Source organism: Corvus moneduloides, chromosome 17 (genome assembly GCF_009650955.1).
Source record: "Corvus moneduloides isolate bCorMon1 chromosome 17, bCorMon1.pri, whole genome shotgun sequence".
In the NCBI taxonomy this organism is placed as follows: Eukaryota; Metazoa; Chordata; class Aves; order Passeriformes; family Corvidae; genus Corvus; species Corvus moneduloides.
Genome location: NC_045492.1, coordinates 63,196 through 131,234, shown reverse-complemented (window position 1 = coordinate 131,234; position 68,039 = coordinate 63,196). Strand labels below are relative to the sequence as shown.

The following is a 68,039-nucleotide window of genomic DNA, read 5'->3' as shown; positions in this document are numbered from 1 at the left end:
GTCCTCCTGTTCTGGAAGTGTGCCAGCCACCCTTGGAAGCAGGTCTAATAAAACTTTCTTTGGGAGTAGCAGCAATGAAAACGACTATCAGCCAGAGGCCTAAGGGACATTTGCAGGAACTCTTTTTGCAAAAGTCTGGGTTCGGGCAGCCACATGTAAGAGTCAGGGTGTTAGGGTGATAGGGAGTTTGCTGCTGTTTTCCCCGAAAGCGTGTCTGGCAAGAGACCACTTGGGTGCGGCAGTATAACCGCTAGCTCTCTTCTCCTTTCTTCCCCGTGCAGCTATTTGAGCGCTGATGACACACAGACACTCTCAAGCCAGACAGCTCAATATTAGATAAGAGATAAGGAGCCAAGGAGGGCCCTCCGCTTGGCACGGAGGAACCACGGTCGAGGTTCATTTCATCCTCTGCAGAGGAGGCCAGATGCGAAGAGGGAGCAGCATGCTCATGATCAGCCTTACATAGTGTTACAGAGCCAGTGATCTGAGGGCATGGGGGCGGAACAAAGGCAGGACCAGGGAAGGGAAGCAGTGCACAGAGGGAAGGAGTGGAGCGAGGACCACCTCAGGTGTGTGGCCGCACAGGCTGCAGGGAGAGGTAGTTTCCTTTAAACAGAGTCTGGGGCTAAGGGTACAATTTGCAAGAAATTGTGAGAGAGGCTTTTCCTTTCCTTTACAGAGGTAATAATGATATCTCAAATACCTGAGTTTTTCCACCAGCAGGCCTTTGCTATTTTGGGTCTCTCCAGCCCATGAGCTATCACAGCTGCTGGCTCAGTGATCCCAACATAGTGTCTTATAAGTGACAGTAACATTATTTTGAGCACACATATGGAATACAATAACACCCCAGGACAATCATACTACCAGATTCCCTGGATTTGCAATGCATGGTGTGAGTATAGTCCTCCTGGCCACAGGAATCTGTTTAATGTCTTGGATGGAAAACCTCAGTGTCAAACTGGACTGGACAAAAAGGTGCAGGCACTAAGAGTCGTGGGTGGCAACTCTTCCTTGGGGAGCAGAACATCTGGCAACACATCAAGTCAGGCTGGATATGGCTTTTTCCATCTTGGGCTGTCTACTGACTGTTCTCCAGAGGTGTTCCTCTGAGACTCATAAACAGCTCTGCTTCTACCTCTAAAGGAGTGATGCAGGGGTGCAGTGCTAGCAGTGTGATTGCTCTCTTTCTTTTCCACTGGCAGAGTTTGCACTACAGCACTAACTTTTCCTTGGAGTCATTAATAAAGAGGGACATGAAAGAGTTTTAAGGGGTAAGCAGGGGTTGAAAGGGCTGCACTTAGGTAGGGATGGTAAGGGAGTGGCTGGAGACAGAGCAGGTACCAACTGTGACAAGGTTGGGTACTGTATACATATCTGTAAGCTGCACATATGTGTGATGTCTGTTTTGGAGATTGCGTATTTGTGTGTGGCAAGCATGTACCTGTGAGGGGACCTGCAATGGTGAGTGCACTTGTCTGCTCTGCACTCAGGAGGGTTAAGGACTTTCTGTGGGAGGGATACTCCTGTGGATAGCCAATGTCCTGGGTCTGCAACTGTGACCCAGAGGGAAAACAGTATACCGAGGATGAGGAAGACTCTGCCCTGGTCACAGGTATTAAATACTGCCTTTGGCTCTCTCTAGATGTTCAAGAAGCCCTTTGAGATGGCCTGCAAAGGCTGCGAAAACTGTTTTGCTTCCAGGCTCCTTCATCCTGCAATTTGTGCTTTGAGGCTGGTTTTTGTCTGCCTTCATCAGCCTGCAGTCAGACGGAGCCTTTCATGCATCTCTCCTCTTCTCTTGAGCACCAAAATCCAGAAGAAGTGTGAGCTGGCAAAGCAGCACAGCATGGTGTAGAGCGAGGTGAGTGATGGGGAGATGTGTTAGGTTACAATGTAAGATGTAACCAAAAGTATTTTGCATGTATTCTGTCACAATCTGTTGAAACCAGGTGGGGCAGTGTTCTTCATCTCTTCCATGACACATCCCTGATAACTCCCTCCAGAGACAAATCTTCTGTTACTGGGCCATCCAGCCTCACCACATGACTCATAGAATTACATCATCCCAGTGTGAGATGCTCCGCCCAGCGAGAGGAACCAAGCATTCCTACATGGATATATCTGAGGTTTGGAACACCACAGCCAGCCCTCACCTACTGGATTCCCAGAGGATAAGAGCTACCAGTGGACCTTCAGGTGAAGACCAGACCCTTCTACAGGATCAGCGCTTCAACAGGACCACTTCATCTGGACTGCTACCACCACCCTGACTAACAGGGTGTCAGGTTGTATCCTGACTCTGTCAGTGTTCTTGTACTATTGCATTTATTTTAATTTTCCTATTAAATTATAATTCTGACTTGCGATCTCCTACTGGTTTGTTTTCAATCTAGTACATATTTTGGTGCCCAATGTGGGGCTCAACCTGAGAGAAAGTCAGAATTACAATTTTGTATTAACAGAAACCTATTCGCCATGGTGCTCAGCTTGTTTATATGGGTACAGTACCTTGCTCTCTGTATTTTTCCTCACACGGGGAACTATTGATCCTGTTGAGACCAGGGAATGGTATGAGAATCACTTTATTGGTTTATTATGTCTATTGCAGGATAACCTGCGAGGCAATGAATGCCATTTGGCATATATACTCAATTTTGTTTGGCTGTCCTAGTCTGGGCTGCTACATCTGGGATCTCCTCAACAGTCACACCCAGCCCCTGGGAGGAAGAGTGGAGAGTTGTTTCTTCCAGCCTTTCAGGCTAGGCACAGCAGTTTTTGAAAATACTGAGTTTCCTCTGGATGTTAAGCATGGCATAATCTTCTTGTCACGTCTCTTTTCTTTTTTTCTCTATGACCTGCACCATGTACACCATGCTTAGAATCAGAGCTATAGCACAGCATCCTCAGGATGAGAGGGAGAAAAGCAGCAAAACAACAGGCACCATCTCCACACAAAATGTCAAAAAAAGAAAAGGAACCAAAAGAGCAACGCTTCCACACAAACCGTCACTGAACCAGAACAGCCTAAGCTGGTAGCAGTTGCCCCTGCTCTGAAGAAGAAATCATAAAGCAAATCAGTCGGCATAGTGACTGACGAGGATGCAGCAGGACCTTCACACCCAGCAGAAGAGACAGAGGCGGAGATCATCACTCAGTCGTTATCCCTGGGTGAGCTGCGAGACCTGCGGAGGGAATTCACCTGCCAAACGAACGAGTCCATCCTGACCTGGCTGCTCTGCATCTGGGACGCTGCAGCCAATGACACCATTCTGGATGGAAGTGAGGCCAGGCAACTGGGATCTCTGTCCCGGGATGTGGTCATTGACCAGGGGATCGGGAGAACCCAAGAAACTCTCAGCCTCTGGTGGCGACTGCCGACAAATGTAAGGGACAGGTACCTTTGTAAAGAAGACCTCCAGGTGCACCAAGGAAAATGGAGCAGAATGGAACAAGGTATCCGATGCCTGAGGGAATTGGCTGTCCTGGAGATCATTTTCTCAGAAGACGAGAGATTTCCTAAGAGCCCAAATGGTGTCCAGTGCACGTCACAGATGTGGTTGAGGTTCACACGTCTTGGACCAGAGATGTACTCCCACTACCTGACAACGCTGCAATGGAGGGAAGGAGAGGATTAGCCTCCCAGTGCCTGGAGATCCGAAAGGAAGGATGCCTGTACAGACTATTGCAGCAGATGGTCTGTGGGTAGGCATGCGGGGCTTCCAGTGATGTCGAAGCACTTGCTGCTGCTCTGGCCCACTCCTGCAGAGTGTCAGTCACAGCCTCCCGGCCTTCTCCTCCAGCTGAGAAGTCCAGATCTCTGGGGCTTCAGAGACCTTGACCCGAGTGTGATGGGTCCACCTGTGTTCAGCTGTCTTGATGACTGTTTTTGTGGTCAGCGACACTTGGAATGGGCCACGCCATTTCACCGCCACTGACGCTTCTTCCTACTCCTTAACTAGGACTCAATCTCCTGGTTGGATGTTAGAAGCAGCAAAGTCCAACGGCAAGGTCTGTGCCAGCTGAGCTTCCTGTTGAAGGCGTGTCTTGGTTTGAAAGACAGGTGTCTGCCAAGGAAGGCAGGAGTCTCCCTTGAAATGGAAGGGGAAAAAAAATTTTGCAACCCCCTTCCCTCCGAATTATTATAATTTTGAAATTAAGGGGCTTTCAGGCAAAGATATGAGGAACAGGAATAACAGTTCTTTACTATTATATATCTATATGTGTATAACAAGGCAAACAAACAGCAATAACTATGGCAGTAACAGCAAAACAATCACAAACCCAGTCCCAGCCTTCTCGGCTGTCAGGCCCTTTCCCCTCGGGTGCAGTTCCGCTCGCAGCCGGCAGGGGCGCTGGCGGCTCCCGGTGAGCAGGGCAGGTGCGATGGTTCCCCCGCGGCTGCAGGGGGCGCTCCGGAGCGAGCTCGGGGAGCACGCGGCACTGGCGGCCTGGGATCCCGGGAAGGGATGGGACAAAGGCTTCACAAACCCCTGGGCAGCTGATCCCGGTGTCCGGCCGGAACCTCGGGAACAGCAGGCTGGAACAGCAGGGACGAGCACAAATCCCGGGTGGCAGACGAGATGTATCGAACTCCGGAGCTGCAGTGGGAACCCCCGGAGGTCTCGGCAGGCAGGGCATGTGGAGCTACAGAATAGCGAAGGCTCGAAGCAACAGCAGGGGCAGGGCAGCCGCAGCCCATCTCCCAGCGGCACAGGGGAAGGCGGGTTTGGGATTCTGGGGTTTCTCCGGTAGAAGGAAGGCAGCTAAAGAAGCAGCCTCTCTCTCTGTCCAAATTCCGGGAACTGGCTGCCCACAAAACCAGGTGAAAGAGAGTAGCCAGATGCACCCCTCCCTCTGTGGCCAGGTCTTTTGTTTTTCTTTAGAACCCAGTAATTTGTCCCCCTGGCAACATGTATGGGGAAAATTCCTTTAAGAGAAAAAACAGGAGGAGAACTAAAACCCCAACAAGGGGTTTCACAAGAGACAGTATCTTGGCCACATACTGTTTTAAATATATGTTACTTATCTCCATCCCCCTTTTGTTTCGGTGGAAGGCTTTGTAAATCTGGCTTCTGTGGACTGTGGTCTCCTCCACCCCAAACTCGGCCAGGGAAGAATCTCTGCTGCACTTGGCTCTCTTGTGGATACATTCCTCTCTTTCAGCCTTGTTTGTTTTTTTCCTAGGCCTGAGATGATTAAAGAATGGGTTTTCCCTTTATCTAATATTAGTGGTTTAACTTACAGTCCAAAGTCTATGTCAGGTATCTTCAGGGAGCCTTCTTTTGTTGTAGCTTCTTTTTACAGTTTTTATGATACAAAATTAACACACAAAACATTTTCATACAAAATGTTCTCATGCAAGCATATCCTTACATCAGGCCTATGCTCTGTTTTCCAGGAGACAGATTATAGCACTGTTGCAATTTAATATTGACACGAACCAGAAACTGGGGCTTTGTTATTGGTGGTATTAGAAATGAAATTAATTCCATTTCAAACTTTGTTTTATTATCCCAAGTAGCTTTTTCTTTTAAATTTTTGTGAATAAATTGCCGTCATCACATTCTGCACCCACAACTGAGAAACATATATTGCAGAATGTGCTATAGGCACTATACTGATTGGCATCAATAGGAAGAGTGAGGCAAAGTTAAAATACCCTCTTAAGACATATGGCATGAGATTCAACAGCACTTTAGTTTGAAAGGTGGTAAAAGGCTTTTCTGTATTTTATTCATGTCTTATTTGCAGTCCATGGTAATGCCTCCTGGTTTTCAATAATTTCTTATGTAGCATTTACTTGTGTTTTGTTAAGATTCTTTAATTCACTAATTAGTAAATCCAAAAAATTTAATCAAATTATAATAATTTTGAAGCCTTATGAGGCAGAACTGGGAAGGTTAGAACGTATTTGTATGATTTCAAATATGTATAAATTCTTACACCAACTCTCAGGATAAAATTGGTTGAGACAAATTATACATCCATATGACCTCAGCCACACCATTTTTCAGTAAAAAGACAAAACAAGTTAGATGTCATGGGTTAGCAAAGCATAGTCTTGGAAGTGATGTTCTTGCAAAGGGGTTCTTACAGCTCCTCTATGACCTGACAGAACCTATCAGCTGGCCAGTTTGAATATGGACAATTTTTTAAGCCACTTAAAATTGTGACTGCCTCTGTGATCCACACTTAAGAATAGACAAATCCCGGGCAGAGCTCTCTCTCGTTTCCGGTGCTGGGACAGGTGGCTGCGGGCCCTGTGCAGGGGCTGGCAAGCCTGGCCTAGGCCCTGCTTGGGCCAGGCTGGGCCACAGCCATCCTGGAGCCCATGGGCCCTGTTCCACCCACGGAACCCCCCCACAGCCCTGCTCTGTGCAGATGGAGCGGCCCGGCTCCCCCTCTCCTCTCCACTGTGGCCAAGATTCAGCTGAAGCTGCCCTGCTGTCCGGCAAAAGATCATGTGAGCAACAGCAATAAGCGAGATTCGAGCTGCAAGGCCTGGGTGAGATTAACCCTTTTAGTGCTGTGAAGAGCTGAAAACCTGAGGGAGAAGAAAGAGGAGATGCTTAAAGCTGAAATTCTGTTGTAAAGCTATGATATATCAGAGTACCTGTTGTAATTTCATGAAGGCATGGGGGGTGGAGCATTCAACTCGTGAGCAAAAGCACCTGCGCTGAGATAGGCAGATGCTGACACAGCTGTAATTTCATGAGAAGTTTGAACAGGGAGAGATGGACCAGATGAGGACTTTTGCTCCAAATGGGAAAGGAAAAAACCTCAGTTCTTAGAGATGCTCCCAGAGATAGTCCTAACGATGAAGATGAGGAAGACCCTTTGCTCCCAGGGAAGGAGGAGGGCCTCTGTTCTTAGACATGAAATGCTCCCAGAGATGGGTGAAGAGAACTTTTGTTTCTGAACGGTTCAACCTTAAAATTGTACCCCAAAAAACTTCAAGAGTGGACCCTTGAGAGCAGTTGCAGGAAAAGCTGCAAGTTGGGGGAACGGACTCACATGCGAGTAGAGAGACTCCTATTCCTAAATGGACTGAACAAGGTTATTATGGAAGTGATAAACAGACTGAACATCTTAAGGGTTGTCTTTTTACATTGTCAGTGGGAGAAGGGAGGAAGGTGGGGGGAGGAGAAGAGTTCTGAAGGTGTGGTATGATTTTTTTTTTGTTCTTTTAGGTCTGTTAATAAACTTCTTTATATTCTTTCAAGGTTGGTGCCTGCTTTGCGTTTCTCCTAATTCTTATCTCACAGAAGGTAAACAGTAATGAGTATTTTGGACCAAACCACTACAATCCTCTAGCCAGCAACTGCTTTTGCTGTTCTTAAACTCTCCTGGGGAAGAGTCCCAGATTACTTGGCCAGTCCTAGTGTGGAAGCTGTTCCTGACCAATGGATACTCGTGGCCAGTTCATACCATTTGGCATTTCCCAATCATTGAGATTTCTGCTCCTTTCCCCTGATTCTCACCATTAGGGAGCTGAGCCCAGTGCTGAACTGGGAGGGTAGCAGTGTCTGAAAGGCTAAGGATGGGTCAGGGCTGGGGAGGATGGGAAAGGAGAGGAGAGTGGAAAACATCACCAGGCCTGATAGACATCACTGAATACAAATTTCCACAGCACCCTGAGCATCTCCCACCCAGGCCTTCTTATCCTGGACCAGAGGTAATGGAGGGGGTTCTAGAAAGCAATGAGTGCCTGGGAGAGGCATCAGCCCTTTCTTGTCCCTGCCAGCACAAGACAGCAGGATGTTGGATGAAGGCAGTAGGATCCCTGCTGGGAAGAAAGACAGGGAGTTGGTTCTGGCTTCCCACAGTGCATGCAGGGGTCCTTGCCCTGGCTGTGGCACTTTAAATGCATGAAAGTCAAGGCCTTATTTAATTACATAGCTGCAGTAGAGGAAGCTTTGAGAAAACCATAGTGTTTTGTGAGAGTTGTTAGGAATGCTGAGAGAGGGGAAGTGTTAAACTGACTGTCAGGGCTGAGTGAGAGAGAATGAAGGTGGTTGAGGAAGACAGAGAAGGGAGGCGGGCCTGGCATGCTCACCTGGGTTGCTCTGTGGCCCCCAACTCATACTTGGCTGGTCTCTGTAAGGGCCTTTCAGAAAAATGTCATTTCCAAACGTTGAGAAAAAATATGCCAAGAGGAGCCATGCTGCTCAGCACTCTGTCCTCCCAGGAGCCATGAAGGACAAGGGCATGATGCCTAAAGATTTTTAGCTTTTTCTGTATATTTTTAGCTTTTTGAATTTTTAATATATAGATCTATAGTTTCTAGCACTTTCTTACACTTTAGAACAGCAGTTACCCTTTCTTACACATTATGCCACCTTCTTGAAATTCTGTTTAGTCTTATTTTCAAGAAAAGAACTTCTAACAAGGATATCTTGTTTTACACCAGCACCTGGGAGACATAAAATACAGGGCTAGGAACCCCTGGAGGGACTCCAGTGGGGCAGGTCCAAGGGTGAGTTACCAGGACAACTGGTCTTCTATTGGATGTACTTGCTAGATACACAAATTAGCTAAACTTATAAAAATTGTGAAAATCTGATGCCATGTGTGAGCACAGGTATATTTTGTGCACCTGAAAGCTTCATTAAAGAACTGCTCTTTATATTGCCACTGTTAATATTGTTTGGAAAGTTTTTCTTCTGATCTCAGGCAACAGACATATTTTTCTTTGCTTCAGGCATATGCAGAGATCGTGGATTTGAGCGAGCCTATGCTGGCACTTCTGCAGGTATGACTACCCATCCCACAGACCCTTATGGCAAACAGCTTTGTTCTCCAGCCTGTCCTTATGGGTTCCCATGCCTGGGAGGGAACAGTTTTCTGATGAAAGTGGTGCTTTCTATGAGCTGGGAGCAACAGGCAGACTTGAGCAGTGTGAGGAATGCCACAGCAGAGGGAGGTTTTCTGGCTGTGACCCCACGGCCCTCCTCATGCTGTGTGTGAAGGGGACAGAAATCAAAACCATGAGCCCAAGATTTCCAAGGCCAATTTGCAATTGAGGTTTACTTGCGAACTTCTGAGGGGATTTCCTTGGGACATCCCAAACTTACTGTAGGCTGAAAAATCGGGGCAGCATTTTTTTCCTGCAAAACCACAGCATGGGTCCTTGCTGTAAGTGGAAGAAGAGAGTGGAGTTAGTAACTTGAGGAAACTCTAGAGCTGCAGGCATGCTGCTGGTGTGTGTCCCTAAAGCAAAGAAGCAAAATGATACAGTGAGCAAGAAGCACTGAGATGTGTTGGAACAAATTGGTGAGCAAGAAGCAGCTCTGTGGGGAGCAGCTGTTGCACACCCCAGGGCTCTGCTGAGATCCTGGGCTTGGCAAAGTTCAGCTGCTGGCCTGGGGACAAAATTTACCTTTGGTTGCCTTGGTTTCTAAATGTGAAAAGGGGATGATCGATTCTTTTTCACAAAAGCCACCATGTTAACTAGATTCTCACCAGATTTGTTGGGCTCTGAAGAGACAGTAACATCTATTAATCTCTTGGAGATTTTAAAGGCGGCAGGACACCTTGAAAGGACAGCGCTTCTGTCTCTAGTGGCACCACAGGCAGACACAGTCTCATCTTTGCTGTGTTCTTGGTTACAGGAACCTGGGGAGATGATTTTCCACCTGACAGTGCTTTTATCTGATCTAACCCTTTTGCATATTTTTGATTTTCTTGTCCAGTTCATGACACCCAGCCAGCTTGTCATGATTAAGCTAGGCTAATGAGAGGTTCAAGGCTGATGATCTTCTCCAAAGTGCTCCCCAAAAAAGAGAAGAAACATCATGGAAAACCTGCTAGCAAACATGGCTCAGGCTGGGCTTGGGGTAACTACCCCTAGATCAGAGGGTTTCCCTTGTTCCCTCTGGGTTGAGGTGTCACAATGGTGAGTGACGTGGGAAGCAGGACAGGTGTGCTAGCACCAGGCAGTGTTTGCTGGGGCAGGAGCTGGTGGCTCTTCCTGGAGGTGCTGATATTGTCCCCGACCCCTCTGCTGCAGCAGAAGCCCAGCAAAGTGAACAGTGGAGGAGAACACACCACTATAGCACTGCTGCTCTCATAACAAACTGCTGCTGGTGGCCAAAGCAAACATCACCATCAGTGAATAGCCATGGGACTTTGCATCCTGTGCACACACAGAGTATCTGCTCAGCTCTTCTCTGGAAATACCTATTTGGTCTTGCTAAAGTGCTCAGAACATTTGGCTGTGGCTGGGGAGAGGCAGGTTGAAGATGGCATTGGTGAGGAACCCTGCCTGCAGGGTGACAGCCTCAGGTTCAGCCTCTTCTCATATCCAGCAAGGTGCCCTGCTCTGACACTGCTCTTGGCTGTCTCTCCAGGCTCAGCAGTGCTCAGAAGCCAGTTTGGGGTACATGTGACCCTCTGTGAGTGGAGTACCACATATCACAAGTTCCTGCTGTTGACAGCCTGGGACAGAAGTGGTAGCTTTGCTCTCTGGCTCAGAGCAGGAGATGCTCTTCTCCCCTCTTCTGGGAGTAACCACCTTGCTCTGCGGTACTCCTGACCCAGGAGCTCATGCCTCTGCCCACCTCACTGTCTCCCTCTCTGGTGGGCAGCCACAGGCCTGGTGGGACTGCAGCGTGGGTGGAGTCACCAAGCTGGCAGAGTCCAACAAGGTAAACACTGCCCTAGCTGCTCTGCCGCACAGAGCACAAGCACAGCAGAAGCCAAAACAGGCATTGAACTCATTTTCAAAGATAATGCTCCAATGCTGGAGTGCAGGTAGGAAGACTGCCAAAGCGCTGGTTCTGAGATGATGTGTGCTGGTGCTCTGGTGCCCATATCATAGGTCTAACAATTTATACTGCTCATGAATCTCCTCTTCACAACACAGAAGTGAGCTTTAAAACCAGGATTCTGGGTGAAATGGGAAGGGACAAGTATTTCCACCATCAGATTGTCACTGAAACTCAGGAAGAAGAAAAACCCTCCAGCACCATTTTTTTTAGCTTTAGAGAAGTAGGCATTACTTTATTCTGGCCAGGATGTGCAATGGAAAGCATTCTGTCCACACATGGTTCTTTACCAGACTTCTCACATATTTATACATAAAAAATCCAAAGAAATTCTCATTCATTGGTCTTAAATTACACAATTTTTAGTACTTGATCTTCTATTCATTATCGATCCCTTTACCTTCAATGCTAATTTGATCCTCATTCTTTGGTTCTCTTATCGATCTTTTCCCAGACCATGTGTCTCCAACCACATCAGGGGATGATTGTTCGTGTCCATTTATGCCCTCTGTATCTTCTGGCTACTCCCAATTTGTAGATGTTAAACTCCCAGAGTCTGGGAATCTTCTCTTTGTTCATTGAGGCTCATCAAGCCTCACCCAGCAAAACTCAAACCCTCGGTAAACAGTGTATTTTGAAGATAATCTTCAATTATCCCCACATCTTTGGCAGAGGTGAACAAACCTATGACTAAAGTTACTTAGAATTTTAAGGGTTATATAATTTCCAACGCGGTAAGTGTCTCTATCTTGCCTCTTCCTGTGATACTCCCCTTTCCATTCGAGGCAGCGCAGTGGCAGCCCCTTGGAGGATCGGGAGACTGCACTGGGGTGGCAGGAGCTGGGTGTGTGTCCCCCCATCACAGAGTGATTTGGCAGCCAAATTTCTCACTGCCTTGGCCACACTGGGCACAACTGTGCCTGACCTGCCTTTACTGACTACCTAGAATACCTCAAGAATACCTTAAGGTACTTCAAGGATCTTGAGTCCACAGTGAAGGCCCCACCACTGAGTGGTCTGGGGATACTCTGCAGTCCCTTCAGGTGCAGACCTCTTGCTGTTCCCTTCTCCCTTCCAGCTCATGCGACCCCAACCAGACTCATGGTGCAGCTCTTCAAGGAAGGGTTTTGCATTACAGCAACACCATCACAGGTCCCACCCTCTGACTTTAAACTACAGCTCTTTCCACTCCTTGGAGGTCTAACGGAAAGAAAATGGTTGTCACTTGCTTGCACTTGCACTCACACCCCTGCTTGCAAGCACGGGGACCTGGGTGTCCAGGTGGTCTGGGTGTCCATCAGGCATCAGGACACACATACCAGGTCTGCCCAAACCTCTCTGTGGTGATACAGAGGATGTCACCTCCTTCTCCGGTTTTTTATCCTTGATGCTCTGGCAATGACAGTGCTCTTCTGTTCCCCTCTCTATCCTGACCCATCTCTGTGAGTCATCTGGATTTACTTCTCCTCCTTTCTGTCCTCCTCCTTTTGTCTCAGCTCCTGTGCTCTTCATCTTCCCACCACAATCCTTTAATGATCTGAGCCTTTGTTCTGATCTGGGTATGGGCTGTCCCTTCTTTAAGGCTTATTTGATGCCAGACACTCCAAATGCAACACTGCTCTTCATTTCACTGAGCACAGAATGGGCTCATGGGCATCAAGGCTGCCACTTCCCCTCTCAGCTAATAAAGCAGGAGAAACAGTCCTGGATGTTGCCAAGAGGATGAAATATTCCCTACATGAAAAGTTGGTAAAGCACTATTTCACCACCCCTCCAGTTTTAGGACATGTCATGTCTCAAAAACAGAGAGCAGGGGGGGACTGTAGAGAACTGTAGAAAGGACAAATTCTTTTGCCATTGCCTGGCTCTCTTGATAAGACCTGCAGTGTTACAGCAGGGATTACTGTAACACGTGTACCAAACAAGGAGGCTCATGGAAAAGAAATATATATGGACCGATTCTTGATAGATGTTTCAGCGATGTTTATTTTCCCAGCTGCATGGCCGGGGCTCTGCCGAGGAACTGAGGCAGTCACAGGACCCAAGGGTCCTTGCCTGCGCAGGGAACACAAACCAACCAATGGGGAATGAAGCTGACCAGGGGCCAGGGAAACCCTGTGCCTCCCCCGCAGGGCCCCTCTCCCAGGACTACATGGTGGGGGGGAGGGACCCCGACACTGCAGTTAGACCTGATGCAATAATGGGCCATGACCATCACTGGTAGCCCCCGCCAATACAAGTGAATGACCTGCACACGCAGAACTGGGTGTATCACACCAACGTCCTGTGAACATGGATGCTGACGTGCAGAAGGTGCCATAGTCCCCATGCTGGAACAGAACCGCTGTTAAGCACCGCTCAGCCAGTGCATGAGCGAATGCTGGCACATCGCAGCAGAGCTCTCCCCACTGACAGGTGGAAGAAGAAAGGATCAACACAACTCCGCTCCTCCATGGTGGTGACTATCCCTTGTTTTCTGTAATTCTTTGCTTCGTCCTACTTTCCTATCTTTCTTGCTCTCTTCCTTGATAGTAAATAAAAGTGAGGAGTTTTTTTTGGTTACTAACATTTGACCTTTTTTGTGTCTTAATCTCATTTTGGGTATATTTTGAACTTTTCCCCTCTCCACACATGCAGATTGGGACAGGGGCCTGCATGTTTTGAATGTGTCCACATGACCATATGTGCCTCTCAGCATCTCCAGTGCCAATGTGGGATGGAGAGGAAGGCACAGGGCAGATCCAGTGGGTGTTGGCTCTACTGGCAAGGCAGTTTAGGACAGACCAGGGCAGGGTTTGTGTCATGCCTGGGCAATGGAACCTGAATCTGTACTGGGGCTGTGCATCTCCTCAGCAAGTCCAAGTTTTCCTTCTGCCACATCCTGAATTGTGCATTTGGAGGCCTTGGCAATAGCTTCTCACTGCTGGGGAGCACTGCTTGCAGCTGCAGACGTTGCCCTGCTGGGTGGATGGTCGGATATGGGGCCTGTGGGGCTGGTGGGGTGGAATGGGTCTGGTAGGTCCTCAAGAAGTTCCTCTGTGCCCCAGCTGCTGCAGACCCAGAACAATCAGTTCAACCCCCACATCCATGTGGAATACGAGTGGTGGTTGGGACAAGATGGTATGTTTGATAGTGACAAAGATCTGGATGAGAAGGTGAGGTCCTGAGAGGTGCTGGCTTGTGGCCATGCGTGCTCTTGCTGCCTCACTCCCACTGTGCTGAAGTGGGTGCTCCTGTACCTGCCCTGCTGTACCCACTCCATCTAACCCGCAAATCCCTTTTCCCAGCTGGGTCTAGAGCTGCTACCACCAGTCCCCAGGCCAGAGTTAGCAGAGGCAGTGCCACCTGTATCTTGCCAATGGTCCACCTCCACAGACTGGATGTGCTGCTGCTCTCCTATCCCCCTCCATTCTTGCCCCAGCAGGCAAAGCAAGGTGGGAGTCTGTGGCAGCGGCCTGTGGGGGCTAGCAGGAAGAGCTGCTGCTGCTGCAGCCTGGCACCGTCAGTAGGGTGGGGCCTGAGAGGGAGCTGAGCCCTAACAGGATGTGATGGGTTGTCTGGTGCCCTAGGAGGTTCCTGATGGACCAATGCTGTCTTGTGCTGGCTTCTTTGACCTAGCACTGATCCCTGCTTTGAAGAGCAGCACAATGTATGTATGCCTGTAGATACAAAAATGCTGCTAGCGAGGATTTTCTTGCTATTTTCTAAGTCCGTGAGAGACTTTTCTCTCTCAGAGAAGAGGTAGCAGGGTATGTAAACAACCAAGCCACCTGCAACCTTGAAAAGTCTTGTTTATGGTATAGTAGAAAAATATTTTGATAATGGATGTTCTAGGATTTTAGCCAATCACCCCAAGGGGGGACTGATCCTTTATCCAATTAGACTATGAAGAAAAAAGTCTATAAAAGAGTTTGTAAAATAATTTAAAAAATCAATCTTGCTGCACAATTCCTGCCTGCTGGATCTTCTCTCCTCCTCCTCCCTATGGCTGCAGGACACGGTGATATACCCTAGGGCCTAGGCCTGCGATAATATTTGGTGCTGCCCGACGTGATCTGCACTCTCTGACATGTCCTGCTGCTGCGAGTCAAGCCGAATTTTTCTAGAGGTACGCTGTTCCCTTTCCCCCCCGGGACTGGGAGGTCCAACGTGACTGAGAAATGGCAAACAGTGGCTCACAAACCGACACTGTGGTAATGGTCTGGAAAGGTGTGTTTAGTATATTGCAAACCTCCATTTCTGAAAACTCAGTTCGGGAATTATTAGATTGGGCTACCTTAAAAGGGATTTCCATGGACGGAGATACCAGAGATACTGCCCTGGACTTTGCCTTATGGCAGGAACTTGGCTGTGCTGTCCGGCACGAACTCCCGTCTGGGGACCCAGCAGCGTTAGAATTATACCAGACCTGGCGTTCGTTATTTATTCTGCTGACCGACCTCGACTGTGGCAGTAGGGCTGGCTCGCCTATTTTGGTGATGAGTGACAGAGGAATGTCCAAGGGGGACCCTGCTGACCAGGCTCTGGGGGCAAATGATGATGGATCCAGAAAAAAACCCCCAGCTCCACAGGCAGAGCCTGCGCCACCTCACCCTGCACAATCGCAGGACTCCGCGGCCCCCAGGGACCCCGTGCCGGCAGAGGCAGGGATGTCGGGGCAGCGGGAGGGAGGGCAGTATGCCTCGCCACGGCTTATCCAGGGCCGCGAATTAGCGGCTTAGCGAATTGGACCCCCGTGGCGGCTCCTAGCCCGTTTCTGTATGCACCAGCAGAGCAAAAGCCGCCCGGATGTCCCTTCTTAGCCGGTATAGTGCTGGGCGTGACTGCACTGAGACTGCCTGGGTGTGGTCCGCTGCCCTCCTTGGCGCTGGACTGTCCTGCACCGCTGCAGAACCAAGCCATCGACCTTTTAATACAGCATCTGCCTTTGCTGACAGAGTTACCAAACATATCCCGGCAGCTGGGAGAATTGCTCAGCCTGCAAAAGCAGCTGCTGCAGATAACAGAGGCACCCCGCTGTGCAGGGTGCGCCGGGCCCGCGCCGCCAGCACTGCCCGCGGCTCCAAACCAGGAAGCGGCATGGCCAGCGGCAAACCCGGAAGTGGCGCTGCCGTGGGAAAACCTGAACGCGGCCGTGGCTGCAGAGCAGCAGCCGGGGCAGCGGCGCTGAACGCGGCCGGGGAGCGAGAAACAGCAGTGGTTTCGGCAGCGGTGCCGAACGCTGCCATGGAGCAAGAGATGAGTGCGGCGCTGGGTGTGGCTGTAGCCCCCGAGATGGCTGCAGCAGCTTCAGTACTAGTTCGGTCGGGACTGGCTGAGATGGCATCCCGAAAAGAGGCTGCTGTTCAAACTGCAGTGCAGCCAACTGTAGTCTGTGCTGTCTGTTCTGGCTCTAGCAAACCTAGCCAAAGTGCTAACCTCTGTTCACTCCTAGCATCTCAGAGTTGCCTTTGCCTGATGATTCCTCATCGTCAGGCAGTGAGGCAGATGAGGTTCTGGCCCCAGGTCGTAAGGCGGCTGTAGCCGGGCGGCGAAGGAAAAGGCTGCGCCGGTCTCGCCCCTGGACCTTTCAGGACTGCACGGTAACAGTGCGTCCGACCCACTACAGCTGCTTCTTAGAGTCAGTTAAAATGCGAGCATTGGAGGAGGGTGACTGGAGGTTATCGGAAACACTTGTGTTGGAGAGGATGAAAGTTTGGTAAGAAAGTTTCACAGATATGTAGGCTTGGCAGAAAGATCTCTGAATGTAGAAACTGAGGATGAGATAGAAATGAAAGCAAGTTTTGATATAGAGTAAAAGATGTTTTGCTGAAACACTGATCGCTGAGTAACTGAGAAGGCAAAGGTTGGAGATGAGTTGGAAGGAGATTTTTATGATTAGGACAAAGGTATGTGACTACAAAGAAAGACATGTTTTTCACCAAGTAAATAAGTCTCAAGAAGAGCATAAGTAAATAGAAAACATGTGTTTACCAAAAAGAGAGATATTGCAGGCAAACAAGAAATGTCAATGTAGCAAGAAGAAGAAAGGTCTAAGAATTTTCCACTGTAAGCTTAAATTGTAACTTACTCTTGTGATTGGATAATAATGACTATAATATGGTGATGGTAGTAGCTATGATAGGCTATAGGCAAATGTAAAGGTATTGGGTATGGTGCTTATTGGTTGTTAGGTATTAACATAATAATGTTAATAATTAACATTGTTATGTATTATTTCTGTAAAGAAAAGTATAAAATGCTTTGTAACTTGAAGAGAAAGCAGTTTCAGGTATGCCTACAAGCTGGAGCTGACAGCTGTAGGGCTGGCTCTGGATACCCACTCCCTGAAATGCTGTAACTTCACCTATGCAATAAACAGCTTTCAAGAGAGCCGCCTGGAGTCCAGATATCCTTCGTGAAACTTTCTCCTATACACCTGGAATGCCAAATAGATTTGAGGATGCTGGGGGTAATTGGGAAGCTGTTACACTCCATTCACAGGCTGTGCCAGAAGTTCAGGATGGTACTGACTCCCCAAAAGGGGAGATCCAAGCTTTCCCAGTGTATAAGGCTCTCTCAAATTCAGGTGAGCGTGATAAGCATGAGGTAATTGCTTGGCAGGTTGCCCAGGACCTGCAATCCAAGGTGGCACAACATGGCTAGGTTCTGCTGAGGTTATGCAGGTAATAAGGGTGATAAATACAGATTTACTTGCTCCATTTGATATCAGACACTTAGGTCAAATTCTATTTCAACCTGTAAAATGTGCAGCTTTTGAGAAAACCTGGAGAAAGCTGGCAGACAAGGCTGCATTAGGGAATATGCAGCTCCCTGCTGCTGATCCTAGATGGACAGCAGGAATGGATGCTTTGATGGGGACTGGTCCCTTCTCTGATCCCAGCCTACAGGGTACCTTGTCCTCTAGCGTCCTGCAGCAAGCTCAACAGGTCGGCATGGCTGCCCTATTGAAAACCATAGAGTTGTCAGCACCCAGAAAGCGATATACTGAAATAGTTCAAGGGAAATCAGTCATTCCTCTCTTTTGTAGAGAAAGTCGCTGCTTCTCTCGAGAAGCAGGTTGAGGATGACGGGTTAAGACAGTTGTTGTTAAGGCAGTTAGTGAGAGATAACGCAAACGAGGAGTGCAGAAAAATCATAGATGCTTTGCCAGAGGATCCTGAGGTAACAGACATAGTCGAAGCCTGTGCTAAGGTGGGATCTGGGAACCAGAAAAGGTCTGCTTTGGCTACGTTCCTGCAGCCTGTTTACACATCTTCTGATAGTGAACCAAAGCAACCAAAACAGGCGAAAAAACGGAAGCGGCCTAAGCCGAGCCAAAAGGAGAACACACCGATCCCCCAGTGCAAGAGGTGTGGCAGGCCAGGGCATTGCTCAGATTATTGTAGATCCCGGACTCATGCCGATGGTCGGCCTTTGTCAGGAAACTTCCGCCAGGGTGCAAGAGGGGGAATTGCTCTCCGATGCAGTCGCTCCCCCAGAGGGTGGCACAGGTACAGGCACAGGCCTACCCAGCCACCCTAGAGACAGCACCCACGGATCAGACGGGTTTGACGTCCACACCGCAGCCGCAGTCGTCTTAGACTCTAGCGGTATCTATAAGGTTCCCTTGGATGTATATGGACCCTTAGCCCAGGGATCCAGTGCAATGCTGGTGGGAAAACCTGACGTTGCCCATCAAGGAATCTTAGTGCACTCAGGAGTTATTGATGCTGACTTTAAAGGTCAGATTTGCGTTATGGTCTCCACGCAAAACGCCCCTGTAACTATTCCTGAAAAGACCTGCCTTGCTAAATTAGTGCCTTTTAAGTCTTGTGTCCCCAGGATAGAGCAACAAACTCACGAAGATAACGGCAGTGGATCTACAGGACTTCCGCAGGCCTTCTGGACTGCAGACATCTCTGACCAAAGGCCACAGATGACATGTACCCTGATCCTGCCGAACGCCCGTCCGCCCCGGACTCAGCTTCGAGGTTTGATTGATACTGGTGCTGATGTAACTATCATCTCCTTCTCTGCGTGGCCTCCCTCACGGCCTTTAGCCCCGGTGGGATCGGCCATCGCAGGATTAGGAGGAACCACACAGAGCTATCTAAGCGAACGGCCTGTGGTGGTGAAGGACTCAGAGGGGCACACAGCTACAATCAGGCCTTATGTTGCTACCACTTCCCTTAACCTTTGGGGGCGGGATGTGTTGGCAGCCTGGAGGGTACTGATTGGGACAAGTTTTTAGCAGGGCTCATGTCGCGACAGAGGGAAAACCCGGACGCTCAATATGAGTGATCAACAGGAATCCAGTATATTGATTGTACCAAAGCTCCTTATATACAATCAATAATAGGCTTCATGCATATTCGTAACGGCGCATTCTAAGTGGTTCATGTCGTCTAAGCTGATCTCTAACCCCTCCTTTGGTTCCTCTTTTGTGGTCAGCAGTTCTCCTTTTTTCACTGGCCTTCTAACCACAGATGTCTATTGTTTTGCTGCCAAAACCTATCCTTGCTAACTCTGCAGATAAACCCATAGCTCAGCAATAAGACTCAATGGTGGTTCAGTTATTGAGCAAGATACATGTGATATTCTGCAACTTCAGTTGTTACACATAATGTGTGGTGCAGTGTTCTGTGAGACCTTGCTCAGCTAACTGCAAGGGTCTATGTGCCTGTTCTCACGTAGCCAGCTTCTCAAATCAGTAAGCTGCGAAGAATCTGTATGTCCCTTCTCACGTAACCAATCCTTCACAGGGCCACTGTGTGTAAGGGTGCACAGTATCCTACACTGCCTTTGCGGTGGTTGCCTAACACACCAATCTAAGTCAGACTCTGCTCAGTTAGTTGAATTAAGGGCTGTTATCATGGCTATTCAATGATTCTCACAGGAACCTTTGAATTTGGTTACTGAAGCCGACTAGCAAAAGCTTTGTATACAATTAATCACCTTACAGTACCACAAAATTCAAATAATCCTGTTACTCTGAATCATTTTCTCTCATTGCAGTCTTCAGGTGAGACACAGCTTCCCCGGGCAAAAGTCTGGGTACAGAATTTACTCACTAAACCAGTGGGAAGGCCCTCATGAGCTTATCATTTGAGGTCGTGGGTATGCTTGCGTTTCCACAGATACTGGGGTACGGTGGCTACCTTCAAAATGCGTTTGCCCTGACCTACAGCACCAGAGGCAGAACAGGCAACCTCCAAATGATGGCCAGAACGCCAACCATCCAAATGGTGACCAGAATGTAGATCATCAGCCTAATGACTCTTCTGATGATGACCAAGATGTCAACCATCAGGCAGATGGTCCTTCTACAAGCAGAGACTGGGATGGTCCTTCCACAAGCAGAGACTGAACTTTAAATTTCTTGTTATGGAGTCAGATAGTTAAAGCCTTAAGGACATATTTAGAATTAACAACTGATGTAAATTTCTATTTAGGATTAATAGTAGAGTTGTTATCAAACAAAAAGGGGGAATTGTAGATACAAAAATGCTGCTAGCAAGGATTTTCTTGCTATTTTCTAAGTCTGTGAGAGACTTTTCTCTCTCACAGAAGAGGTAGCAGGGTATGTAAACAACCAAGCCACCTGCAACCTTGAAAAGTCTTGTTTATGGTATAGTAGAAAAATATTTTGACAATGGATGTTTTAGGATTTTAGCCAGTCACCCCAAGGGGGGGCTGATCCTTTATCCAATTAGACTATGAAGAAAAAAGTCTATAAAAGAGTTTGTAAAATAATTTAAAAAATCAATCTTGCTGCACAATTCCTGCCTGCTGGATCTTCTCTCCTCCTCCTCCCTATGGCTGCAGGACACGGTGATATACCCTAGGGCCTAGGCCTGCGGTAATATATGCCCTTGTGGCTTCTCCACTGGTGCCGTGGGGATGTGCTGTCCCCTCCCCAGTGCCGCTGCTGTTGGGAGAGGCAGAAGAGCACATATTTAGAGACAGGGCTGGGAAGCCAAAGCTGCAGGCAGAAACAGCAACATCATCGCAGTTCTGTTCCTTAGCCAGACAGGCTCCCACTGTCCTTTGCCCACTCAGCTTTCCCATGACATTTCCCACTTCCAAGAGTCCACTCTGCTTTCTGGGACACTCACCAAGTCTTGTTTGACCTCCTTTCTGACAGTTCCACCTCTAACTAGAGTAATTTCTCAAGTCAGACCTGTAAGCAGAGAAAAGAAAATCCCTAAATCCCTGCCCAGACATCTATGTCCATTCTTGCCTGGAACTTTTCCCAGAAGCCCTGCTTAGAATCATCTTGCTGCTGTCCCCTGATCTGGTCTTGCTCTGTGTTTGGCTCCCCTGGGGTCATATCCAACCTTCCTTACTGGCTTGGCTCAGCTTTTTTTTTCTTTGTTGAGGACACAAGGAGCAGGAGGAGGCAACCTCTGCCTCCGAGCATCAAGCACAAGCACACATCCTCAGAGCCAGCACCTTGGTACTGCTCTGCTCCAAGCAGCCCAGCCTCACCAGTCCAGCTGCAGGTAAGGACAGAACAGGCTCAAGAGGGACAAGGAGCCAGACCATGGTGGTGTGAAGGGACCTGCTGGAGATCTGCAGCTGCCTGCACTAGATCAGGTTGTTGGTGGCTTTGTCTGGCTGAGTCTCATTCATGGGTCAGGCCAGCAGAGCCTCTCACTTAGACATGGGGCTGTGAGAGCTATGAGACCTGTGAGAGCTGCAACAGTGCTCACAGACAAGCATCAAAGGGCTACCCACACCCTGGCTGTGAGATCCCAATGCCACCAGGCCAGGGTTATTCTCGGGTTTGCTGGGCTGTTGGAGATGCTGAATTTGGAGAAAAGAATAGCCCTGTCCCTAACTTTCAGGCTGTGGGTTTGTTTCCATGGATGCCCTCTGGCAGAAGGATGCTCTCTGCTCTCACACACCCAGGCAGGGTAGCAGACTGAGGGCTGAGGCAGGGTCTTCCACACCACAGATTTTTGACAAAGGTGTAAGTAAATGCTGCCAGGAGCAGCCCCAGGGTCTCCAGGATGGAGATCTGGTCAGCTGGAGCCTCCGGGTGCATTGAGAAACCAGCCTCATTCCAGCAGAGCTCAGTGGTATGGGGAGCATGGCAGAGATGAAGGGTGCCAAGCACGATGCATAGCAGCTGCACCCTAATGCTGGCAGCTCTTGGTGCACCTTGGAGCTGCACATCTTTCACCTCCTGGTAACATGCTTCTCATCCCAACCTCCACGCTATGTCCTTCTGCTTCCTGGCCATGTCCTCTTCCCCTGCTGCTGCTCTCCACCCTGTCCACAGTCCCTTCCCTTTCCAGCTCCCAGACTGATGGTGTGCTTGTTGCATTGCATTGCCTGACAACTGTCTTGGGGTGACCTTATGATGTGTATCCCATATCGCTGCCTATGCCCAGAAATTAATTTTTGTGCCTTTCTATGCCTCTAAACTGAGCTTGAGAGGGGGGAAGGAAAAAACTGAGCAAAACTTTTTCAAAGCAGTTTGCAGCTTGTTCAAGGTCACACAGAGAGAATGTTTTTTTCCAGCTGCGGCAGGGGAGGGAGGAGGCACCCGGCTTGCTGTTTTTTCCAGTCAGCTTTTGGCCAGTGGTTTAGCTTCTTTTTCTCCAGAGAGAGACTGAGAGTTGATTTTTTTTTTTCCCCTTCCCTGGAATTTCGGACTTTCTCCCTTTTCCACTGGACTGCTACAATATTAGAACACATCAGGAGGACTTTCCACCGAGCACAGAGGGCCTGGCCCTGGGCCAAGCCCCAGCTCCGAGGAGACCAACGGGAGGACTCTAACACTTTCCCAGGTTTTTCTCCACAGCGAGAGACTTTATTATTAAGCATTATTTTCCTTTTCCTGTGTGTTTGTTAAAGAAATAGTTTTATCTCCTTCACTTTCCTTCGAGGAAAATTTATTTTTTCCCGAACCTGGTGGGGGAGAGGTGGTTGTGCCTTCTCTCAGAGGATATATTTCTAAATTTGGCCAAACCGGAACACATGTTGCTGTTGTCCACCTGTGATGAAAGGTGTGAGGAGATGACCAGCCTGATTGTTGTTGTGCTTGAAAGCCATGGACCCCCTCTGCACATCTGACCAAGCACAGCAGAACAGTCTGGCCCACACTGACCCCTCCAGGAGCCAGATCCATGTTCTTGGGATGTATCACCCCTTCTTCCTCAGAAGAATAGTTTGATCCAGAGGCCAGGATCAGCTCAGCTCCCACATCTGCCAGTACTTTGTCCTGTTTGCTTTTGACCTGAGTTGGTGTTGGCCCTAGCAGTTTCCCTTTTCAGCAGTGCTATGATTCCTTGGCATTGACATCTCCCTGCTAAGTGCTGGGAATGCTATCCCTGCGTTGTTTATGATTTCAGGTTTTTGGCAGATCACAGAGTGAAGTCCGGACATGGAGAAGAGTGCAGTGTCCACACTGGCCCTGCTTCTCTGGGCTGCAGAGGACACCTTTCTCCCTGAGGACACTGCAAAGGCAGAGCCCTTTCCTTAGGGACACCTTGCTTGGGTTGCTTGATCTTGAGGTTGTGCTGAGCAGCACTGCTGACTCCCTGTGCAGACCTGCCCTGAGAAACTGGGATCCCATACAGTGCACCTGCACATGCCTGGGGCCTGGTGCAAAGAATCAGCTGCCTCTGAAAGGATGCTCCAGCAGAGGGAGGATCTTCTGGATCCCTCTCCCAAACTCCCAGGAGATGACCTGCTACTTCTGCATTTCCTCTGCACATGAAACCTCCCAGTCCCTCATTCTTGCTCTTCACACCGTTGCCAGGGGCTTTGGGATCAGGACAGGGGAATTAGTTTGGTTTGTGTCCGATGAAGCTGTTCTCTCCTTATTGCAGAATCAACTGCTGCTCTGCAGGGTTCATGGTCTTTATGACTGTGGTGAGGATTGAGCACACTGGAGCTTGAGAATGCAAAGAAGTGGAGCCAGCACCACAGAGCCTGTGCTGTCCCTAATTCCTCTCACATGTTTCATTCTGTATATGTGTGTGTGTGTGTGTGTGTGTGTGTGTGTGTGATCCAGAAAATGTGTTTCATAACAGCTCAGCCCTGCCTGGCTCCCCAGTAGTGGTGCAGAGGCCCTTTGAGCCTGTCACCAAAAAATATAGACTCTGCATTTTGCAGTGCTGTTCTAGTTTGAGTTTCTAGATACTTCCTCTTTCCACCAAACCTCCTTGCAAAGCAAAGTGTTTACCTCCCCTTGGATAAAATTACTCACAGTTCAGCTTGCACTGCTTTTCCACTGGCTGTGCTTTTCTAATTGCTGAGCACATTTCACGTTCCTCTGTCCTCTCTGAGCCAAAATTACATCCAGGTGTGCAAGAGTCCTGGTGACGTGCTGGATGTACGAAGCTGTTGAGAGCTCTGCATTGTTGGTGTCAGTGAGCCATCCCAGCAGGACACACAGGGGCAAGAGGGCAGTTCCACTCCAGGCAGCTTCTCCCATCCAGAGGAACTTCTTAATCATTAATTTCCTGCTTTGGCCTTGGGAACCTGACTACGGCATTCAGCTTCTGGGCTGCATGGAGGAGCTGTGCCGGAATGCCAGAGTGGCAGGTACTGCTGAAGAAGGGACAGCAGCTCTGACCTCACTGTACCACTCACAGTTCTCCCCCATGGCATGGTACAACCCATGGCAGTTGCTGCACTTGCAACAAGCACTGGAGAGACTACCAAGCCCAGAAGCATCACCTTCGCCTGTTCATGCTCAGTGGAGCTTCCTCCAGGGAGGTGAGGGGACCTGGAGAACTGGCTGTGGACCAGAGGGTCATGACACCAGGAGAAGCTTTCCCAGTTGTGAGGCTGTGGGTCTCCTGACAGTTTTCCTTAGGGCTGAGTGGGGACAGACAGGTCTATGGCACCGAATGCAGACCAATGCAGGGGCTGAATGGCTGTGGCATGGTGGTTTGTGGCCAGTATTTCTGGACTGGGGCACCTCTGGACACAGGGACAGTGGGATTCCTTGAGCTGCCATGGGTTGTGCAGGTGCATGTGGAAAGATACCACCCACAGAGCAGGGGCTGCATGTGGCACAGAGAGGGATATGGGGTCACTCAAATCTGCCTGTCCAGAGCCCTGCCTGCTCCAGCCACAGGAAATTGCAACAAGCCACACGAAACATTCCCTGTGCTGAGTACCCTCTCTCTGGGCTTACCAAAGCAGCTGGTGCTGACCATACAGCCCTCAGCCTGCTCCCACCTCTCCATGAGCTGTGGCTTAAAAACCCCTGAGGCTCCATGAGTGCCCAAACCAGCCCAAGGGACTGCTGGCACCTGGCCTGACCAGCACATCAGACAGATGCTCTTTGCCTCCATCCTGGCAAGTGCTTGTGCTCGCAGGAGGACAAAAGAGTAAGTCATAGGGACTTGTGACTGCCAGCAGGGAGAGTGTGGGGGCTGTGGTAGTTGCCCTGACCCTGTGGGGGAGAAGAGCCAGCATTTCATGGCAGCTTCCTGCTTGGAAGAACCCACATCTGGGTTTCCAGTGCACTGGTGATGGCTTGTTTGTGCTTCCCCCTTTAATATGAGGTTCATTAGCTTTTAGTAAGGACAGGCTCCACAGGGAGTACAACCTGCTGCAACCACCTGGGATCATGCAGATTCCATCCTGTTCCATCTCCCATCTCTGCTGGTTGCCTGGACCTCCTGGGGTAGCAGTTTTGCTGTTCTGGGGCATGTTCTGGGGATCAGATGTGAGTGCAGCAGGTCGGATGTCCATCAGGACTCCATTCTCCAGGAGCTGCAGAAAATGGTTCCTGTGGAGAAATGGAACTGGTGCTGACACATAGCAACTGAGGGAGGCACAGGGTGCTACTGTGAGAACATGAGGGGTTTTCTAGTACAGAGGGGACACCTCCACAAACCACCTGCGTTGTCTTCTGACCCTGGGATGAAGGCTACCCATGAAGCTCTGCTCTTCATTCTTGCCTTGGCTCACAGAAGCCAAGTCCTAAGTCACTGAGCACTTCATGAATTCCCTGAGGAATGGAAAACCCTTTTCGCTCTGACCTTAGGCTACATGAGTGCTTTTTTGGTAGAGAACAGAAGTGTTCTTCTTGGCAATGATTCAGTGTCCTTGAAGCTGCAGAACCCCAGGACCACTAGGGTTGGAGCTGCATGGCGCTGGTATGGGGTCAGCCAGGGCAGAGAGGCTGTGGGGCTCCTTGCCCCAGCTCCTCTTCATGCATGGGGAGAAAGCCTCACTGCTAACATTGTGCACTTGGTAGGTGGATGTACAGCACTCTGAATGGGAAGCTGGTGTTTGACTCGTGCCCAGGGCGATGATGCTTTGCTGCTTGTTCAGAGGTCAGTTTGCAGATCCTAAAAGTGTTGCAGGCAGAGAGCAGTTCCTTGTAGAGCACATGCTGCCAGCCAGCCCTGTCTGGCCTGAAGTAGCTGGTGGCAGCGGCAGCCTCAGAACACAGCAATAACATTGAACAGTTAGAAAAGTAAATGAATATTAGGCTATTTCAGTTCCCTCAGGGTAGGTGAGCATTCAAGGGGTGTGCCAGGAGGCTGGGCAGAGAGGATGGGTGAAAAGGCATCCTGTGGTGTCGCTGACACTGGTCTTTGTGACATGTCACTGCAGGTGGCATGTGGGATGCTGTTCCAGAGGTACACAAAGGTGGTGCTGGCCCTGTGCCTGCTGCTGGTCCTGTGGCAATGTTTCTGAGCTCTCACAGCCTTTCCATTAGGTTCACTCCCTCCTCCATACCCCTACTGCCTGCTGCACCACCACCCGTACCAACAGCTCCGCATAGTTTAATGCCCACCACAAGGCAGCCATAGGGCCTCTGCTGATGGGCACAGACCACGAGCTCTCCTCGGATATGGTTCAGTGGTGACTGGTAAGTGAGGCAATGGGCAGGAGCTTGTGGCTCTTCCCAGGCTCCCTGAATCTGTTTGCAATGGGGCAGGGCCAAGAACAGATGTGATGGGGATAAAGGGATGCAGAGATCCCAGCTCAGCTCTTCCTCCACCTCTTACCCTGCCCCCTGGGCTGTTCTACGCCCTTTAACTAATATCCCATCTGTTTTTTCTGTCCTTTCCCAGGTCTCTGCTAGGAGAAATGGGGTTCTGTCTTCCTTTGGGTTACTGGTGGAGGGGCTAATGTCACTGTGCTTGCTCCTCTAGACCCTGCAGGGTGCCCCAAGTGGTGTCCACCTTCAGGCCATAATTCAGCAGCTCTTCACTGTCCTCTGGACCCTGACTGCTGATGTGTGGGACCCATCTCACTGCAGGACTTGTGTGGTGGTGGGAAACTCAGGGCAGCTCAAAGGATCCAGCCACAGGCTGCTAATTGAGATTCATGACTGGATGCTGAGGTGGGTGACCTAAAAGGATTTGGTCTCTTCTGGTCTCCCCAGTACCCTGACATGCCCCAGCTCCTGGCCATGCTGTTGAAATCTGCCAACACAAACCCTGTGATGGAGGTGGCTGGCTGACCCTGCTCTCTGGAGCCCTCCATCCTGGGACACACATAGGCCTTGTGTCACCCATGTCCTCTCTTTGCTGCTGGCTAGGGTGACCTGCTGTCCCTGGCTGGTGGGACCAAGAGCCTGCGACCAGCCAGCCATGCACCTTTGTTTTGGGACACACCATCCTGCTGTCCTTTAGGATGAACAGAGCAAAGATCACTGGCTTTGAGCTGGATGTTGGCATGAGAACAACCTATCACTTGATGTACCCAGAGAGTGCAGTGACCCTTAGGCCCAATGTCCACCTTGTCCTCATCCCCTTCAAACCTCTCTGGACCTGCAGTGGGTGACCACCTCCTTCTCCACCAGAGAACTCACACAGTGTGTCAACTTTGGGGGATGGCATCTCTTGTGCTGGAAACCCTGCGGATGGCGCAGTGTGGTCTAGGAGTTCTGGTGCCTCACTGGAGCCCTGGCACTAGTCCTGATGGCACAAAGAGTACTGGGCATCCCTCTGATGCCATGAAGATTTTTGCCTTTTCTTTTATACCCCTGTTATACCTTTTTACAGCTTCTGTATTCCTAGTGCTTTTTGCCTACATTCTTGGACTTGTTTGTTAAGCTAAGAGACTAAACATCTTAGAAGCTTTGTAGCCAGGGATCAGTGTGCCTCAGACCCCAAGGTCCTCTCCAGAACATATTCTGTAAACCAAGACAGAACCATCCAGGGGAAGGTTCCTTGGGGAGGGGGGGCTCACTTGAGCCTCTCATTGGGGAATCTTTGATAGATGTGCTAATTAGTAAAGCCTATGTTGTAAAGGTAATTAGTAATTAGGTAATTAGGTAATTAGTAAAGCCAATGTTGGGGGGGACACACGGAAGAAGAGAGACACAGAGACACAGGGAAAGACTCGGTGGGGTACATCTCGATGCACATGACCTGGACGTGTACACCTAAGGATCCTTAAGAATAAATACCAAGGTAAAATCCCTTTTCTCCTTCTAACCGTGTATGCCTCTTGATTTTAAGACCAGGAAAAGGCATCACCTCTGCTCTGCACTTTGGGGTAGTTGGGCATTGGCCTGTCCCCACAGGGCTCAGGCAACCACAGTACCATGCCCCTATGATTGGGATGGCAGCTGTCCCCATAGCAGGGCCATGGGCTTGATATGTCCCTTCCTACAGCCAGGCCAGGGCATGCTGCTGGGCCAGCCCAAGGGGCGGGGGATGCCACTGGGCTGGGTGCTGGCAGACAGTGGACATCCTCTGCAAAGAAAGAGGCCCCCTCAGCAGCGGGTGTACTACATGATCACTGCTTGCCTCTGCTTTTGCAGCACGTATGTAAGAGTTAAACAGTTCATCAAAGCTGACAGAAACAAGGTAATGGCTCTGTGGGCTCCAGCTCCTCAGGAGCAGGCAGAACTCTGCCGGGCAGAAGGACAATGGCTGCACTGTGCTGGGCTGGCTGTCCTGTTGCAGCATGGGGAACACCCAATCACTTCACTCAGGTGTTGATCCTGAGCCCAGCTTTCCTCAAGTACATCCATGACAACTGGACACAGCATCATGGGCGTAGGTACCCCTCCACTGGCTTCACAGCCCTGCTCTTTGCCTTGCACACCTGCCAGCAGGTGACCACAGCCAGTGGGACCAGGCACTGCCACTGTATCTCCCCTGCACTGCTTGTCCATATGCTTGCAGGACACCCCAGCATCCACACAGCAATGGCTCTTGCTGGCGTACGTACAGGTCTCCGTGTTCGGCTTTGGAGCAGACAGTGAAGGGAACTGGCACCACTACCGAGAAAAAAACTGCTGGTCCGGAGCCTTTTGCAGGACGAGAGTCCATGATGCTGATGTTGAATTCAGCCTCACCAAGAGACTGGCACATAAAGGCAGGATTGTATTCTACAAGTGATGCATTTCCAAGAGCCAGGTGGTTTGGCCAGGAATGGGCCAAAGTGCACTGCCAGTGACTCTCCTAGCTCTTTAGCCTGCTGCTCCTCCCCATCACCTGGGCTCACAGACCCTGCAATTCACAAGGTTTCAGTACTGCTTATGCTGGTCCTACCAGCTGGGTACTGTGGGTGCCATTCTCCCATGGCACCAGGCATTTTGCATTTAGCTGGACATAGGGTGGGCATGATTCTGCCCATGCTGGTTGGGAGGGAGGAACGGGAGATGGTGGGGCTGTAGGTGGGCATGGAGCCTGAGCTGCTGTGTGTGGCCCTGCAGGGCTGTGAAGCCACTGGGTGCCAGTAGTGGAGAGCAGTTGCTCAGACGTGGCTGGCTGCATGACAGAGCTGACATTTCCACCCACAGATGGCTTTTGGGGGAGGCTTAGAGTTGTTCTCAGGAAACGAAGATGCCCCCCTCACCCTGCGCAGTCTTTTACTACAACTTTTATTCTTATAGTCTTTAGCTAAGAAACTATTTTTTAAATTGTATCAAGGAAGAGTAAGAAGGGAAAAATCAAACAGGCCGACAGAAGACAACAGAATCAAATTTGAAATGATCTTACGTCGAATAAACTTTGAAAACACATGTGACCCACCACTTCCTTTGCTTTTTGACCCCTTACAACTTTGAAAAGGGCACGCCTGCAGAACAAGACTGCAGACCCTGGGGACTGAGCTCCCCAAAGAAGATTTTTCTCCTCCAGAGCAGGGTTAGCAGGATGTCTTTTATCACTTTCAATCACTAACATCCTTGATCCAGACTCAGCTTTATCATGGTTCTTAGTCACATGGGCTTTCAGTCTATTAAAATCACCAGAAATCTCATACTCATATCCTTCCTATTGATAGCAGAAGCCTGTATTACTTAACTATTAGCTTCATTATTTTCTGCCTCTCCAGGTAGAATCTCCATTTCTGTGTCTTCGATTTCTTCTCTCCACTATTTCTGTTTCCCATGATGAGTACAAGTATTGCACTTTCACCTTCCCTTCACCTTTCTTTAGGTGCTCAGGAGTGCTCTGAGCAATGATGTCCAATGCTTTTCTAAAGTTTACAGGCAATTGGCTTTCCTATTAAGGACAAGCCAGTCCTTGAGAGGAAACAGTGATAACTGTTTCACTGTGGGTTAAACTCTTGCTGCATTACTTCCATTCATCTTCTCTCTCCTGACTATTCTTACAAATTTAGTTACAAAGCTGGGTGCTCTGATGACCAATTGAAGCTGTTCAGGTCACTTTTTGCTCCTGATGAAACATACAGATACTGTGTTCCCCTCCTCATGCTGTAGTAGTACTGTGTGATCCTGACCCACTGGATTTATTAAATATTCTTGTAAAAAATACATTTAAAACAAACCTGTTTTTCAATATTCTTGCTTGAAGATAATCATTCTCCTTACCCACATCACAAATTGCTCCTCTCCCCAGTTGAAAAAACAGCAGTGTTTTAGATTCCCTAATTTATAGGTTGTTGGGGTTCCTCCCCCCTGCCATGTGGTCCTGGGAGAGGGGCCCCGGGGTAGAGGCAGGGCCTACAGGGTTTCCCTGCTCCCTGGTCAACCTCATTCCCCCTTGGTTGGTTGTGTTCCCCTGCCTGGGAAGGACCCTCTGGTCCCTTGATTGCTCAGTTCTTGGCCAAGTCGCTGACCAGGTGGCTGGAAAAATAAACATCTCTGAAAATATCTACCAAGAATTGGTCCATATATTCTTTTCCTCCCGGGCCTTGTTGTCTGATACACGTGTTGCAAGAATCCCCGGTGCAACAATAGGTAAGTTCAACTAACTAAAAGAACCAACTGCCTAGCAAAACCTGCTTTAAAATGAATTACGAAACAGCTTTCTCTCTGCAGTATTTGATCCTGTGCCTGTCCAATTGCTTGGACCAAGATTAGAGTCATACCAAAGCAAATCCAGATATGAAATTTAAGAGTAATCACTCTGTTTTACCTCAAATAAGGCAAGAATTCACTTTTTTTTTTCCTCATTATTTTGAAATTTCTACCAATATAGTTCCACATACCAAGCACTTTACTCACTTGTGGAGATGATTTAACAGAAAAAAAGCACCATCATCATCACAATCGCTACGTACTTTGCCACAATGCAGATGTCTTTTAATTCTAATTTCCAATTCAGTACCAGGATTAGTTCAAATAATTTAATTATTCCTCCATATGCCTTACCAGAACAAACAGAGGATGGACATTATTTCAAAATATACACCAAGGGGAAATGAAAAAAAAAATTTAAAAATCAATTAAAATTCTAGAGACTTTTTTTTCCTGAAATATCAACTTGCATCTTTCATAAGAAGAACAATTGGGAGCTCCCCCAGCACAGAAAGCACATCCCAAATGCTTAGGCTCCCCATGCAGCCCAGGATGGCTGGAAGGCAACAGATGGGATTCAGCACATTTTCACAGAAGTCTGACATACAGCATCAGCACACCCAGAAATATTTTAAAGAAAAATTGAAAATCCCTGATGGTGTTGCTAGAAAGCTTATTTGATGGCAACTTCAATCCATTACAGGTCTCTTGATAATAAAGTACATTATTTCTGAGGCAAACAGGATGCAGTATCTCCAGCATCTCTGTTGGGAAGGGGAACAGAACTGGAGGAACATGGACTGACACAAAAGGAGTTTGACAGCAGGGTCTGCACAGCCAGATATGACAGCTAATCTTTACAGCAGTAAGGTTCAAGTCGTTCCATCCACAAACTAAGGCCAAAGAATGAGGGCACAGTAACACGTGAGTGGTTAGGGCCGTCTGGAAATTCCAAACCTCTTCTCCTGTGCACTCAGAAGATCACTTGCGTTTCAAAGAGACCGTTCAGTTCTCCTTGGAGGCTTGGAGGTTTTTTGGGGGTTTTTGTTTGTTTGTAAATGGAGCGAGGTCATTGCTTATTTTTTATGTTGTCTTCCCAAGTTCAATTTTCTTCTGGATGGCACGTGCTGAGTGATAGATCAAGGAGTCAATGAAACCTGCAACTAAAAGGAGAAAACCAAATGGATGAAGTCAGACATGCCTCAAAGAGAGAACAACTCTCAAGGAAAGAAAGCACAAACCCTGCTGTCAGAGGAAAGGAATCCCAGGTCCACCAGACAGAAAAAGGTTCTGCTGCTGCTGCTCAGAAGAGTAAAGTCCTCATCTCCTCAGGACAGAAAAGACCCAGCCTGCAGGGCAGAGGTGATCATGCTTCTCTAGAAAAGATCTCTTTTTCAGAAGTAAAAGAGACAGGCTGAGTCATATGTGTTTACTGATGATTGAGAAGAATTTGGAGAGGAAGCTGAAGTGGAGAGCTTTATGCCACACTGTTGCCTTGACTCAGTTTGCCAAGGGCATGTTTCCCATTTCTTGCTCATTTTTACCTTCAAAGTACCATATGCTGCCCTTGATGGATGCCCTTTATTGGAGACTGCAATGTACACCCATCAGACACAAAGCAATACAAACCACTGCCTTTAATTCTTTCTGCAGTATTTTCCCCAAACCTCTCTGGCCCTGAAGCAGCGTATTAATTCAGCGCTTGTTTGTGACCACAGAAAAACTCAGAATGGGTCTAACGTACCACAAACCCCAGACAATCAAGGTTTTCACAGGACAGGAACCTTGAGCTCCTGCCAGGGAGGGAACACAAAGGCTGCTAGGGAGCCTTTTTTCAATGACAGGATTTTATAAAGCTTCATAGTCTTCTTCTATTCAAAACCTCAATCTAATCTAAGCAATAAGTAAATGATTACTTGGCCGTACACAAAGACGTACATTTCAATATTATACAAAGAGTTGCAGCTAAAATGGGAATTGAATCTTCTGTTTATTACTATATAATATGGAATTATTGGACTTAATACTTGGTCTTTGAGTAATGCTTCAGATGACACTTGTGTGGTTGTTTTGCCCTGAAATTATCTCTACTTGTGGAATCAATTTGACATTATTACTCGAACACTGTTACAGAGATGACTTCAGAAGAGCATAGAATCATCTAGGTTGGAAAAGACCTCTAAGGTCATTGCATCCAATTGTCCCCGGCACTGCCAAGCCCACTGCTAAACCATGTCCCTAAGTGTCTACATGTCCCTACATGTCTTTTAAATACCTCCACGGAGGGTGACTCTACCACTGCCCTGGGCGGCCTGTGCCACAGCTGGACAACCTTTTCCATGACGAAATTTTCCCTAGTACCCAATCTAAACCTCTCCTGGTGCAACTTGAGGCCATTTGCTTTCATCCTGTCCCTTTTAGAAGACGAGACTGACCCTCACCTGGCTCCAACCTCCTTTTATGTAGTTGTAGAGAGTGAAAAGGTCTCCCTTGAGCTTCTTTTTCTGCAGGCTGAGTAACCCCACCTGCTCCTCATCAGACCTATGCTCCAGCCCCTTCTCCAGCTCCAATCCCTTCTCTGGACTCACTGCAGCACCTCAATGTCTTTCTTGTCATGAAGGGTCTAGAACTGAACCCAGGATTCAAGGTGCATCACCAGTGTGCAGCCAGGGACAGTCACCACCCTGGTCCTGCTGGCTACACTATTGCTGGTACAAGTAATTGGCATAACTGGCCACCAGTTGATTTTATCTCTAGAATACAGAGTCTGAGCGCAGTGTATGGCAGCAAACATGAATTGGCTGTGAAACTCAGTCAGTGCTAAAGGGCACTTGAATTTGTCATGAAAGTAATTTTTGAAAGCCTTTTCAAACCACAGAGATGAACAGGATAAAATTCATTGCAGACAGAAATTCTGTTTAACATTATCAGGTTAATTGAGCACTGTGACACCTCAGATGATGGGAAAACCTTGCAGATAAAGGTATGATGTTATAGGTATGTGATACAGATGTTATGTGACACAGTAACTGGCTTCTCAGGTCCCTGACCACATCTTTGGGCTGGCCCTTAACACCCACATCTCTCACTATGAGCACCCTGGATTACTACCTGGAGAGCAAGGCTAGACCAAGGCTGTTCCCATGCACAGACCTGAGCAGATACTGATTAGCTACTCCAGAAGCCAGCACCAAGAGTGAAGTGCAGATACTCAGACAGATCTGCAGGAACAGCCTCTCCTCACAAGACCCCATCCAGTCCCTGCAGAACAGTAGCCAGAGCTCCTATGTCTGGGAGCACAGTTTGATATCTCTGAGATATATATTATGCTCATGGCAACCTGGATTCACAGATTTTACCAGCTTTGGTTCCACATGAAAGCAACTATCTGACCCAAGCTGACCAAGAACGCAAGTAAAGACGCTTTCATCTAGTCAGTGAAGAACAGCTTCCTTTCAAAACAAAATATCCTGTAGAGCATCAGAATGAAATACTATGACAGGTCTACAGATCTAATGAAATGAAATGCTGTAATAGATCTACATCATCTACAGCATTTTGTAAGTCTCCAGTGCTAACTACAGTCTGATGCCATTCCTGTGGCTCTGCAGAACATGCTGTACTGCCTCCCAAAGGCTGAAATCATCTCTCTTCGTCAAATGGGGATTTATTATCAGACATGCAAACTTTAGAAAGAGCAAGACAGTAAATGCTTACACTTTAGAAAGCAAAATGATTGAAAGGTGCAATACCTGTAAATATGCCTCCAACAATGGCACAAACTCCAGTGAGAAAGTGAGTAAAGGACCTAGAATTTGAACAACCAGCATGAGCTCAGATACCAATGTCAGGTACGTAACAATTAACTAATAATTATAATAATGTTCATCACACCATATAAGTATGCATTACCTAAATATTCATAGCTGACAATTCTCAGATTAAAGAATTAATTAACCCCTATTGGCTACAGAATGGAGTTTGTCACTGCTACTTTTAGTCAGCAGCACTAAGAGGAAGAACTGAATTTATAAACCTAAAATATGGACTTTTAATCCCTAAGACATTATTCATTCCTACTCAGTCAGAAGGCATATCAGGCTCGTGTAACACAGTAACTAAATCACTAAGCACATGTTAATACATTTTAAGATACATTGTCTATCCCCCATTGTGAACCTCAAAGACTGGACAGCTTCCCCTCCCCTGCAGTTACATGCCGGCCATTAATCCAGAGAGAAGAAGAGGTTCCACACTGGCTACAAGATGTAGAAAAGCTATGGAAAATGCAGAGTAAGGAACCAGTTGGACTGTGTGGGTACTGCTGGTAAGATGGGTATGCTCTGTAAATCTAGTCTTCCCATTAGAAGTCCGAACCAAGAACCATTATATCACACGTCTGCTCCTCGCACCACTTTCCTTTTTCATCTTGATACTGGATTACAATGCTTCACATAATAACAGAAAAAACCAAGTCCCTAACCAGGGTTCACATGGAGAGGAAGGACATTAGTGAGCATCTCTTCCTCTCCATCGGCTGGGAAGGGGCTTGGATGAATTTCAGGCATTTGCACTGTCATGTCTAAGTGAGGATGAAGTTTCAAGCTACACAAAATGACAAAATCAATGAAGGATGAATGAAATAAAATGAAATGTCTCTTACCTGTGTTTCTCTGTCAGCTTCACCATCATGGGCGAAAGTTCATACAGCACAAAGACACCAGGCAGACCCTGGTCTCCCAGTAGCCCGTTTGCTATTTTCTCATGTCGTGTAACTGAGAACTGGTTAGTCCTTACCACCTACCAGGAAACAAACAAAGCAAATGCTGTTTTGCTAACAGGGAATAGGAAAGGCTACTAAAACACGAGTTCAGTGAACCACATCAGTGTAGCCCTGCCCATGTGGGCAGCCTGACATTGGTTAGAAAGAGTCATGAAGAGCTCTATCAGGATCAGGTATTTGCCATGAGGTCTATTTTTACTATAGGCTACCAGTTAAAGCCGCAGCTAGCCCATAGTATGAGGGATGCATCACACCCAGGCTGGACTTAATGGCTTAAGCTGTCCCTCTCAACCCTAAGTCTATGTCATCCTCTACCAACATGCAGTCCTGCTAAGAATGCTTCAGGAGACAGCACTGATAAATAATCAAGAGTGAGCATAAAGGAAACAATACATAAAAGCAGGAGAGTGGAGAAAGACAGAGATAGCCTGTCTTCACATAAATGAAGATCACTCTCCAGCATTCTTGTGTGCCCTGCCATTCTTCTACATGTTGTTCATACTAGTCCTATTCTTAGAGCAATTAAACTGGCTTTCTGTAAAATGAAATTATGTTCTGTCCTCCCTACTAAGTTATCTGACACAAATTACAATCCAAGCTGAGAAAGATACTATCCCGGTTTCTTTACCAAATTCCATACTTGGGGGTTCCAAGTACTGAATGTACAACACAGCCCCTGGTATACACCTGGCAACATACCTGGATCCCCAGTTACTGTCAGCATCAAGAATATGAGGAGAAAGTGAAGGCTTTCACTTGTCAAAGTAACAGGGAAAAAGGTACTTACTTCACCATCTACTTTCCTATACACAGTGGGGACCACTTTGACAAAATATTGAAACATCATGGAAGCTATAAGCAAAGACAGGGAGAGACACAATTAATATCCGGCAATAAGCTGGAAGCTTTTGTGTAGACACAGACTAGTTTTGTTCAACTTGTCAGGGAACATCTTTTTGCACAACAGCTACTGGAGGTTTTCAAGGACAGAAAAGTTAAAGTCTGAAATGAGTCTTCCTTTCACCAAAGTGAATCTTGTTTCTGCTCCAACCAAAACCAAAACTAATGGCATTTTGGCCTTGACTAAATGGAAAACCTACAAACTTGCTATAGCTTTACCAATAAAACTTCTTGAAAATTCAATTCTAGCCCAGGAAAATTTATTATTTTTAACAACATAGCCTTAAGAAAACATACTCAGGTCTACATGGGTATCTTATATCAACTACAATTAACATTGCAGTTTATTCCTGTAGAAGCATGGCATTTATTGTATCAGAAGATGAAAAGGAAGATCTGGACCAGTGAAGAAAAAAATAGAAGAACCCCTACTGTTGCCTCAGACCAGCCTGTTCCTTCAATTCTCTTAAGGATAACAGAATGCAAGAAAAAAACTTTTTTCTATGAAATTCCCTAGAGAACATTATTCATCCATTTCTACAGCAGAAGTAATTCTTGCATATGGTATCTTTAGCTGCAATAAACATAAATCTGACCTGCAATCTACTTCTCCGACTTCTTTACTGGATCATGTCTTCAAGAATTTACCAACTGGTTCCCTGAGGCTCAGGATGAAAAAGCTTGAGCTCATACTATGGGCTAGCTGTGGCTTTACCAGTCAGCTACAGGCCCTCCCTCTCAGATAGTTTGTTACTCCACAGGCTAACTACAGCATCATAATCGTACTGAACATTATGACACCTTTTAATTTTTCTGTATTTTTTTTTTAATGCTGTCCTCTGATTTGGGTACAAAGATCAAAATCAGTGGTAGAAAACTTAAAAGAACAAATTCAGATAGGACTAACAATCCTATCACCACTTCAAAGCAAATCACTTCCTTCTCCAAGCTTTACTACATACAGCTCCAAGTACCTGCAAAGACAAACTTTTCAGACTTCAGTGGACCTAAAAATACCAAAACTCTGCAGTGGCATGTAAAGGACCTTTCACAGAAAAGCAGGCTTGTATAAATAAACACATGCACAGCAACAACATGAGGAGAAAACTGTCTTTCATTCTCAAGCCAGCAAATCTGGAGCTATCCGGAAAAGATCAGCAATGTTTCAACTTCACTGCAGCTTTTCAAGCTCTTACTGTTGGGTATGTCAAGGTAAGGCAGACACCACAGCTCTCCAGCAACTACCAATAAGGCCTTTTTTCTCTACCCTGCATCTTCTGGTTCTCTCTTACTTCAGGTATCTAACAGATGTTGAACAACATCTGAGGAAGGCCTCTAATAATGATGTGCTGTACCTGCTGTTGTGCATCCACGAACACAGAACAGAGATATCTTTCAGAAAGGTCACAGAATCCAAACATGGTTGCAGATTTCTTCCAGGTGAATGGAGACAGATGCTCCAGAAAGAGCACAAGGTGGAGGAGTCACATTTCACATAACTCTGTCAGGGTTCTTGTTAAAACTGGGAACTCTGCTCCTGTTCTGTTCTAACACTTATTAATACAGACACTTAAAAAGAGACTTCTCTCAGCTGGCTTTTACCTTGCTGTGCAGTGACGGCTGTCCCATCCAGAGGGTTCACAATGCCTGGATAGTCCCTTCCAAATGAGAGATGTTTGATATAGTGCGTCATATTGATCTGAAATGGAAATGCTAGTAACTCAAACAGCTGCACAGCACACAAGGGGGAAGGTAAGGGGCCTGAAGTTCATTGTTTGTATATTTTTCTGAGTGTGGCTCTAGAATGGAAACAGGTGCTCCCTTTCTCTGTGCATCCTAACAGTAAACTCCAAAACATTTGCTCTTCTTTTTTATTCATAGGAGATTTCAAGACGCGGAATTTCTCCTTCTCTTGCTGGAAATCCTCAGATCCTGGCGCCCTTTCCTCTCATCTACAGAGCAGGCTCTCCCACCCACTCCTCTCGCTGCCATAGGAGCACATGCTATCAGCTGCCTTGGAGGCACAGGTATGAGCATCATCTGCTGACCTCAGAGCACAAGGTAAACTCCAACAGATCCAGAAGCAGTTGTGACAATATCAACCTTAAGAAACTGTGAAGCATAGATTAAGGCAGGCTCAGGAAGAGAGGCACAGGCTCACCACGCAGCATGCAAATGTCTCAGAATGTATTTCAGAACCCTCTGTGAAAGCAGGTCCCAGGTTCTGCTTAGACTCATAAAGCCACATCTGCTGCAATCTAGGATGTCAATGTGGCAATGGGAGGGAAATCCAGAAGGGAAACAGACTAAGAGAACTAGACCACTGCCTTAGGAACACTTACATTATCAAGTCCGAAGCTCTGCAGATCGTGAACTGTAATAGAAAAACAGTTAACAATATAGCTCACATTGTCATAACAATAATACATGTCTACCATATTCTAGCAATAAAGAAGCTCCTCTCATTTCCATCACAATCTAAAATTGCCTGGGTTTCTCTCTTGCTTGCATAGTAGGGTGTGTGACAGATAAAACTGCTTTAATGCCCCTCCTGACACAGAACTACTGCTAGAAAGAAGGAAAGTAACTTTAATTTAGGGTTACTTCAGATTAGGTAATTCAGTCCTCACCTGCATGTATTCTTCATCTAGGGCAAAAACAAGATCCCAGAGGCAAGAAAGGAAAGCTTTGCTGTTAGCCACACATAACTCCTCTCACTGCTGTAAAACATAGAGGCACAACAGATCTAAACTAACAGCTGAGCAGAGCACATGCTTTAATATCACATGCAAGTGCCCTAAAAAAATCGTCATAGTCTTAGTAAGTCTCAGCACTCTGCCTACCAGCCTTGCTACTGCTGCCGAGAGAAGAGAGTAGGAAAGGAAAAGTCTTTGCAGGGATGGCCTGAGCAGGGTATTTGCAAACCACTGGTAGGGTTGAGGTGACTGTCACCAGTGCTGGATCTCTGCCCTTCCCACATACAGCAATATGACAATGCTGGCAGCACCACACACCCCTAGAAGGGATCTGGCACAGATACAGGCAGTGGGAGGCAATGGATATCTTTTAGTTTGCTATTTAAATGACTTTATGCAATACCAGAAGCATCAGTCTCAGGATGAAAATATAAATTGCAACTCCGTTTCAGTATCGCTTCTACCAGGTTTATCCAAAGTCACACAATCATCTCAAAGAAGCCAGAGGCTGTGGCCATTTTAACAGGTAAATTCATGTGCTCAGGAAGGCAGACCTCACCTTTCACCTTAGCAAAATGAAACACACATCAATAATCGTGGGCTATTACTTTAGGAGCTAATGGAGTCAGATTACCAAGTGTTGCTACATTAAGGAAGATTAGGAACGCTGCTCCCTTGAGAGTCTAGCACAAGACAAGCTGCAAAGCTAAAGATCTGATTTGAACTAGTCTCTCCTTTAAAACATTTACTTAGCATGAGTGCACTCTGGACTTCTTTCTATTAACATTTTTCAGTAAACCACCAGAAGCTGTACTTGTATTTATATAAAACCCTTACTAAAACCAAAGAGATATGCATGCAAAACACAGAATGTACAATAAGAAAAGGAAATGTTAACCTTAAAGTACCCTCCTCCTAAGGCTCAGATGTAGGGAGAGGTCCTTGCATTTCACAGCTAAATGCCCAGAGACTAAGGCTGCAGTACTTGGAATTAAGGCAATGGTTCTGCATTACAAAGAGCTCAGAGCTGCACTGGCTTCAGATAATCCTTTTGCTGTCTCTGACTGGAGCACAGACCTGTCACTGCCACTAGCACAGTGACAGCACACAGATTTGTGTGCCTATGCTGACAACTGTATCAATGAACTTTATAAAAGAAATTCCTAGTAAAAATTTGGAAGTATATGTGATGGTGGGCAGAGGAAGGAAAGACAGGAGAAGTGGCCTTGGCATTATGCTATACTGTTTTTCTTAACGGTTACCAGCAACACCAGGCTGTTTCATGGTGCACTATTATTTGCACTTAAGTCAAGAGTTCCATGGCTTGGCTGCCAGTGAAGTGTCAAGTCTTGCTGCCTTTTGTACAGACACTAGCAGGCTAACCTTCAATTATTACAAAGTTCCACAAAGATCCTGGCTCTGGTGGGTCTGCACTTAAACTGCACATACATGATGACCCTTGTAGGTCTCTTCTAACTCAGGGTATTCTATGATTTCATACCACCAAAGGAATAAAACTTGCTTTGTCCTGCCAGCTTTCGGTCCCACAGCTCATTCCTATCCCACCCACCTTTCAGTCATGAGCCACATCAGTCTGTAAAAGGTTGAAATGCAAGTCTTGCTTTATGTGACGCTATTTTTCCAGCCAGAACAGCTCCAAAGTAAGGTGAATCCCACAGGTGCATCAAAACTTGCACTGGCACAGTGATGCACAGGCAGGCAGAAGGATGATCCTCCAGGTAGCGGTGCTCCTAGAACCCTTCGCAGGATTATGGCGTTTATCAGCTTTATCACCTGGGTAGTCACATGTGACGTTGTACTGAGGACTAGTGACGGTGACAAAACTTACAGGAACAGCACAGTACCAGAGAAATCCCAGGGCACCACTTGAGAAGGACCAGACATTAACTAACACGTTACACCAGATTTACATTGTGTGTGACCCCTATTATTAGTTACGGCTATCCAAAACAAAATGTCCTCAGAGTGCTCTGCTACGCTTTCCACAATTAAGTACTTTTTATAATACTCCTCTCCAATAAGTGATTTACAACTCAGCAATAGAGCAGTTTGGTTCCTAAATCAGTCTTCCAATAGACCACAGGTTTACTTCTCTTTGATCACTGATGATTATGCTAAGCACATGTGTACATACTCTATGTTGCAGATACATTTTTAGCTAACCATAGTTAGTTTAACATAAATCAGCAGGCTGTTTAGCCTGCTAAGAGAAGGAACAGGACAAGGAAAGAGAACAGAAGATCTTTATGAGACTGTCTGCTAGGACCAAAGGCTCTTATTTCTGAAGAAACAAATACATTTCTTCATTTCCTTAACCACAGCTAATAGTCAAAGATACCTGTGAAACATCTTAAGTTTCTCAAGAGCTCTGTCTGCTTTATAGAACCAAGATTTGTTCACTGTTTTAGTACACAGTTTTAACAATTGCTGTCTATCTGAAGAATTCTCCCAATCCTGCATTTCTGACCTGAACAATCACAAGGCCTCCTTAGACTTCAAAATTCAGTCCTTAACCCCTAAGAGAGGATTAACAGCACTTACAGCCATTCAGGACTATGTCAATAAACATGTGAAGGTTCCAAGAAACCAAAGACAGCCACCCAAACACATTACTCCAAGGTGAGCTAGGACACCACTTTTCAAACTGGGGATGAATTTTATGGAGGAAAATACCTTACAGGAGCACAGTGGCAGGAAGATGGAAGTGGCATAAGGATGTGTTGTGAAGAGGGTAATGAGGCAGGGAGCAACACAGAAAATGTTGCAGCTAAAAGAAGGAGTGAGCAAAGCTGAGAATGAGTCCTCTGCCAGATGTTACTGAATCGAAACACCGCATTTCAACCTGCAACTGCCAAGATTACCCTTAGAAAAATCCAATGGTTTACTAACCCTTGTAAAAGTTCCTGCAAACTACTCACAGATTAGCTGGCTTGGTACATGAATTCTCAGGAGATATTCTCTAACGTATTGTACAAATGAGATTAAGTGAGATAATTGTCTCATCTGACTTGAAAAGGCAGAAGTCACTCCAACATGTCAAGCACATTAGCTGCACAGTGCAGCTAAACATTTGCCAACACATTCTCTCCAACATGGAGATATTAAAATCATTTAGGACAAAGACTCTTAACCTTTTCCACCTTGTTTACCATGGAAGAACATCTTGGAATAGCTTGCCTTTTAGCTTCCTAGAAGTCTTCTCAAATCCCAGCCTAGATCAACAGCTCCTTCCAAAGGAGATTTATGGGCTCAGCAAGTAACAAAAATTATGTTAGTTCTGCAGTTCTGAGGAAAAAAAAAGGATACAGCAACACTTAATCTCAAGAGGTGCACTGGGAAAACAAGCAGAGTAGGAGAGAAAAGAGAAATGTTCAGATCCTTACAAAGAAAAGATAAAGAGATTCAGGTAGACTAGCATTTAAAGTTCATACCAAAAAGGGGAAGAGTAACATCTGTGCTAGTGTGCTTTCTAGGCCATATAAAATGACCCCCTAGATAGCTAAAGGACTGATATTTGGTGAAGCAATCATTTAAAGTGTAACAGAGAACCCAAAATGCAGGAATTAATCACCAAAAGGAAAAACACAGTGGGATGTGCAAATATGTTAAGTGAACTCCAAACGAGCACGCCAGACAACAATGCTGGTTATATTTAGATTCTTTTCCAGTCATAAGAGGTAAGAGAGGTCATTTTAGGAGCAAAGCTATTCAGAAATGCACTCAAGGTTTATATTTACAACATATTAACATTCAAAGCTGGGTAAGAGGTTTTTATTCTTAATCAGTTCTGTGCTACTTTCATCTCACCTGATGCACAGAGCAAATAACAAACCATGAGGCTGGTTTTGTTAATTCTGTTGCAAGATCCAGACAAAGGTGAATACAGGAAGGATGGGGGACAGGGGAAATGTATGTTTGAACAGCATATCTCAAAGGAGGTTACGTAAATTCCATTTTTTGTTTGTTTCAAAAGCTTGTTCATGTGTATTCAACACTGTGCAATATATATATTTAACACTAGTCAGTAACTGTCATAAGCTTATAGGGCCTTATAGACTTCTGGGCCTCTGAATCCTTCCCAGAGCAATTCTGATCCCCTCTACCCCCCTGATCCACCTCTGGTGGTGCTTCTACAATACCATGATTTTTGGTATGGAGAAGGTAAGGCCGCTCCAGAGGGCTGCTTGACAAATGTTAAGCATTCCCAACAACTGGTACAACTTGAGGATGATAGTGAAGTGGTAAATGAAAATGTCATTTTTGTTGTCTCCAAAACAGACTTGATATAACTTGAAAACAGTTTGTCTACCATAAATGGGTGAAACCTCACGTCTTTCACCACCAAGACAACCAAACTCTGATAAGATGTCACTGGCGTAAAAAGAAAAGTCCTTAGCAATGCTGAGGATGAAGTAAGACTCTCAGCATTCAGTATTCAGTATGGGGATAAAAGCAGTTCCCTAACAGACATTACTTTGGGATAGAAGTTAGAATGAGCTCATACACACTTCCTCTATGGAAGGAATAGTGTACAGGTGATCAGACAATTTGGATCTCCTTCACACTCAGCTGGTGTCCTGATGGAGACTGAGTCCCACATCATTTTTTTTCAAGTATGTTGTTGGGCAGGAGAAGAATTCAGATAAGTAACTGCTATCTGTAGAGGCCTGGGCAATAGTAACAGGCCCACTACTACTGGGTCTGTAGGAAAGGAACAGAGAATGAGGCTGCAGTCTCTGCAGAAAAAGGAGTTAGTGTCACTTGCTCTTGGCTGACACTGAGAAGGTGCCAAGGGACTTGAAAAATGACAACCAGTCTGCAGTCAAACACTTGGTATCTTTCCACAACTCAGTAATCAAAACACAAAAAAGGATGCAAAATAAGAGTGGCTTTTTGGGGTCATCCACAGTGTCCAAGTAGGAGTTCGAATAGTTCTGGCTGTCAAACAATCTCTAGCAGAGAAAGAAACAAGCCCTTCCTTAAATACATAAGCAGAACACTAATGAAGATGTACAACTGACCAGTGGATCTGACTCCTAGAGAGCTAACAAAGCTTTGCCTTTTTAGGCAAAGCTTGGTGGCTCCAAGTAGGCAGTTCCTCTTCCAAGACCATCATCATCTCAAAGATCAGCTTACCTGTGTTTTTCCCTTCCACAGTCACCACCACAAAAGAGGATGAAAACAAATAGTATTCTCTCAAAAACAGCATCTTCAAAGATAACTTTGTTCCTCCAGCTGACATGTAGGGTGTAAGAAAACCACAATATTTGGACCACGTACAGACTGCTCCATCCACAGAAATTGTCACAGACATTGTGAGCGTGTCTTCAGGACAGAATGTCCTGAATGATGCCATCAACACCAGCTTTTTTTCTAAGGAATTGAAGGAATCCAATGAGACATTTTTAAATAATCCTAAAAAGCTCTCTGGCTGTAAAAAAGCATGATGCTCAATGTCTTCTCTTAAAAAGACATGGTGGCAAGAGTCATGGTGGCAAGATGATGGCACCTCAGCAACAGAATGGTCCAAAGACAATCTAAAGGGGGAATGAGAACCCTCAGCTTCCCCACGACTATAAGAAATAGAGCAAGAAAGATGGAAATTATATAGGTAATATCACTCTCTTGAAGAGCCTACCACTACACAGGTGAAGTTTCTGCATGCTCACTGTCAACTCCTGCAGATGAAGCAGGAGATGGCTGCTACTGTACAGGCATGGACAGACATGGCAGCAGCCCATGAACCACAAACCTCAGAGGTTAAACAGCTAAATCACCCAATCATTCCTATTTCCTCTGAGACAGGACGGAAATACAGAAGGTGTGAACTGCTGCAAAAGAAAACAGATAGGATATTCAGAGTCATAAACAGGCACAGCTGATGCTGGAGGCTGTACTTGCAGATGCACAAGTGAAAGAGAGAACTTCACCAAAACCTGCAGCACATCACATAACCCAAACATAAAATCTCAGTTTAGAATTCAAAGCCTAAACAGATGACAGTGAAGGAACTCCAATCTCAGCAAGAACCAAATGAATAAGCAGGGTTTGAGGCTGTGCTGCTTAAAACAGAAGACTCTAAGTATCGGTAATGTTTGACTCTGGCCTCCCTTAATGCAGGAGAGGCAGAACTACTAGTTTCAGTGTTAAGAATTCTGATGGAAGTCCTCCTTACAATCTCTTTCAATCCTCCTCCTAATGATCTGGGATTTCTCAGTGCAACTGAACAACAAACAACCATTTGCAGCCAGTATGACATTCCGGAGTTGGGGGGTCTTCTCTGATACTGATGATGCCACATCATGGTGCAAGCCTAAAGTGACCAATTTAAAATGCTTCCAATAACTTGGAATGAAAAGCAGCATCACTGCTTGCTTCAAAGGCAACACATTTCCTAAGGTTCAGCTCGGGTTCTCAGGGAACACGGGATGTGAAGGACAGAGATGGAGTACCCGTCCAAGAAGTTCAAGCATTGTATTTATGCACTAGCTAATAGGTAATTAATAATTTTTTGGCATGAAGGCATAAGATCAGTTGTGTGAATCATCCTAGACAGGACAATTCTGATGACCTGAGATTAGGAATGAGTAACAATACACACTAAAACATATAGTAATCGTGAAAACTAAGCTAAAATACTACCTCTAGTAGTAAAGTGCTCAGCCTCTAATGGAGAGCTGAGAACACAGACCTTATGCAAATAAAGTGATATATAACTGAAGTTAAATAACTAAACAGAAATAAAATTGCACCTTATACAGTGCTGTCATGAGTGTCAGCTCCTCTTACTCTACTCTCTGAAATAAAGCCATTTCAACTTGCTTCTCCCCAGAAAAGAAGTTACAGTTTTAAGATGTTAACACCAAGCACAGGACGAAAGTTCAGAAGCTCAGATCAGGATTACATTTGCAGTCAGATCTACGAAGTGCTGCTTAATAGGACCCTTGGCACTGTCACAGTGATGCCCATACCCATTCCCTGAGTGGAGATCTATGAAACAACAGGAACCCTCAACATAAGAAGAGAGGAACAACGCAAGAAAATGAAAAGCTGATATGCAAGCTTCAGTATTTCAGTGCCACCACAAAATAAAACTCCAACCATCAGCCGTACAAACGTGGTACATATTCCAATGGGAGCCAAGAAGAATGGTGCAGTGGACTGAACTTTCCACAGTACTGATATTCTCCACTCCCATATTCTCTACTGTTTCATATCAATAGGAAATAGAAGAAAAAGCAAAAATACTGTCAGTCATTACAGTTCTGCATCAAATAAGTCTAGTAAAATTATTTAGTGAATTGTTAACACGACTTTCAACAACCGTTTGGAATATTCAGACTTCTCTTCGACATTCAACTTCATCCTGTGTTACATTCTGTTAAGTGTATTAACAGGACTGCATGTTAATGCAGACCTTACTGAAGGAATCAAACACCACAAACACATAAGTTCTTGTCTGGAAATATGACTCAAATGAGGTAAGAGTTCTGGAAATATCTCACAGAACCCTGTCCTCTAATGCTAGTCAAATTCTTTATCTGTGATTAAAGGGAGAAAAAACCAAAGGATTACAAAGAAAGGTTACAGTGAGGCATGTACAAGAAAACCACCATGCTCTGAGCAGTCCATTTCCCTTATGGGTCAGGAAAAACTCCTTGTTTGTTGGCTAGTGCCATGAAAACACTGGCAAGAAAAAGGCTGGGAAAAAAGGAAAATCACGTTACGAATAATTAGGAAAGCAAGAGAGAACAAAAGGAATAAAATCATTAGGCCACTGCATCTCATGCTTAGCCTGGACCTTAATTCTGCATGCAGTCTGGTTGGTACCTTCAGACAGAGCTGAACTGAAACAGGTTCACAGAAATCCTGCAAGGAAGCTCAGAGGTCAAATGGCTTCCACAAATGACCAGCTTCATAAGCTGTGACTCTTCAGCAGGGAAAGATATGCCGTGAGCCCCACACAGGAAAGGCCTATGACATGCTGAGGGACAGGGAGAGAGTGGAAAGCAACCACACACTCTTTTTCCATAGATAAAGAGGAGGCCATCAGATACAGCCAGTGGGAACAAGAAAATGAGTGGATGAGGTTGGCAGTGACTACACAGCCCTTTTGGGTTTTATCTGTATTTTCTGACTGAATTTTTAATTCAGCTGTACAGCACTTCTGGAGGACATGCAATTAGAGAGCTATCCTGACTTCCATCCCCTCCTCTCTATACACCAAGTACTTGCTCTGAGGCAGCCAGCCTGCATTCCTGACTGTTAGAGAGATGTAATGCAGAGATGCTTCTCCTTATATATGCTGTGACATTATTGATCCTGGCTGTAGTAAGGTTGCTGTTGTCATGCTAGTTTAAGCACACAAAGCAGGTTTTGCTACAGTAAGTGAGATTTTTTTTTTATTACGAACAATCAGTATTGTGGGGAAAACCAGGCTTTTCTCATTATTGTTGTTTGTACAAAAGTGCTTCTTCTGTGCTCAAGAGTTTGTTTTTCTCCAATTACACCAGTTACTCTCACCAAGCACATTCGCATTCTCCCCTGACCTTTACCTCAGTGGTACAGATTAAATTGGAGTGAGTGATATAAGTAAAAAATACAGATTTGATGTGTGCACTCTTCACTGGATAAGGAATTGGTTGGATGATCACGTCCAAAGGGTAGTGTTCAATGGCTCAATATACAGATGAAGACCAGTAACAAGCAGGGTCCATACTGGGACCAATACTGCTTAATATCTTCATCAATGACACTGACAGTGGGATTGAGTGCCTCCTCCGCCTGTTTGCAGATAATAGCAAGCCGAGTATTGAAGTTAACATGCTTGAGGGACAGGATGCCATCCAGAGGAACCTGTACAAGCTTGAGAAGTGGGGCCAGTGAACTGCATGAGATTTAACACGACCAAGTGCAAGGTGCTGCACCTGGGTCAGGGCAACCCCCAGTACCAATGCAGGCTGGGGATGAGCAAGTCAAGAGCAGCCCAGGGGAGATGGAGTTGAGGGTGTTGGTGGAGAAGAAGCTCAACATGACCTGGCCATGTGCAGTGGCAGTCCAGAAACCACTTGCATCTTGGGTTCATTCCCAGCAGCATGGGTAGCAGGTGAGGATTCTTTCCCTCTATTGCACTCAGGTGAGACCCCACCTGCAGAGATGCCTCCAGCTCTGGGATCCCCAGCACAGGAAAAATGTGGACCTGCTGGAAGGAGTCCAGAGGAGCCCACAAAGACGCTCCAAGGGCTGGAGCATTTCTGCTATGGAGAGAGGCTGGGAGAGCCTGAAGAAGAGAAGGTTCTGGGCAGACCTGAGAGTCCCTTCCAATACCTAAAGACAACTATTAGAAAGATGGAAACAGACATTTTAATAAGGTCTGTTGTGATAGTACAAAGGGCAATGCTTTTAAACTAAAAGAGTGCAGATTCAGACTAGATATAAGAAATTGTATATGTTGAAGGTGATAAGGCCCTGGCACAGGTTGCCCAGAGAGCTGGTGGGTGCCCAGTCCCTGGGAACATTCAAGGCCAGGCTGGATGGCGCTCTTAGCAACCTGCTCTAGTGGAAGGTGTCCTTGCTCATTGCAGGGGGGTTGGATTACATGGCCTTTAAAGGTCCCCTCCAACTCAAACCATTACATGATTTTGTAAACTACCACTATTTTTCTGGCCACGCTATATTTATATAGATACTCAAGGAAGTCCTTCACAACTTAAATTTTACTCTGAAACTCATGAATGGAGGAAAATATCCCTTCCAGAGGTACTGGTAGTCAGGTTCTGGACCAAACACCTTAACTGAGGTTGTTTGACTGCAGAGCAGCAAAGTTTTGCAGAACTGAGAGACTGCCCAGAAACATTCTCTCCCAAGTTCTTCCACACCCATGTGGCAGCACCCCTAGAAACCACTTTTCTGTTTGTCCATGATAGCTCTAAAGCATTGTAAAATAACTTCAACAATGTCCTCCCCACTGAAGCAGTGATGTTGTTACTATAGACAGTAATGCAAAGATATTAACAGAAAATGGTCAGACACACTTGAAAGGAAAAGGTCAAATAAGCAGGAAAAGAAAATACTTTACCATGTACATGAGACTGTTGGAAACTTTTTCCTGGTGCAAAGTGGAAATTTCCAGCTACCTGCAGGAGAGAGTAACCTTTTATTAAACAGACTGAATCTATGTAAGTAAAGAAGTTACTGGTGTTTGGATTTTTAAGATTCTGTTTACACAAGACAGATACCAACCAACTCATTTTCACAGGTGATAGTAGTAGCAGACATTAGCCTAAGAGAGGTATGAATTTCCCATGTTTCTTACAGGCAGTGATGCTGAAAGCCATAATTAAATACTGATGTGGATAATAGCTGATCTATGCAGATTATTTAGTAAACATAAAAATGAGGAGAAGCAGGAATTAACTCCAAGGAGGGAACTGACTAGCCCTTCAGAAAATACAAAACAGTATCAAAGAAAAGGAGTGGAGAAAGTGAGAGTGAACAAGGTAAGAAAACACTTAATACAATAATCAGGAGTGATCCAATGTATACACACAAGAAAAAAAAAAGAGAATGCAAAAATAAAGCACTAAACCTACCAAACTCCCCTCCCGAAACAACCCAACCCCCAAAAAATCTGCAAAAGACAAACTGGTAAAATTTCATCCGGGACTCTGAAAGGGATATGGATATTAAGTGCCAATCCTCCCTGACACTTACTAGCAATCATATAAACTCTGCCCTGGAAGATGTGAATGTTCCAAGCTCACATACTGTATTACATCTTCAATGCCATGGCAAACCTATGCCTTATGTTAACTGCAGATCTGTTGAGAATGAGGATGGGCAAAATTCCAAGTGCCTAAAAACAGGCCCCAGAAACTTCCCCAGTGACACTCACACTTGGACCGTTCCTACATCCAGTATTCCCCTTGGAATCTTCCTGCTCATCATACATTGTGAGAGAGGGTCCCGTAACAGATCGCTACCTATTATGATACTCAAATCACAATGTCTGGATTTGTGAGTACAAGATCTACTTTCTATAAATAAAGATTGTGGTCTCCAGGAAAAATACACAAGGATTAAAAAAAAACCAAAAGAAAAGAACAGAGTTTGAAGTAAAAAAAAAAAAAAAAAAAAAAAAAAAGCCTGGGTCTGACTTCTAGAAGGTACTTGGGTATGTAAACTGTGTGTTTGTGGGGGTAACCTGCAAAATGACAGGTTACATAGTTACCTGGTGCACCTTATATATTTTCATACATCACTTGCAAAAACCACCTCTCTGAGCATTTTCAGCCGTGACAATCAACTCCAATAGCCTTGCTTCCACTTTTTTTCTAAAGAAGATAACATTTCCCTCTCTCCAACACCTCTGCAGGTGAGTTGTTGGTTACTGCTATATCCAGCATCCACTTGTGGCCTCCAGAAGGGCAGGTGGAACAATTCAAGCTCAAAGAAGCTGCCTCTCCTCCTTCAAAAATCTCAGCAAAAAGACTCAGTACCCAGGTGGGAGGAAAAGGCAAAACTTTTGCCATGACTTCCTACTAGCCTACAAGAATACAAACCAGAATTAGCCTCTTCCCACTGCTCTTCCTGACTGTCCTCTTGGACCCCATGACAAGTACAAAGACCTTGCTGATCCCAGAGGTTATTCTATGAAAGTCTTGTGAGCACTTAAAACTGGAAAAGGAGAGGAATGCCTTGACTCTGCATTTTCACAGTCCTCACCATCATGCAGCAGGTTCACAGCAAAAGCTCTCTCTCACCTTGTTGACCTCTAGGAAACCATACACTTGGCAGCCCTCATTCTTCTGCTCTTGCATTTTCTGGCTAAACCCTTCCCTCTTGCACTGCTCTATGCTATCTGGGTTCTTGAAGGCCCAGCCTCGCCGCCTGTATGCTTCTCTGACATCATCACAAGTATTACAACACCTGCAAAAAGCACAAGCACCATCTTACCATCTTTACCATTAAGAACAAATGCTCCAGCGCAGGACTTGAATCCTTGATGGATTCTTCTTCAACAAAGCAACAACACAAACATTGGGGACTGGACCTTGAAAATTGGCCTAATGCCCCTGAATGAGCATTAGCTTCTTGATGTGCCTTTTGAGATTTGAAGGTGAGGATGCACGCTATTTGAGTGCAGGACTGGAGTCTGAAGAGGGCTCTGCCTGGCCTTACACAGCCAAGGCAGCCCTTGGCAAAGTAATATGCCACAAAAACAACATCAGTGTCCCATAGTTACGAGCAGTTTGGAACTTCCTCATGTGAACAAAGCATCTGCCTGTTTCTATTCCTCTTTTCCTTTGTTTTTAGGCCAAGACATTGGGCTAAAGGGGGGTTTAACAACAAATTTTCTATGTATTTTTCTACCTGTGGATAACACCTTGGTTACCAGAAAAAAACTCCAGGTTTCTTCCTTGGTTTCATGTTTTGTTGGACATGTTGAAGGAATTCCTGCTGTTGAAGGCAGCAACTATGAATCCCTCAAGATGAAAACATCTCTGGGAAACGGCACAACCTGACATATGGGACAAATCAAGTTACCACCGAGCCAAAAATAGCCAAGATTAGTCCAGAACCTATATGGACTATCATGGATCCATTTTTACAGTAACTTGCTGTTAGGAGGAATGAGAAATACAAAAAGACACCTATTGTTTGTGTGAGCCATAGATGTCTGGTCTTTGCTCCTGTAAGGATGCAATGCCAGCAGCAGAAGCAAGAAGGCAAGGCCAGGACATAACCAGGTTTTATGTCAAGATAGCTCACGTAACAGTGAAATCATTTAAACACCTCCTCTCTGGACACCAAACAAATGCAGAAAATCTCTTGTCTGCTGAGATACTACTTTTGTACTGCTTAAACAGGCATGTAGACAATCCAAACAACCTATAGATGTACCTTCTCAACAATCTTAAGTGCAGCTTCCAAAGGCATAGCCAAACCACAACAACTTGTATCTCTGAACATATGCCTAAGAGGAGGATTTCATTGCACAGACCTTCACAGACATTTGGAAAAAAAATATGCATAAAACATACCTGGATTCAAGTGCTAAGAAGATAGGAAAAAGGTGTAAAGGTTACCGAATGTCCTCTGACTCTGCCCCATAACAGCTCTCGCAGCGATCAGCATCCAAAGAATTTGGATCAAACACTTTTTCTTCTTCTTTTCCCAGCTCTAAGACAAAAGAGGATTCAAAGTGATGAGACACATCTAGAAATTCTGTCTTGTGTTCTGCTCTATGCATAATGACTGTTCCACACACAACATGCAGCTGCACACCCTACACCTGATGCCCACCTGAAATGGTATGTATGTAGCCTGCTGACATGTGAAGTAAGACCAACAAGGAGCATAGCATTTGTCATCTCAAGAACAGCCTCCATGCAAAGAATTGGCTATCTGTAAGCCTTGTTGGAACATCAGACATTACTTGCATAAAGGCTTTACTAAAACATGTCTTAAGTAGACCCAATCAGAACATTACGAGTGACACAAGACCTGCTTCACAACACGTAGAATAGTTTTTGTCCCCAGACAAATTTGTAATCCACAACCTGTGGTGGCTGCTAAGTGACACAGTAGTAACAACACTATCACCACATTCCCACGACAACCAGAGAAATCCTTGTGCCTGCCAATTGTTCAGCTCTTGGCTTAGTTTAGCCTTTCAATGTCAACAACAGAAATGTTAAATCTAAAGTGATACAAAGCTACACATTTGGCATGTTGATACACAGAACTACACTGACTCCCAGAAAAGGGAGTAAGTAACTCATGTTTTGGAAAGGAAAAGTCAGAACAGTATTACTGTGAGATTGAAATGCTTTGTCAGAATCATTTCTGGTTTGTATCAAAGAAAAAGGATGAGTCATAACACGTAAAAAATGTAGAGGAGAGGTTTATGTAGCCAAGGATCACTTATTACAACTTGCAAATAGTATTTTTGCATATATATTTATCAGGTGTGCATTAACACACACAAAGTTAATGGAGTAAGGTGCAAGTTTAGGCTAAAGGGTTAAGTCACTGGAGCCTTCCCTGGAGAGAGGCTCTTTCCTTGAACCACATAGTCCCATTTGTTCACCCACTGTATTTAAACATACAACCAAAGCTAAGTTTTGCCAGAACAGCTGCTTGATTTCTAATCCCAAAGGACCACTAACTGCGCAACTTTATTCCTCAAATGCATCCATGGTTCTTTTGTTGTAATTTCAGAGGGACCAGGCAAAGATTTCCTTGCAAAAGTACTGAGTGTAAGAATAGTTTAATAGATCTGCATGCTACAAGGTCTTCAAGACTTTGTGGCATTTAAACACTCTACAGCTGTCACTTGTCTCCATGAATCTCAAAACAGGCATACAGTGGAAAGACTACCAGAGCATCCATCCTGGACAGGCAAAACAGCATCTTACCGTGTCTCTCAGCCTCTGGAGTTACACGATTGCCAGCTTTATCCAAACGTTGTTTAAACAGATTGTGTTCTACATCTAGCTGCTGCTCTCCTGCTACGTCCATTGCATCAATGCTCAAATCTGAAACCAGTGCGCAAGGAAAGTGATCTATAAACATTCATTTGTTATGGGCACACTGAGCCTCTTGAGTCCTTGCCAAGGACAAAAATTATCATCAGCATTCAGAAGTCCTACTCACAAGCACAAGGCATATGTGGAAAAATAACATCTAGATTGATCTTCAGTTTATCTCCCCTTGATTTGTCAACGTACAATTCTGGATGAACCTGAGAATAAAGGAAAAACAGAGTTCCATTTAACTTGGAAGAAAATCAAAAGGTCCCTCTCCCTCGGTGCTGTGGCCCAGGAGCTGATTTTTAAGACAGAAGAGATCTGCCAGGCACCTGAGCCGCTGCCATGCCCAGCCCAGCACACGCAATTTGCAATGGTGTTAAATCACCGGGGGAATCTCGGAACGTGTGGGGGTGGGGACGACAGAGCTTCAGCGCTTGCTGGCATGGCATGGCATGGCATGGCTGCTCGCAGGCGGCGAGACGCTGCGCTGTGCCGGCGGGACGCCACAGGCGGGGGAGGGCAGCTCCCTCCCACCGCCGCGGCCAGGGCACAGAAAAATACCGCGAATCGCGGGTCTATGAGGGGCGAAGCTGCTGCCTGGGCAGCCCAGGGGCGCGGCCCGCCGGGGGCAGGGGCGAGGGCCGACCGGGCGCCCAGAAGGGTCGCTCGCCGCGAGCGGGAGGTGGCACCGGGGACTGGGCCCGCCCCGTCGGCGGTACTTACCTCCTTTGTGAGGTAGTACTGCAGCTCCGAGAAGAAAAGCAGCACCATGATGAGCCCGCTGACAGCCGTCACTGCCGGGGAGACGAGAACCACTATCAGCCCCACAGCAACCCGCCTACCGCCGCCCCGAGCCACTGACGACCGCCGGCCCGCTAGGGTTCCCCGGCCACCCGCAGCCCCCGCGCTCACCTAGCGCTCCTCCGCACGTCTTCACCCGAAAATCTTCCAGGGTTTTAGGAAAGGCGTCGAACCGCTTCAGCCGCCACAGAGACTCCATGACGCCGAGCGGCCCGGAACCGAACCCTCCTTCCGGCGCCGGCCTCGCCCCCGCTGCCGGGCCCGCCCCCGGCGGAGCGCCGCTCTCCCAGCCCGGGACAGCCTCCGAGAGCGGGCGAGCTGTCCGTCGGGCCGGCTGTGGCGGCAACTCTGCGGAAAGGAAAGCGTCTCGGCAGAGTACCAGTGCGTTGGGAGAAAAAGGGAAGGGAAAGGGACGGAAAGAAAGAGTCTAACTGTATGGAAAATATGCTGGACTTTTATGGCGTAAAGAAGTTGACTGCCATTCATATGCTTCCAGGTCAGTTTAGCAGCGTATCTGTCAAGTTTTACTTCAAAGGGACAGATGTGTCTTTGAAGATACTAAGCCAGGTCTGCCTTTTTATATAACCAACACCAAAAAATATCACTGGCGGCACCAGTAACTCATCACAGAAAAGCCACAGAAAATAACAGTGAATATTTGTTTATTTTACAAGCAGGTTTAAGAAGGATGCACAAAGTTACAGAAAGTACTAAAACATCTGGAAGAAGCAGAATGTATGAGATGAAGTGTACCTGGCAAATTTTTCCCCAAATTTCAGCACAACCAGCTTTTTCTTGAAAACTCAAGAGAACTATGCTAAATCATAGTTGTCTTCTTCTGACCAAACAACCAGGGTGCTCTGTTTAAGATAAAAACAATAAAATAATTGTATCTGAAACAGGTTTGCACTGCATACTAATATGACGCCATTTGTCTATAAAAGAAATACATTAAATCACCTGTCATAAGGGACTTCACCATTCTTTTTCCCTATTTTATGAACACTACCTTATATGTAATATATTTAAATATACTGCTTTTTTCCATACCCAAATCACTTATAATGGCAAGAATAGAAGGATGTTTTTAGAATAAATTATATAATCAGTAAGTGAATGGATTTGTTTTCCAATCTTACTCTTAGTTTTATAGACCTTTCAGACAAGCAACTCAGTACTTGATACATAAATATTCAAATTACACTGAAATACACTATAAACACTTATTTTCAGAGTGATGGAAACTCACAGACTTGTGAACCCTGGAATGTGTTCAGCAGCAAGGCTGTGTGACATCACTGCAGCACACAGATTTGCTCAAGCCCTGGCCTCAGGCACTTGAGCTCCTGTAGAACAGAAGCAGATATGGGGAACTGTTAAAGTAATTCCTATGTCAACAGTTCTGAGCTAGGAATTTTAACATTTTTAAAGTATAAAACTTAGTTTCTTTTATAAACAAATCACTCTTTTCCAGCTGTGCAATGTCTAATTTCACAAGGAAGCAACTGTGATCATCTTGGTTTCAAAAAAGATAATGCATCTGAGAGTCAAGAGATTTATTGTTGAGGAATGGTTAGAGGATCAGGGACACGGGTCCCTGGAAGAGCTGTACAAACAAACACCTTTTTAGCTTGACATAAGTAGGCCTCTTGCTAACTGCAGAAATCAGCAGGCCTTTGTAAGCCTCTTGCTAGCTGCAGAATAAGGAAATCATGAGAACAGAAATAATGAGAATAAAGAAAGAAGGCAAGGACACAAACGCAGTGCTCTTGACAATCCTGTTATAGATAAACAACAGGATGTGCTGACAAGATGTACTGACCATGAAAAATGAGGAGGAACCCTGAATCGCAACATTAGCAATACGTGTAAAATGTAGCTTTTTACCCAGCATCAACAGACAGTAGAGAAGTGACAAGTATGCATATTTGAGTGTATAAAAGCAGAATCCTAATTCCAATAAACTGAAGCTTGCATTATCAGTCACATTGATTGTCTGCATGTCTTCCCTCGCCGGAGTCAACAAGAATTTATATATTAATTCAGATTACATTGTTTTACAGACTTTTGGGGCAGTTTACCAGCACCTAGGTTCAAGTTTGTGATAAACATAACTTTAATTAAAACTAATTGCTTTAGTTACAAAGCTGGGGCTGTCCCGCGCAATTCACTTCCAGAATAGCTGAAATCTCTTTAAATTCTTTACTCATTTGGCCTTGACACACTTAAAAAAAGCAGGGTAAGAGGTCATTCTTTGCCCTTGGCATTCCATCACTGACTGCCACAGTAACTCACAGGAAAAGGAAAAAATCCACCCCTTCAAGTTTCGTGTAACTTTTAAGTAAAATAACTTTTATAACTGGTAGAAGTTGGCAGCTGTTCTGTTCTTTCCCAAAAAGAGTGGTAATGGAAGAATCCCCATTAGGGGAACAAATGTGTCTGCCCCTGAGGGCAGACTGGGAAACAGCATCCCTGGGGGTTACAGTCCCAGGCAAAAGCCAGTTAATGTCACCTTCTCACAGAACTAACTGTAGGTTGGGTTGGTTTGGATTTTTTATGGGACATCTAATGCCACTTTCATAAGTCCTTTCCTAGTAACTATAAAAGTTCATTACATTCTTGGGTTTGCTGTAAAAAAATCTCATGTTTGTCTAAATGTATTTATAAAGCTCCTGCCAGTACTTAGTGAGGTGTTGAGGTGGGGAGGAGCGAAGTTCTGACACACTTCTATCAGAGAACTTGGTTTGGGGTAGCTGTTAAATAGAATTGGGACAATGTGGGTCCACACACCAGACAAAGCAATTTTTCAGCAATTCTTGGTCATAGTCATTATAGGAGGTAGCATCCAAACTGTGGTGGCGAGTTCTTGAAAGAGATTTCAACTGCCTTTCCATGGGAGGGAAAGCATATAGCTCCAGTGTTTAAAGTGCAGATGTTAGGCTGCCCATGGGAGGCAAAGGCCAGCAATATCTTTCTGATCTGGTAGCTTTTGTGTGGGAATGACCCCCAGACATAGTTAATTTTGGAGCTCAAAACCAAATTTCAGAAGTTGGGCCCAGCAAGTGAATCAAAGCAACTTTTCTCGGGAAGGAAAACACCAATTCCTACTGTTGGTGCTCCAGATTATCATGTGGCAAGTGGAGGTAAAGGCCAGCAAGATCTTTCTGTCCTCACACCTACTGTGTGGGAGCAATCTTTGGACATATTAAATATCACTGGTTGGGTCCATTTTTGGTGGTTGGCTCCTGAAAGAGGATTACAGTGGTTTTACATAGGAAATAAATCATCTAGCCACTACATTTCTGGTGCAGAGGATAGGCTGACCAGGGAGGGTAAAGGCCACCAAACCATTTCTGTCTTGGCACCTTTTGTCTTGGAGCAATCCCCAGATGTATTCTGTAATAGACCTTGTGAAAAATGAGGTTCACTCTCCTGTGAGAATTAAAAAGTTTAATATAAAGACAATAAAAGACACATAAAATAAAGCAAAGAGGTAACAGCCAGGTGCCTTGGCGCTCTGCCAAGAGCACACCTGATGCTTGAGGATAGTCCTTTTTATACCATTTTTACTGTCTGTTCTTTATGCATATTCAAACTTTTCCCGGAGCTGTTCTGCATGGCCACTCCTTGGTTCCGCCTTTTTAGAGCATGCGTAGTCTTCTGCCTTGCGGTTTTATTTCTTTTGATTCTTGGGCCTGGGCTCGCTAGATGAGAGTTGATAGTTGAGTGGGCCTCTTAATTCTCCAGACAGTCAGGGCTGATTGCAGTTTTTGGGCCTCTTTGTCCCCGGGGCAGAGTGGTGATTAGCCGCTTTGGGCCCCTTTGTTCTCTGGGCAGTGTTGATTAGCCGCTCTTGGGCCTCATCCTCTGTTCACTTGGAAGTTATCTTACTCGTTCACACTTGCTAAATTCTTGCTAAAAAGAAAGAAAACTACATCCACACAGCAAAAGCATTTCTAACATTATATAATATCTACCTTAATACTTGCAAGAAGCCAATATTATATGTTTATAACAATCCCCCCTTTTTCTATTTTATAAATCATTTGGCTTGAGCAATATTTCTTTTTTCTTGGCTTCTAATGTCCGTTCGTTCTTTTCACAGATCAATTTGGCTTCTTCGAGAGGGTCTTTTATATCACTTTGTCTTTTTAATACCATAATTTTTTGTGCTGTTCCAGACATAGTCAACTTTGGGTCAGTAGGCATTGCCAACAACTTGCATGCCTTGAACTATGCTGGTGATTAGCCGAATAAAGCAGGGGATCAAGCAAGGGAGAAATATTAGACCAGCTGTAGCACATAAGAGGAAGAAACCTAGCTTCTTCCACCATTCTTTCCCCAATATGCCATCCCACCAGTTAGCAGTCATCATTGATTCCCATTTTTGGACCGGTACATGGGCTATTTTTCTGATATTGTTGGTGATATCTGGAACAGCATCCCCATTGTCATCAATTTTTAAACAACATTCCGATGTATTGAACTTCCTGCACACACCCCCTTCTTCAGCCAGTAAATAGTCTAAAGCCAGCCTATTTTGATATATTGCAGCTCTGGTTTGGCGTTGCTGGCTGACTATTAATTCCATAGCCCCGGCTGTTTCATTGGTTATGATTTCTACAAGGGCTTGGAGTCTGATGATACGATTCAGCATGTAAATTGGGGTTCGATATCCCCAACTTCCATCTTGTGCCCAGGTAGCTGGCCCATATGTTTCTAATATTCGTTCAGGGGGCCATTCCTCATCTTTCCATTTTTGAAATCCTCCAATCAAATCCCTTTTATTTCTTTTGAAGTCCTCATAGACGGGTATTCCTAATTGATCTCCCTCTGGTTCTGGTAAAAGGAAAAGCCCTGGTTGAATGATTCCTAGTGTACAACTCCCTTTCCAATGTGAAGGGAGTCTCGGGTATGCCCTTCTCCCACATATCCAAAATAAGCCATCTGGTGCTTTCCAATAATTGTCTTCTTGTTGATTTATATTCTCCCAAAATTTGGATATTTCTGGGATCCCAAAATAAGGATTTTTTCCTGTGTCATTACGTTGAAAGAGTCCAATTTCATTATCATATACACAGTCCTTTCTTTTTTTCTGAGCCCAATACCCAGTTGGTTTTTCTGGGACCCACCACGTTGAAGTTTTGTTGCTCACTTTATACCTTTTACAGGGAGTGTTTCCTACTCCATTAAGAAAGTTTTTCCCAGTTCGCCAGAGCCATTCTTCCCCTATCACTGTTGAACTTAAAACCCACCTAAAGGTCGGTTCCCCCCTCTTATATTTGTCCGGTTCCATTTAAGGAGTTCTACCGGGCCTACGCTGCTACCTTTCCATGGCCATTCTTCTGTCATCAAAGCTCCTCCACAGACCCAACGGTTATGTTAAGTTCTTTACCCATCCTCTCCCCCAATTCCACAAACAGGTTCTTTCCCAACCTTGGGGTATCTTTTTCCTCTTTTAACTGTTGTTTAAACTTTACATACAGGTCCTGACGTGAGGTGAATATAGGGCGAGGTTGCTGTGCTGGCTTTGTATTTTTACTTACCACTTGTTCTTTTACCAAATCTTGGGCTGTTCCCCTGGTGGCAGCTGTGAAGCAAATCCATTTTTCTCCTTTTGGACAATTACTTCCTAGTCTGTTTCCACTTGTTCCTAAATTTTCTGTAATCCAATATTTTTCCCCTTTATGCATACAAATACCTAATTTGGACGAGTCTTAACAGTGACTGTTGATATGGGTATGAGTAATAAGAAAGAAGCCCCGGTGTCTTTCCATGTAGAGCTTTCGGTAGCATTTGTAACATGGTCTTGCTGGTGTCCCAAAAGGGACCAGGATAAGTGACAAAAGAAGGAATAACAGAGGTCTGGCATGGCTTATACTCCCACCTCCCTTGCCTATGGGGTTGCAACCCATAGTAGGTGTATTGGATCTTCTCGGTGGTGAGTACAGTGGCCAACCCGGTCTTGCCCTCTGTTTCCTTGTCACTTCCCTTTTTGTAGCTTTTAGGCAAATCTCTTTTGGCACTTTTTAACTGTAGTATCCCATTGTATCTCAGGTATTTCCCATTCAACAGGCACTAGTAATTCCCACCTGCAGAGCAAAGTTATTATTTCTGTTGCTTGTAACTCTGCCTGGATAAAGGGTCGATTTTGTGCTTGTCACTCCTTACAACTAGGGCATCGATGGTGTGAAATGCCAATTTTCCCACAGATTAAACACTTACATTTGACCTAGCTGGCATGCCCCGTGTTAGAATGATTCAAACAGGGTATATGATGTGGCACTGATGGAAGTTGTGATTCTCCCCCTTCTTAATACAAGTCACAGGCTAGAATCAGAACATGAGAATCCCCTGTTTGATACAGTCCCAACCCTCCCGTTTGAAGTGGGAATATTCCTCCCCAAGATGTCTCAGGATTTGTCCAGGGGGCACTTGGCTTTACTTCTCAGTTAGGTGTGATTCTTTGCACATCCCTTGGATTATTTAGATTGTTCCAGTTCATTGCCACCTGGTCTCCATTTAAGAGTCAATTTGGTATCACCTGGTTTGGGTATTACAGTCCACTCTTCAGGTTCTTTTACAGGTCCTTTGATTCTGCTGGCATGGATCCACCCTCGTTCCTTGGTCCGGATTGTGGCCTCAGTCATCAGCAGTACCTGAAAAGGACCCTCCCATTGTGGAGTCAAAGATTGTTCTTTCCCTATTTTTACTAGTACCTATTCCCCTGGGTGGATATTATGAATTTTGAACTCCAAGGTTGTGGTTTGAGGGATCATTCTTTTCAGCTGCAAATTTTCAAGTGTTCTGGCAATTGTGGTGACATATTTTCTGACACTTACTTCTCCTACTTCATAAGTGGCTGTTTCATGTTGAGTGGTAAGGAAGGGTAATCCGAACATCATCTCATAAGGAGATACTCCCAGGTCTGACCTGGGCTGTGTTCGGACTCTCAACAGAGCCAAAGGTAAGCACTTTACCCACGACATTTGAGTTTCAATCATTAATTTTGTTAAAGTTTTTTTCAAAGTCTGGTTCATTCTTTCTACTTGGCCTGAACTTTGTGGGTGCCAGGGGGTATGTAATTCCCATTTTATTCCTAAGGCTTGAGTTATTTGTTGTAAGGCTTTGGATGTAAAATGTGTTCCTCTATCTGAGTCTATTTTATTAACCATTCCATATCTGGGAATAATTTGTTCCAGAAGGGTTTTGCATACTACGTTAGCTGTAGCTCTAGTGGCAGGAACTGCTTCCACCCAATGAGTTAAATGGTCCACTATTACCAATAGGAACTTCCATCTCTGTACGTGGGGAAGTTCAGTAAAATCTGCTTGGATACTTTGGAATGGTCGCAGAGCTAACTCACAGCCTCCTAATGTTGTTTTTCTCATTATTTTCCTATTCACTTTTTGGCAACTTATACAGTTCTCAGTTATTTGTTTTGCTACCCCAAAGATTCCAATACACCCATAATTTCTTAAAAAATGATCACACAAAGCTTGAGTGCCCCAATGAGTTTTTTGATGCATATCTTCTAATATTCTCCTAGTGAGTGGCTTATTAAGTAACTGTCTCCCATCAGGGAGTTTTCATTTTCCAGATTGATCTTGTTCTCCCTCTATCTTAGATAATTCCTTTTCTTCTTTTTCACTAAATTTAGGGATTTTCAATTCTTCCCTCTCTGGGGCCAAGATTAACATAATTCATTTAGTCCCATTTTCTGCTGCATTTTTGGCTTCTTGATCTGCCAGATTATTCCCTCTTATTTCTGGGGTCATCCCTTTTTCGTGTCCTTTGATATGCACTACGGCTATTTCTTCAGGCAGTTTTAATGCCTCCAAAACTTCTGAAATCAGGCCTTCATGTACCAGTTCCTTCCCCTTTGAATTTAGTAAACCCCTTTTGTAGATGATTAGGGACAGGTGTTCGGAAGATACCGCGTTGTGCGGGACAGGTAGAACCCCTCCCCTCTACAGGTAATACGTGACCAGAAGGAAGTGACGCGGTAAACCCAGGTTATTTAACCCTGTGTAACCCATGAATAAACGCCATTTGCCGTCCACCGAATTGGTGTCTGTGAGCTGATGGCCCGAACGACCTGAGGTGGTTGTCGTGCTGTTCCTGAACCAGGTCGCTACGCCTCTGAGAGGCAACAAGTGGTGCCGAAACCCGGGATCCGGAATCGGAATCGGGATTGGGAATTCGCCTGGACGGGTGAACGGTGGCCGGCACGGCGGGACCAGCCTGGTGGGGGGGACGCTCTCGGACCAGCAAGGAGGATGGAAGCTCTCGCGAAGGTCGTATCTCAGATTCATAAGCAATAGGGTATTGATTGCAAGCCAAAAGATTTTACTCTTGCTGTAGCGAGGCTTTTAGAAATTGGGGTCATAGACTGACCAGTGGATATACTCCACCCAGAAGTATGGGACAAATGTTCCAAGGTTCTAGCTGATGAAACAATGTCCTCGGGTTCGGGGAAATACCTTAAATTATGGGGAAAAGTCATGCAGGCTTTGTGTAAGGCCCTGCAAGAGCAGGAGACCTGGAAAGCCACATGGAACTGTTTGCTGGCCACACCCCGGTTGGGAGTTGGGGCAACTACGCAAACTACAGATGAAAGCAGCCCTGCCGAGCTCACAGACTCGCAGGAACAAGCATCCTCTCCACAGCCCCCCAGCCCAACCCTACCTACAGAGGGAAAGGAGCGGGCGCAGTCATTCTGGGGCGGGCTGGTGGAGGAGGCCAGGGGGGCTGCCATTAAAGCGGAGTCCAAAGCGGTGTGGGCGAGACCCCCGCCCTATGCCCTGCAGAATGGCGCCGACCCCGGAGGGGATGGGGGGGGCGCACACGCGGCCGGCAGCAGTGGGGGAGGTGCGCTGGGAGGCACACACGTGGCTGGCACAAGCGGGGGAGGTGCGCCAGATAACACAGACGCGGCCGGCAGAAGCGGGGGAGGTGCGCCGGGAGGCACACACGCAGCCGGCGGCAGCGGGGGAGGTGCACCAGATAACACAGACGCGGCTGGCGGGAGCGGGAGAGGCGCGCCAGATAACACAAACACGGCTGGCGGGAGCGGGAGAGGTGCGCCAGATAACACAGATGCGGCTGGCGGGAGCGGGAGAGGCGCGCCAGATAACACAAACACGGCCGGCGGGAGCGGGAGAGGCGCGCCAGATAACACAGATGCGGCTGGCGGGAGCGGGAGAGGTGCGCCAGATAACACAGATGCGGCTGGCGGGAGCGGGGGAGGTGCGCCAGATAACACAGACGCGGCTGGCGGAAGTGGGGGTGGTGCGCCAGGTAACACAGACGCGGCTGGCGGAAGTGGGGGTGGTGCGCCAGGTAACACAGATGCGGCCGGCGGGATCAAAGAAGGGCTGCCAGACAACGCAGATGCGCGTGAATGGAAAAGGGGGGGGAATCCCGGAGGGGGAACCAAGGCCAACCAGAGCGCTCGCCCGGAACCATGCCCATATATAGCAAGAGCCTCCCTCAGCAGGAGGCGGGGCGAGCCCAGGGGGAAGGAACGGCCCAATCCTAAGAGAAAGGGGTGGGGTAGGAGCCCGGTGAAAAAGCTCCGGAGCCCGGAAGTATCCAGTCAGTCAGCTTCCGGCTCCGAGTCGGACTGTAGCTGGAGCGAGTGGCCTGATGAATGGTCCGTAACCGACTCCGACTCCGACCAAGATTATTTAAGAATAGATAAAAGCTATAACCACCGCGCTCCTACTTGGGCCAAGGGGAAATTCGAAAAAGAACGTACTCCACTTACAGACTGGAGAAAGATAAAACCAGCCTGTGCTGAATGGGCCCCTTCAGCCACGCTAGCTTTCCCGGTCCGGGTAGGAGGGCAAGGCGGAAACCAGAGGACTTACTCACCGATAAATCCTAAAGATATACAAGCAATTGTTAAAGCAATTGCAGACAGAGGGATTAATTCGGCTATGGTTTCCACCCTCATCGACAGCCTTTTTGGAGGGGATGACATGCTCCCATTTGACATTAAACAAACCTGCAGATTAATTTTTGATGGGGCGGGGATGATTGTTTTCAAACAAGAGTGGGAAGACAATTGTGCAAAGCAACTAGCCCTAGTAACTGAGGCAGACCATCCGCTACACGGCTCCAGCCTACAGTGGCTAATGGGCACAGACCCAACCATGACCACACCCCAGGCGCAGGCCGAGGGCCTACGGACCCACGAAGTCATGGCAACTACCCGCGCCGCTAGAGAAGCTATCCGCTCTGCTTCCAGAGTTATTGCCAGACCATCGCCATGGTCCACAATAAAGCAGAGCGAGAGCAAAAGTTTCACACAGTTTGTGGACCGCCTCCAGGCAGCAGTCGATTCCTCTGCTTTGCCCTCAGAAGCAAAGGGCCCTGTGGTGGCAGAATGCTTGCGTCAACAATGCAATTCTGCCACCAAGGACATTTTACCGTCATTACCAGCTGGGTCCAGTATTGCAGATATGATTAAGCATGTCGCAAAAGAAGAACATCTGGCCCCAATCCAGGCAGCCGTCCGCACTGCGATAACCAGCATAATGGCATGCTTTAAGTGTGGCCAGGCAGGCCACGTTGTAATGAATTGTCCTCAATTAGAGCCTCCATCAACAGCAGTTCCCCCACGCCAGACGCGACCTAGAGGGCCATGCTGGGCATTTGGAAAAAGGGACATTTTGCCAGAGAATGCAGATCCAAGCTCCAGGGAAACGGGAGGGGGAGGGGGCATCCGGGCCGCACACAGCTCCCTCCCACTCGGGACATGAAGCAGCCCAGCTATGCCAATCCTCAATGGGCCATGGAGCTCCCGCACCCACTGCCCCCCCGGGAAATGACCAATTCCACAGCTCAACCAATGGCTCAGTTGAACCTGTTTGCGCTCCAGGCACAGCAGGAACAACCCCCTGGGAGCGAGATCCCTGGGTGGCTTTGGCCATGAAAGTGGGCAGCCACCCGCCGATAGTGTGGAGAGTTTGCTGTCTCCATAACAAGCCAGGTGACTCTGCTATTCGTCTCCCCTTTTTGATTGATACGGGATCAGATGTTACCGTCGTCCCAGAAACATACTGGCGTATACATTGGGACCTGGAGGAGGCCTCCATGGTGGGCAGAGTTAGGGGACTATCTCGGGCCCAAAAAAGCACCCAACTGATAGCGATAACGCTCCGCACCGAAAGAGGACCGGAGAAAACTATCACCCTTTTCCCATATGTTATGCCAAAATGTCCACCCTTGTTGGGGAGGGATGCCCTTGCCCTACTGAAAGTCAGGGTGACAAATTTATTCTAAGGGCCACTGCCGCATACCCACCGCTGCCCATCAAACTGGTATGGAAATCGGTCGATCCAGTGTGGGTCAAGCAGTGGCCTTTGTCAAAGCCTCGAATGACCGCCCTCCTCGAGCTAGTTAGCTGCGAGCTACAGCAGAACCACATAGAGCCCTCCACAAGCCCATGGAACACCCCGGTTTTTGTAATACCCAAACGATCTGGCGAGGGCTTCCGCCTCCTGCCCGACCTGCGGGAGGTGAACAAGAAAATCCAACCAATAGGTCCAGTCCAAACTTTGCTGCCCATGAACTCGATGATACCAAAAGGGCAGCCCTGCACGGTGCTTGACATTAAAGACTGTTTCTTTTCCATACCCCTGCATGATGAAGACAAAGAGCGGTTTGCCTTTTCCATCGTCTTCCCTAACAGTCAACGGCCTAACCAGCGCTTCCAGTGGAAGGTGTTACCCCAAGGGATGGTCAACTCCCCCACCATCTGCCAGATCACGGTAGACCGAGCGCTAGCGCCAGTCCGGTGCAGCGACCCAGCCGCGACCATCATTCAGTACATGGATGACATCCTTATCACTGCGCCATCAACGAGCCAGGTAGACCGACTGGTGTCGACAGTCTCAGAGACCCTGAAAGCAAATGACTTTGAAATCGCGAGCGCAAAGATAAAAAAGGGACCATGTGTAACCTTTCTAGGAGTAGGAATTACAAGCTCCTACATAACCCCGCTCCAGATAAAAATCCGCAGGGATATCAAGACGCTCCATGATATGCAGCAGCTGGTGGGATCTCTACAATGGCTCCATAACATCATCCTGATTCCTCCCGAGGTCATGGACCCCTTAAATGACCTCCTGAGAGGAAAAAACTCATGGGAACAGAAAGTTCTGACACCAGAAGCGACAAGCTTGCTCGACTTTATTGAGCAGCAAATGTCTGTGAGTACGCTTACCAGGTGGGACCCAGGAGCACCACTTGATTTATATGTTCACTTTACAAAGAAAGGAGGCGTAGAAGCGCTAGCCCAGGGGCCCCCAGACAAAGCCCAACCAATACAGTGGGTAATTTTGGGAAAGCCGTCGCGTGCATTTTCCCCGGGAGTTGAGTGTCTTGGCAACCTTATCATGATAGGGAGAAGACTTGCCCTACAGCACTTGGGCACAGAACCCGCCAAGATGTACCTACCCTTCCGCAAACAGCTCTCCGCGCAATCACCGACAATATCAGAGCTTTTAGCCATAGCCCTCACTGGTTTTGGAGGAGAGATTCGCTATGCCACAAAACCCCCATGGACCCAGCTGCTTGCGATCATCGACATCGACCTCCCGCCAAAAGTCATCGACTGACCGCAACCGGGACCGACGGTCTTCACAGATGCATCGTCGCTAACCTCAACTGCAGCAGCGGTGTGGCAGTCGGGAGAGCAGTGGCAGTGCATCAAAGCAACCGACCCTACGCTTTCAGTCCAACAACTCGAAGCAGCCGCCGTTGTGCTGGCGTGTGGACTGTTCCCGGAGGAGCACCTCAACATTGTGACTGACTCTATGTTTGTGGCTAAGCTCTGCCTAGCCATGTCAGGGCCCAGCGTGTCAGCGTCCACGGTGGCTGTGATGCTTGAAGAAGCACTCTCTTCGCGGAAGGGCACCATATCTGTCATCCACGTTAACAGCCACAATCCGGTTAAAGGATTCTTTCAAATCGGAAACGACAAGGCAGACGCCGCCGCAAAAGGACTGTGGACACTGAGAGATGCCCGTCAGCTACACGAGTCTCTCCACATCGGAGCTAGGGCACTAGCAAAAAGGTGCGGGATTTCAACTGCTGATGCAAAACACATCGTAGCCACATGCCCCCACTGTCAAAAATCACCACTGTGGTCCAGCGGAGTCAACCCCAGAGGCCTTAAAGCCTCAGAAATATGGCAAACAGACTTTACACTATGTCATCTACTAAAACCCCGAGCGCGGCTTGCAGTGACTGTGGACACATATAGCGGAATGATCGTGGCCACACAACACCTAAGAACTGATTCTAAAGCAACCATCCAACACTGGCTAACAGCTATGGTGT

At 46.5% G+C, this 68,039-nt stretch overlaps 2 protein-coding genes across 3 annotated transcripts; one reads left to right on the top strand and one right to left on the bottom strand.

Moving 5' to 3' along the window:
* The first annotated feature begins 13,747 nt into the window (after window positions 1-13,747).
* LOC116452679 (CMP-N-acetylneuraminate-beta-galactosamide-alpha-2,3-sialyltransferase 2-like) lies at window positions 13,748-29,086 on the top strand. Its single transcript, XM_032127333.1, is given in 7 exon segments — window positions 13,748-13,924; window positions 26,885-27,075; window positions 27,368-27,494; window positions 27,497-27,549; window positions 28,504-28,549; window positions 28,678-28,800; window positions 28,919-29,086. Coding segments are annotated over 7 exon segments (885 nt in total).
* Window positions 29,087-31,066: 1,980 nt separating this feature from the next.
* Window positions 31,067-54,927, bottom strand: ERGIC3 (ERGIC and golgi 3). 2 transcript variants are annotated; one of them, XR_004243470.1, is made up of 14 exons: window positions 54,801-54,927; window positions 54,612-54,682; window positions 54,013-54,100; window positions 53,775-53,894; window positions 52,443-52,536; window positions 51,117-51,282; window positions 49,433-49,490; window positions 38,980-39,011; window positions 38,240-38,336; window positions 36,525-36,589; window positions 35,618-35,754; window positions 34,707-34,762; window positions 32,196-32,303; window positions 31,067-32,117 (listed from the first exon to the last, which is right to left on the bottom strand). XR_004243470.1 is itself a non-coding variant. In XM_032126740.1 (13 exons), exons 1-13 carry the CDS (start codon window positions 54,886-54,888, stop codon window positions 32,038-32,040), a joined length of 1,152 nt encoding a protein of 383 aa, XP_031982631.1. In that variant the 5' UTR covers window positions 54,889-54,927; the 3' UTR covers window positions 31,067-32,037. The 2 variants fall into 2 exon arrangements, 1 of the variants encoding a protein (XP_031982631.1); XM_032126740.1 differs by lacking the exon at window positions 32,196-32,303.
* Between the last annotated feature and the right edge of the window lie 13,112 nt (window positions 54,928-68,039).

Bases quoted from the DNA above. Each gene is read 5' to 3' on its own strand.
- ERGIC3 (XM_032126740.1), bottom strand. From the start codon at position 54,888: ATGGAGTCTCTGTGGCGGCTGAAGCGGTTCGACGCCTTTCCTAAAACC. The intron at 54,683-54,800 runs GTGAGCGCGGGG...TCTCCCCGGCAG, and splicing joins GACGTGCGGAGGAGCGCTAG to TGACGGCTGTCAGCGGGCTC. The intron at 53,895-54,012 runs GTGAGTAGGACT...CACTGGTTTCAG, and splicing joins TCCACATATGCCTTGTGCTT to ATTTGAGCATTGATGCAATG.